At 41.5% G+C, this 72,089-nt stretch overlaps 2 protein-coding genes across 4 annotated transcripts; one reads left to right on the top strand and one right to left on the bottom strand.

Annotated features, from left to right (window-relative positions):
* Positions 1-2,298: 2,298 nt before the first annotated feature.
* Positions 2,299-3,511, bottom strand: LOC147893588 (uncharacterized). The gene is given in 3 exon segments (XM_087386320.1): positions 2,299-2,905; positions 3,028-3,206; positions 3,299-3,511. Coding segments are annotated over 3 exon segments (999 nt in total).
* Positions 3,512-35,538: 32,027 nt separating this feature from the next.
* Positions 35,539-69,722, top strand: EMB2786 (COMPLEX 1 LYR-like protein). 3 transcript variants are annotated; one of them, XM_087386450.1, is made up of 4 exons: positions 35,546-35,833; positions 56,923-56,967; positions 68,877-68,974; positions 69,165-69,722. In XM_087386450.1, the coding sequence occupies exons 1-4, from the start codon at positions 35,801-35,803 to the stop codon at positions 69,226-69,228; spliced, it is 240 nt and encodes a 79-aa protein (XP_087242576.1). In that variant the 5' UTR covers positions 35,546-35,800; the 3' UTR covers positions 69,229-69,722. The 3 variants fall into 3 exon arrangements, with proteins under 3 accessions (XP_087242577.1, XP_087242575.1, XP_087242576.1); XM_087386451.1 differs by lacking the exon at positions 56,923-56,967 and having other exon boundaries at positions 35,539-35,833; XM_087386449.1 differs by lacking the exon at positions 68,877-68,974 and having other exon boundaries at positions 35,539-35,833; positions 69,206-69,722.
* The last annotated feature ends 2,367 nt before the right edge of the window (positions 69,723-72,089 follow it).

Here is a 72,089-nt window from a genome sequence, read left to right as displayed (position 1 = left end):
AGCACGATTACCGTGGCTAGCATTGAAATCCTCACAGATGTTAGCGGAGAGAGGTCATACTTTTTGTTGGTACCACACACTCTCCACATGGCTCACCTCGTTGGGCTTGGATATGGATAGGCTGCCACCATTTTGATACAGCATAGATGCCCCTCGCCTCCCTCTCACTCGACATGAGCTCAGCCAGGTGACCATTTTCTCAGGATTTCAGAGGATGGCTTCATCATATCCCCAGGATATATCGGCGTTCATATGTCGCACTCACTCAGCAGCTCAGGGTATCTTCCCACAGATTAGACGTTGAGGCCGGCAGGATGCGTCGTACAGCTACCGGACATAGACCCAGGCGAGAGACTAGGATATGCCCTTTTTGCACTATGGGGGAGGTGGAGACTGAGGAGCACTTTGTTTGCAGATGCCCTTTATATTATGAGATCCGTGGCAGATTTCACTGTTTATTTGGGCACGGATTTAGACCTCTCTCTCGGATTATGGAGTATGAGGATCAGTATTGCTTAGCGTTGTTCATCAGGGAGATCACCAGATACAGAGAGAGATTCCTCAGAGAGCACCGTCGCATCCCTGCCAGAGACCTGGTTATTCATGAGGAGCAGGACGAGGCGCAGGACCATGAGCACAGAGATAGCCCATCTTGCCAGAGCATCTTGCCAGAGAGCACCGATGGTTCCACCCCGAGGATGTACATATGACATGATCCGGCAGCACCGCAGGATGATCTTACACAGAGGCCGTACCCGTCGCTTTATTTCTAGACGACGGAGGATGATGGCAGATTTTCGGAGGAGATTGCTCCATGGAGACTTGGCACCGCCAGCAGCCCACTTGACACTTGCCCAAATCTTCACACTCATGGCAGGAGGCATGGTCAATGGCCATGACTTCCATCATTTCTTTGGATCACAGACCCCTTAGGGAAGATGATGTTCCTCATATTTCACATTTTACATTTTGTATCTAGGCATTTTTGGTACTCTATTTCATTTCATTTTGTATCTAGGATTTTTGTAGCCATTTTTGGCATCTTAGCTGTATTACGATGAGGCCACCTAGTTGGCGCATTGTTGATGATGTATTTTCCTTTCGGATGATTTTGTGTCCCATAGGCCATGTATGGCCTTCCGTGGACCTTTAATAAAATTTCTTTCTTTCTTTCTTTCTCTCTCTCTCTCTCTCTCTCTCTCTCTCTCTCTCTCTCTCTCTCTCTCTCTCTCTCTCTCTCTCTCTCTCTCTCTCTCTCTCTCTTTCTCTCTTTCTCTAATTTTAACAAGTTTTAAAGAAATCACCCAAGTGACATGATTTCTTAATCCTCATCGATTACATCATCATCATCACCATCATCTCCACTATTCATCAAGTCAGCTAAAATTGGTTCCTCTCCCTCTCTAAGTCCATCATAAGTATCTAATATATCATGTGGAAATGATGATGGGCATGAGAAATCTCTAGACATAGAGAAATCAACAATGGAATCACTATCTGCCCCTGCTCTTGGAATGTGATCAAGCACAACACTCCAATTTTGCTCCTTTGTGTCATGCACATAAAAAACTTGTACATGTGCAGTCATGACAAATAGTTCGTCATCAAGATTTGAAGAGCTCATTTTCCTTGTTGTGTTGACTAGTTGGAATTTATACTTATCTATTTTCATTGTAGCATTCTTTCCTTTGGTATTAGATTTGAACCAATCACAGTACAATAAGATGGTAGTGAAAGACCCAAAATCCAATTGAAGTATCTTCTCAATCTTTCCAAAAAAACGAATAAAGCTTCGTGTTGGATTTTGATCTTTGATACTACTTTGGCTTAGCATATTGAAATATGTTGCAACTCCACAATTTTTTTTTTTTCCCAATATCTCCATCTTTTGTCCGTAGATGGTATCCATTGACACACATTTGTTGATGAGAAACTGCCTTATGACTAGGCCCTTCTGCCAAATCAAGAAGTGCAAAATAGTCATCACCTTCAAAGCTTCCACTTTGAACTAAGTCGATGACCTACAGGAAGAACATAAATAAAGCTACAACTATCTTTAGTCCAGCAAATCTACATGTGAATGAAAATCAAGGGTATTATTACTTACCTTTTGTTTCAACCACATTGGAAAAGTTCTCAAGTATTTCGTTCTTTCATTATGAAATACCTTCTTTCTTGAATGTTGAAATCTCACTTCAATCTCCTCTTCAAATATTTTATTAGAAGATCATAATAAAAAGAATGTAATTGCATAATATTTTAAAGAACGTGATTGGATGTTCAAGTTGGTTAATGCAATTACCTTTTCCATTTCATGATGATTTCACTATTTTCCAAGACACAAATATGGGCTTGATGTCTTGTCAAGTCATCAAGTACAATCTCCACTCCATTCCCTTTCAACTCCTCATTGTAAAAAGTTTCATGCTCCTCTACATCCCATACTCTTCTGCATGATCCATCAAACTCGCTAATATACTCTGAGAAGAATCCCATAGCTTCTGTGATTGCATATCCCTCAGCCATACTTCCTTCTGGCCTTAACTTATTTTTCACATATTGTTTCAAAGTCCTCATATTTCTCTCAAAAGGATACATCCATCTGATACTAACAGGTCCACAAACTCCCAATTCTTCAACTACATGAATGAGTAAGAGTGTCATAATGTCAAAGAAGGAAGGAGGAAATACTTTTTTCATTAAACATAAAACATATATGGCTTCTTCATACAATGCATCCCATTGTGTCATGTCCAAAGCTCTTGTAGATATTTTGCAAAACAAAAGACTTAGTCTCATAATAGTGGAGCAAACAGAATCAGTCAAAGAATGTCTTACTGCTAGTGGCAGTATCTACTAAAGGAAAATATGATAATCATGCGTTTTCATTCCTTGTAGCTTTTTGCTAAGAACATGCTTTTGCAAAGATACTGATTACCTTGTTGGACTTTGATTTTCTTTACAAATGAAAAAAAATCATCCTCTTCCTTCTTTGTAAATCTATATGATGCAACTGGCATTTTCAACTTGTCATTTCTTCCATGGACTACTTGAGGCCATAATTCTAGTCGTATTTTCATATCCTTCATGTCTAGATGAACTCTTAATAAATCTTTATTTGATTCTTGTAAGAGTTTCTTTAAAAAATTTTTAGCAATATTTTTCCCCACATGCATCACATCAAGAGTGTTACGAACAAGAAGGTGCTGCACGAAAAAGAATACAATATTTAAATTTTCATGGAAGATAAAACAAGTTATTTTAAGTTTTTTAATCATGTAGAAACATGAGTGCTTACCTCCCAATATGGCAATGTATAAAATATTGACCATCTTTTCCACCCAATCAATAACCCTGGATCTTCTTTAGGCCGCCTATTACTTTCGAGTAGCCACTTCTCCCTTTGTCTACAAAATTCCTTTATTTCTTTGACACTAGGATATATAGGATGCTCTCTATATTCAACGGGGCCATTGAATGCAATTCTTAAACTTCTGAATCTATGGTCCATTGGAAGAAAGTGCCTATGGCCTATATATTCCATCGTCTTAAGGCATGATGTGTATCTTCCTCGAAATGCAAGACCACATATAGGACAAGCATTGTATCCCTCTGTGTAGTAACCAAAAGTGAGCCCATAAGCTGGGAAGTCATGGATGGTCCATAGCAAGATTCCCCTCAAAGTGAATATTGTTCTTCTTATATCAGATTCACTTGCATCATATGTTGAGATATCGAGCTCCACTCGTGATATGCCAGGGTGACCGTTGTGCATTTATGTCACCGACTTGTTAGCTGCAGATGCGGTTGGTACACCGCCCATGAATAATAGCTAGATGACAGCTATCCTTATGTACTCTAGTTCGTGGCTCAGTTAGTATGCCACCTTAGCTAGCTGAGTTTGGTTTGAGACCCACATATATGGTTCTTCTATTTCTTTGTACTAGAGTTCTTTTCGCTTTCACAACTAAGAAGAGGAAAACTGCTTTCAGCCTCCACCTTTGTGTGTATTCCCCCATTGTGTATGTGAGAAAGCCGCAAGTGAGACTCCTTCCTTCTCTCCCACTATCTTCATATGGTATCTGAGCCTGGTTCGTGGGAGCTCAAGAAAGCAAACCAAGTTCACGGTGTCCTAGTAAGAGGACCAGTGTTGCTTTCCTTTTTCGAGTTTGGGAGCAAATCTCTGCAGGTAGCACAGCCGGAAAGTGCAAGAGTGCATTGTCTCAGATTGAGATGCCCTTCGCGGTGTGGTGAGAGGGCAGTATATTTTTCTGATTCGAGGCCTTTTTGGGGCCCATTTTGGAGGCGAAAGTTCTCCGCAAGCACTAAGAAAAAGGCCCTGTTTTTGCTGTGCGACCACTGCTCTGCAGGTCGGTGAAAAGTTGTCGCAGAAATTGCATCGTATGCCTATGCGCAGAGATATTGGGAGTTACAGAATCATCCTTATTGCCTATTGATGCAAAATTGTCACTAGGAAGAGGAAAATGCAGCTCAAGCAGGAGTTGCACAATGTGCAGAGAGAAAATATGAGCATTAATGACTACCACATGAAGGTGAAGAAAATTGCAGATGCACTTACTTCCATTGGGTCACCAGTGGAAGATGATGATTTAGTTTCTATGACCTTGAATGGTCTAGGAAAGGATTATGCACAGTTCCGGACATCCATTACAATCCATGAAAAATTTCCTGATTTTGTGGAGTTGTTTGCTCTTCTAATTTCTGAAGAGCAAAGATGGTGGTGCATCTTCTTCAGGAGGAACTTCAAAAGAAACTGTCTTCAACTCAAATGCTGGAAGAGGTAGAGCAGGTCGATTTAGAGCCATGGTAGAAATCAGAATATGCAGCAAACTCAAGAAAACCAGTCCTATGGAGGAGGATGTGCTAACTCTAGAGGCAGGGGGAGCCAAAGAGGTGGTGGTGGATGGCAAAGAGGCCAAAATGCAAACAGCAATGTTGAATGCTACTACTATGGTAAAATGGGTCATATGGCTAAAGACTACTATAAAAAGCAAAATGACATTATGAATGGAAAATTATAGCAAGGGAATTACGCATCTTCTAGTAGATAGGGTGATGACAGAAATGAGCATCTGTTTATGGTGTAGCACATGACCAATTCTGTGACAAGTGCAGAAGAAAGCAATGATGTGTGGTATGTTGACTCAGGTGCGTCAAACCACATGACAGGTCATGTAGAATGGATGCGGGATGTAAGGAAAATGGAAAGACTAGGATTTGTGGAGACTGGTGATGATACGACACATCCTATTGTGCAGATTGGTAAAATTCCTTTGTCTATGCAGGATGGGAAAAAGAAATACCTGTCTGATGTATTTCATGTCCCGAATATCACCAAGAACCTGGTTTTTGTTGGTCAAATGGTTGAGCAGGGCTTGCAAGTCAGATTTAATCCTCATGGATGCTTTGTTGAGGATATGAAAAACAACGGTCGCTTGATAGCAAAAGGAAAAAAGAAGGGCAGGATGTTTATGTTGGATGCAGACATGCTTGAATTGAGTGCAGCAATGTTTGCGCATGGGACCAGTGCAGTTGTAGATATTGATATCTGGCATAAACGCATTGGTCATGTTAATGTACAGCAACTTAAATCAATGCAGGCCCAAAATATTGTTGTAGGATTTCCTAAATAAGATGAAGCATAATGCAGATGGTTCTGTGAACAGATACAAGGCAAGATTAGTTGTCAAGGGGTATGCACAGACATATGGCATTGATTATGAAGAAACATTCAGTCCGGTTGCAAGGATGGCAATTGTAAGAGCAGTCATTGCTATGGCTGCATCAAAGGGATGGTCTTTACATCAGATGGATGTAAAGAATGCCTTCTTGCATGGTGATTTGCAAGAAGAGGTCTTTATGGAGCAGCCACCAGGTTATGTTCATGCTGTTCATCCTGAGTTTATTTGCAGGTTGAAGAAAGCCTTGTATGGCTTGAAGCAAGCACCTAGAGCATGGTCTGACAAGATAGAACAGTATCTTGTCACTATTGGCTTTCAGATTTCCAAGGCAGATTTCTCACTTTATGTGAGAAAAATAGAGAAAGGTATTATGTTGCTTGTCATTTATGTTGATGATTTGATCATCACAGGTGATAGTGATGAAGATATCCTTCATGTGAAAATGCTATTGAAGCAGAAGTTTGAGATGAAGGATTTGGGAGAGCTACATTATTTTTTGGGCATTGAGGTGATTAGATCACCAAGTGGGATACGGCTCTTACAGAGGCAGTATGGATTGGACATGCTATCCAAATATGGGATGACAGGTTGTAAACCTATTTCAGTTCCTTTGGAGCAAAATGTGAAGCTGAGTGCAGATGCAGGTGAGCTTCTGGAAGACCCTACTATGTACAGATCCATAGTAGGAAGTTTGATTTATATGACTATTACCAGGCTAGATTTGAGCTATGCTATTGGATTGGTAAGTCAGTTTATGCAGGCTCCAAGGAAACCACATTTGGATGCGGCTAGATGCATACTCAGGTATGTGAAGTCCACATTGCAGTATGGACTATTTTATGAGACTGGGGTTCAAATACAGTTGCATGGATACACTGATGCTGATTGGGCTAGTAGTATTGCTAATAGACGATCTAACAGTGGATATGTGTTCTCTTTTGGGAGTGTTGCAGTCACTTGGAGCAGCAAGAAATAGCCTACAGTTGCCTTGTCGAGCATAGAGGCTGAGTATAGGGGTGCAACAATGGCTGCATGTGAGGTAGCTTGGTTGCATAAGCTACTTTATGATATGCATCAGTCTACAGATGGGCCAGTTGTCATTTATTGTGACAACATGAGTAGTATACACTTGGCAAATAATCCAGTCTATCATGCTAGAACAAAGCACATTGAGGTGCATTATCACTATGTGCGGGAGAAGGTTTTACTAGGTCTTATTGATCTAGTTTATGTCAGCACAGAGGATCAGGTAGCTAACATATTCACGAAGGCATTGGGCACAGAGAAGCTGTGCAAGTTCAGAGACCTGCTTGGTGTGCAGGAATTGGATTGAGCTCGAGGGGGAGTGTTGAGATATCGAGCTCCACTTGTGATATGCCAGGGTGACCGTTGTGCATTTATGTCACTGACTTGTTAGCTACAGATGCGGTTGGTACACCGCCCATGAATAATAGCTAAATGACAGCTATCCTTATGTACTCTAGTTCATGTCTCAGTTAGTATGCCACCTTAGTTAGCTGAGTTTGGTTTGAGACCCACATATAGGGTTCTTCTAATTCTTTGTACTAGAGTTCTTTTGGCTTTCACAACTAAGGAGAGGAAAAGGGTTTTCAGCCTCCACCTTTGTGTGTATTCCCCCATTGTGTATGTGAGAAAGCTGCAAGTGAGACTCCTTCCTTCTCTCCCACTATCTTCACATCATATGCATTTACTCCAGTCCATAAGACTTGAAGCTCATCAATGAGAACCTCGAACATAAAACCTGAAATATTATTTTTTCATGGAATTTCACAACTAAAGCAAAATACTACATACATCTATACCACTTGTGAAATTTTTTGATGCTGACATGCATAAAGATCGCATTACCTGCAAGTACACATCAATGTTTTCTAAAGGAACTTGTTTTGGACCTGGTATTAAAAGTGAGAGCTTCAAAAAGAACTTCTTGATTGCCAACTATGGTGGTAGATTATAGTTCACAATCAACACAGACCATGTGCTCCACATACTATGTAGATCTGAAAATGGATTCACACCATCAATTGCAAGAGCTAACTGTACATTTCTTATCTCTCTTGCAAATTATGGCCATGTACTATCCACATGCTTCCATGCTAATGAATCCACTGGATGCCTACATAAACCATCTTGAATTCTTCCATCAACATGCCATTTCATGTTTTTGGCAATAAGAGGGCATCTGTTAAAAAATTTTGATATTAGAGCATAGAAATGCATGTCAACATGTAATATCATAAGGTCTAATATAAGATCCATAATTTACATACCTTTATTGTCTAAGAAGTCGTGGAATCAAAGGAAAGTGCTGTAATGTTTTTTTAGGAACCTTTGACTTGCCACTTAATGTCCATCGACTGTCATTGCACTTGGGGCACACTTCCAAACTTGCATACTCCCCACAATATAAAATGCAATCATTGACACAAGCATGGATATTATCATACTGTAAGACCAACTCATGAATTTTACTTTTGGCCTCATATGATGATGAAGGAAGATAATTATTCCTTGGAAGAATCTTATGTTTTAGAAGATAAAGGAGCTCACTAAAGCTAGTTTGTGACCATCCATGCACCACCTTTAAATTGTAGAGTAAAAGAGTAGTTGACAATGAGCTCACTTTGCATCCATCAAAAAGTGGTTTCTTTGCCTCGCTCATTAAATCTTCAAATTTGGATATGTTATTGACCTCTTTCTCCAAATCATCATCACCATAGCATGTATCCATTCTTTCTGAGTACATGGATGCCTCCTCACAAACTTCAAATGTATCTCGAAGCATGTCCTCGATTGCTATATCCTTATCTAGTCTATTTTTAACATTTGCATGCTACATATATGTAAAACAAGTCCTTAGCCTTTAAAATGTAAAGAAAAGCCTAATTTGAATAGACACACATGTGTATAAGTCAAAGAAACCTAACATACCCTCTCATTTCCATCAACTAAATTATTTTCCCATGCCCATCTCTTTAGTAAATGCTCTTCAATTCTTGCATAACTTAAAGTTAAGCATCCACGGCATGCCTTGCAAGGACAATGATATACTGTAACACCTGTTTGGTGCATGTATTCTCTACATTCTGCTAAAATCACTTCGATTACATCTGCTTTATCTTCCAGTTCTTTTTGTGAAAGCATTGTCCAACTCTTTTCTGAGATGTGCATAATGTAATCAAGATTAATATGAGAAGTTTCATAACAGAAAAGACAAATGTAACCTAAGAAGATCAATACATTCAAGAAAGGTAAGAGTTATTCTCTAACACAAAAGGTGAAGTGGTTAATACACTTCAAATTCCAATTCAAAGTATATAGTCTTAAAGTGAAATAAATTCATAAAATGTGGAAATTTCTACTCCAGGCATAATGTCTTCATGAGCAACTATCTCAATAAAACCTACATGTCCATCTTCTCTCCAAGTTGGACATGTAGGATTATACACCCAGACTACATTCATTAGGCTATCATCATAGAGGGAGCTATTAATATACCCTGCCACATTTCCATCGAGAACATCACCCACAATGTAAGTGTTTTCTTCCTCCTCTATTGCATAAGTATGCATTCGAGGATAATATAAACATAATTGTTTCCATACTTCATGGTCATATCTTGCTCCTATGTAAGGAAACAAAGAAGTTCCCTTGGAAATCTTAGAGAAGCTGAAAAGACCCAAGCCTGCATCACTTAAAGATGATTATGAGACCTTATACATTCTTCCATAATATTGAATAGGCTTGTTTATTGGAATTGGGAGTTTACCCTTCCAACCACCATTCTTTGAAGGATTAAAATCTATAATCCTTTGAGCCTCTAAACTTGGTGGACAATTCAAGTTAAACCAAATTCTTCCCATTGTGTTCATTTCATGCTCTACATTTTTATAGAGCATGTAATAATTTCCCCAAGCCCACTGTAACAACAAGAAATAAAGTACATATATTTTTAAGACTCGTATTTTTTTAGTATGCATAAATCAGCTAATTTTATATGAAAAGGCTTGCTTTTTGGGTCTTAAGGACTTCTTTCCAATCTTTGGCAGGACCATAGTTAATGAGATGTCTATTGGTTCGATTGTGTGACTTTATAATATATCCATTGCACTTATTGCAAGGACATGCACACCAATAAAACTTAGTGTGCTCCATTTCTTTATTGCACTTTTGTTGATAAAATTCAACCAAATTTCTTGGTCGGTCATTTCCTTAAGATGTAAACTCATTTTGTGAATGATATTTCATGGCTATTAAAGAAAAAATCATGACTTTAATTTGAAATGATAAATAATGAATACATAAGAAGTATAGAGAGATTAAGATTTCACTCACAAGATCCAACTCAAACAGATGATGACTGACCCATTGCCATTGTATTATGAGATGAACCTAGAACAAAATATAGATATCAGAGGAAATGAAAGAAATGAAAAATAGTATATATAGTACAAGTACATTCATTTTAAACAAAAAATATGCAATTTATTAACCTGGATTAACAACTAATTGGTTTTCGAGTGGAGCTTCAGTGAAAGTAGCCCCATGAGATGATCCTACAAAAATAAAAAATACATCAAAGGCCAAATAGACAATAAAGATCCCACGGTGTCACATACGGCATCCGATCCACCTGATACATTGGAAGGACATCAAAAATAATTTTTTCAAGACCCTTGCAACGTTTGGTGCTGATCCTACGGTGGGATATACGGATGCGGATGTCCATTGTGCATTTTTCCTTCACATACATAGCATCCACATGAAAATATGGGTATTCTTATTCCTTGGTGTAACATCTAGCATCCGATGCACCTTACACTTTGCAAGGACATTGAAACAACTTGTTTTAATACCCTTGCAAAATTTGGTGCTGATCCGATGGTGTGGTATACGGATCTCGGTGTCCATTGAGCTTCTTTCCTTCATATACATAGCATCCGCATGAGAATATGAGAATTCTTATTCCTCGGTGGCACATACGGCATCCAATCCACCTGATACATTGCAAGGACATTGAAACCAATTGTTTGAAGATCCATGCAAAGTTTGGTGCTGATCCAATGGTGGGATGTACGGATGCAAAAGTCTGTTGCACATTTTTCCTTCACTTACATGGCATCCACATGCAAATATTGATGTAGATGTTCCAACCTTTTCTACAATTGATAGCTAGCATAGGAGCAAAGATTTCATTTTGGTTTCTTGCTAAGTTACCTAGATACATGGGCATGCCTCCTATGATTCTTTCTTTAGGCTAGTCTCTAACCTATTACTGCTAGTTTGTAATAGATGCTTATTGATAAACTTACTAACAAGTATATTCAATGCCATTTTTCTTTACATTGAATATCTAGTCTCCATCTTTTCTATTATTAAACCCTAGCATATATGTCCAGTTACCTTAAAATGAGACCTTTTTTGGACTAAGGTAGATGGATTGGAGGCATAGGTTTTATCTAAGTGGATCATATATGTCCCAAGGTAGGCCAATATTTATAGGTGCATCCTATTATGTGAACAAAAAATATGTAACAATCATCAATAATGATACCTCCAATAATCCCCCAATCATCTTATTGGTAATAAACTTTGCATAGGTCTTGAGTAGTTTCCATATCCCTACAAAGTTTTGATTTTTTTGATGGTTCTTTTCACCTTCAAGAGTAAATCCTTGGAGATGGTGTATATGCACTTACAACATGGTTTATCAATATGTATGATACTTCTAGCACAAACCTACAATGCAAGTTCAACTTCTATTTATCCTCCATCTGTAATTGTTGTGGAGCATGCATTTGGTCGATTGAAAGTCCGATGGCAATACCTCAATAAGAAGTTCCTAAACCCAAAGCCCAAGTTGGAGCAACGAGTATAGTGGCCTAACTAGTCACCTAAATTTTCTAGGAGAATATTGGAAAGTTCCTTAAGGTCTTTTTTGATGCGTTCTCTATTTTCAATGGTAAGCATTCCTCCCACCTTGACCACATAGTATAAGGAGAGCACTTATGAAAATTGAGATGGCCTTTCGATAAGTCAGAGTGGCTGGCTTGTGCTTGGATCTTGACAAGTTCTTTTTTCTAGCATTAAAAAGGAGTTCTCCTTGCCCACATTATTTTTTCCAACAAAATGACTATAGGTCCAGTCACGATGGAAGTGATATCTAAACTGCCTATCCCCCAAACTCCTAGAGAAGTGAAGACCTTTCTAGTTAATATGGTGTTACTAGAGAAGTTTCATTCATTTTTATGTTGACATAGCGGTAGCATTGATGTAGCTTCACAAATCATTGATAAATATTTCATATAGCTCCCAGGGAGCCATGCATCTAATTAGAGCCAAACATCACAAAAGATTCTTAACCATGAGTGGTCCTTTGTATGGTTAGAACCTCAACAATTTTCATTTGATGACTTAAAAGGATGTATGGTAGGAGAACCCTTTCTTCATTAACCCAATTTAAAAGTCATTTTCCATGTTCATGATGATGCTAGTGGATTGCCATTGGTGCAATCTTAGCCCAACCTACCAACAAATACCACAAGGAAGATTTGTCCATGTCCCTTGCAAGAAGACAATTAAATGGAGTAAAATGGAACTAAAATACAACTAAATGCAATCCTGCCACCTTACAAAGTGGGCAAAGAATGACAATCACCTTCTTTCCCGCTCCCTGGATTGTGCCACCCAATGAATCTTTCCCTTGGTAAACACCACCATTGAACCATTTGCAAGGCTACCTCTTCCATACCAAGCTGCTGATAGTCAGCAGTTCCAGGATCTCTTTTCAAGGTGCTCTCTACACAATCATCATTTTGTTATAGCGCATTCGTCACCTCCACCACAAGATTAGGTCGAGCTACTTTATAATGCATTTTTTATTGATCTGACCATGCTAGATTGCTTTCTGTCATAGTGGTGGGATTTGGAAAGAAGAGAGGACCAAACTCTTCGGAGAAGTAAATCTGTTGAGTTTTACAACTTCGAAATAAATTGAGTACGTATTATGTCTCTTGACGCTTGGGTTTTTGGTGAGTTGTTGCTTTCAAAAAAGTCTTATTTTGGTACCGCAAAGGATTTATTTACGTTTGCCTTCAGGAGATGCAAATTGGAATTCTATAACTTAGACATCATATCCGCATATAGATAGGCAAGAAAACTGGGAGAAAAGCGAAGAAAATCAGATCAAATAATGGTGGTGAGTTTGTTTCTACAAAGTTTAGAGATTTTTGCAAGAGCAAAGGGATCAAGTGACAAACGACGACACCATATACGCCTCAACAAATTCGATTGTTGAACACCGAATGTAGACCACCATGGAGATAGGGAGGTGTATGTTGAAAGGTGCTAGACTGCCAAACCACTTTTGGGCTGAGGCTGTCAATACTATGGTTTACATCCTTAATCGCAGCTATACAAAGGAACTCAAACGTAAAACACCACATGAGGCATATAGCGGTAAGAAGCCATATGTCTCCCACTTCAGAATGTTTGGGTGTGAATGTTATGCGCATGTACCAGACAAAGAGAGAAACAAGCTACAACCAAAAAGCACCAAATGTATCTTCTTAGGCTATTATGATAAGAAGAAAGCCTATAAGTTGTATGACCGAGAGGCAAAGAAGATCATAGCAAGCCCCAATGTGGTGTTCAGGGAGCAACCACATGCAGTGGAGGTAGAGAAGAGCTCTTCCACTTTATCATCAAGCGAAGAGGTAATTCACTATGGACCTATGCCAGGAGCTATAAAGGAGTAGGAAATATCATATAATGAAGGTATAACTCACCGACCTGTTGTTACATCACCGGAAAAGCCATTGCCGTGATGGGTAAGGCAGCTCTACGACCATGATAACCAGATGCCTGTGTCTGTTGAGTAGCATGCAGATGGACCAAGGCAGTCTCAGAGTCTCAAGGAGCAAAGAAGGGCTTCTACTCACATAGTCAATATGGCTTTGATGGCTGAGATTATTGCAAAAGTAAAGGAGCTTGCAAGTTTGGAGGAAGCACTTGCAGACTGAGATTGGAAAAATGCTATGCAAGTAGAATATGACAACATCATGAAGAATGAAACTTGGGAGATGGTAGATCGACCACCTAACAGAAAGGTTATTGGCACCAAGTGGGTTTGGAGGGTAAAGTAAAGGCCGATGGGACTTTGGAAAAGTACAAAGCTAGATTGGTTGCACAAGGATTTTCACAGGTTGAAGGGTTTGATTTTCAGGAATCTTTTGCTCCGACTGCCAAAATGACCACTATTCACATAGTACTATCAGTGGCTGCTCATAAAAAGTCGCCAATTTATCAAATGGATGTTAAATCAGCATTCTTGAATGGTGACCTCAAGGAGGAGGTGTCCATGGCTCAGCCACCATGGTTTGAGGCCCCCCATTCTGAGAACAAGGCATGTAAGCTGAAGAAGGCTCTGTATGAGCTGAAATAGGCCCCAAGAGCATGATACCAATGGATAGACAAATTCTTTCATAAATTAAACTTCAAAAGATGCGCCTCAGATGCTAACTTGTATGTGTACAGGAAAGGTGAAAAATCTACTATTATTGTTGTGTATGTGGATGATCTCCTTATTATAGGTGACTATAAAGACACGATCCAGTAGACTAGAAAGGCATTGAACATAGAGTTTGAGATGACAGACTTAGGCTTGATGCACTACTGTTTGGGGATTGAAGTCTAGCAAGAGCCAGGCAAGATCTTCATCTCTCAAAAGAAATATGCAAGGGAGATCTTGAAGGTATTTGGTATGTTCGAGTGCAAGGAGATAGCTACACCTATGGAGGTAAATGTGAGGCTGTCTATGGAGGATGCATCACCACCAGTAGACATCAGGAGGTACAAGAAGTTGGTCGATAGTCTCATCTATCTATGCAACACCAGACCAGACAATTTTGATCAGGTTCTCCAATAAACCCCGAGAGAATCATTGGAATGTAGGGATGCGGGTGCTCAAGTATGTAAAGGGCACTCTTGATTATGGCATCACCTATGGTACGGGCACTTCCTTGGCTGGTCATTGTGAGTCGAATTGGGCTAGAGATGTTGATTCTAGGAAATCAGTTTCTGGATATTGTTTCTCTTTAGGTTCAAGTATCTTCTCTTGGATAAGTAAGAAACAACCAACAGTGGCACTGTCTTCTACCGAGGCTGAGTACAAGGTAGCATGTTTTACTACATGTGAAGCAGTGAGGTTGAGCAAGATCTTATGGCACATGGGAGTGCAAGAGGATGAGCAACTGTGCTGAGGTGCGACAATCAAAGTTGCATGGCCATTGCTAAAAATCTAGTGTTTCATGCACACACAAAACATATAGAGATTCAGTCTACTGTCCGACAGAGCAAAATGAAGTAGATATCTTCACCAAGGCACTCGGGAAGGATCAGCTTCAGGGTCATCTTCAGAGACTCAGCATTGGGCCGAGAAGGTAGTTTACCTATGGGTGGACATTGAGGGGGGGTGTTAGATATGCTCAATGCCCCAACCTCCTGGTAACCACCAGTGGTCCAAGGTGCTCAAGTTGTAAGGCCCCCATATGAGGAGAAGCCATGTGTGAGCCCGGGACACTGGATGGATCCTGACTTGCATGCCAGATGAGGTCTATCAATGAGACCGTTGATGGTAGAAAGGTGATTGTGTGGGAGCCCCTTGCTCTCGCTGGGGTCTGGAGGCGACGGTATAGGAAATATTCCTTGAATATTCCATGGACGACTAGTCAGTTCCACCGATTAGGTTGACTGGTCCACTCCATCGACTAGGTTGACTGGTCGGCTCCACCGACTACGTTGATCCGACTACCACCCTCATAGCTATAAAAAGGCAACCTTCCCAGTCCATTGTATCAGATCAGTTGAGATCATATCAGATCTTCTAGCTAGTAACTCTTCACCTAGTATCTATCTAGATCGACATCTAAGCTCCACTGTGGGAGCGCACAGGTGGACGAAGCCATCATCTATATACTACATCAGTATTGAAGGAAAATTTTGTTCATCTCTAGTTTGTTGTGTACTCTCTATTCTTTGTTCAGTTTCTATTCCACTGCACCGTGTAATTTAACAGATGCTACACGATACGATAGAACAATGTGGAATAGACACTGACATCCATATATCCCCCTATAAGATCAACACAAAACTTTGCAAGGGTATTAAAACAATTTGTTTTAATGTCCTTGCAAAGTGTAAGGTGCATTGGATGCTATATGTGATACCGGGGAACAAGAATGCCTATATTTGCATGTGGATGCTATGTATATGAAGGAAAAATGCACAATGGACATCCGCATCTATATTCACATGTGGATGCTACACAATATGAAGGAAAAATGTACAACGAACCCCGACATTTGTATATCCCATTGTTGGATCAGCACCAAACTTTATAAGGGTCTTAAAACAAGTTATTGTAATGTCCTTGCAAAGTGTAAGGTGCATCGGATGCCGTATGTGCCACCGGGGAGCAAGAATGTTCATATTCGCATGTGGATGCTATGTATATGAAGAAAACAAGCGCAATGGACACCGAGATCTGTATACCACACCATCGGATCAGCACCAAATTTTGCAAGGGTATTAAAACAAGTTTTCTAAATGTCCTTGCAAAGTGGGAGGTGCATCGGATGCCAAATGTTACACCGGGGAACAAGAATGCCCATATTTGCATGTGGATGCTATGTATGTGAAGGAAAAATGCACAATGGACATCCGCATCTATATACCTTACCATCGGATCAGCACCAAACTTTGCAAGAGTCTTTTTTAAAAAAATTTAATGTCCTTCCAATGTATCAGGTGGATTAGATGCCGTATGTGACACCATGGAACAAGAATGCACATATTCGCACGTGGATGCTACGCGATATGAAGGAAAAATGTGCAACGGACCCTGAAAATCATATATCACACCGTTGGGGATCCACACCAAACTTTGCAAGGGTCTTGAAAAAAATGGTTATAATCTCGTTAAAAAGTGCAAGGTGCATCGGATGCTGTATGTGCCACCGAGGAACAAGAATGCTCATATTCGCATGTGGATGCTATGTATATGAAGGAAACAAGCACAATAGACACCGAGATCCGTATACCACACATCGGATCAGCACCAAATTTTTCAAGGTATTAAAACAAGTTGTTTTAATGTCCTTGCAAAGTGTAAGGTGCATCGGATGCCGGATGTTACACTGGGGAACAAGAATGCCCATATTTACATGTGGATACTATGTATGTGAAGGAAAAATGTACAATGTACATCCGCATATGTATATCCCACCGTCGCATCAGCACCAAACTTTGCAAGGGTCTTAGAAAAATTATTCTTAATGTCCTTCCAAAGTATCAGATGGATCAAATACCATTTGTGCCACCGAGAGAAAGAATGCACATATTCGCACGTGGATGCTACACGATATGAAGGAAAAATATGCAACAGACCCCGAAAATCGTGTATCACACCATTGGATCTGCACCAAAATTTGCAAGGGCCTTAAAACAAGTTGTTGTAATCTCCTTAAAAAGTTCAAGGTGCATTGGATGCCGTATGTGCCACCAAGGAACAAGAATGCTCATATTTGCATGTGTATATGAAGGAAACAAGCGCAACAGACACCGAGATCCGTATACCACACCGTCGGATCAGCACCAAATTTTTTAAGGATATTATAACAAGTTTTTAAAATTTTCTTGCAAATTGTAAGGTGCATCGGATGCCGGAAGTTACACCGGGAAACAAGAATGCCCATATTTGCATGTGGATGCTATGTATGTGAAGGAAAAATGCACAATGGACATCCGCATCCGTATGTCCCACCATTGGATCAGCACCAAACTTTGCAAGGGTCTTGAAATATTTCTTTTTAATGTCCTTTCAATGTATCAGGTCGATCGAATGCCATATGTGACATCGTGGAACAAGAATGCACCTATTCGCATGTGTATGCTATGCGATATGAAGGAAAAATGTGCAACGGACACCGACATCTGTATATTCCACCATCGGATCAGCACCAAACTTTGCAAGGGTCTTAAAACAAGTTGTTTTAATGTCCTTGCAAAGTGTAAGGTGCATCAGATGCTGTATGTGCCACCGGGGAACAAGAATGCTCATATTTGCATGTGGATGCTATGTATATGAAGGAAACAAGTGCAACGGACATCGACATCCGTATACCACACCGTCAGATCAGCACCAAACTTTGCAGGGGGCTTAAAACAAGTTGTTTTAATGTCCTTGCAAAGTGTAAGGTGCATTGGATGTTGGATGTGACACCAAGGAATTAGAATGCACATATTTGCATGTGGATGCTATGTATGTGAAGGAAAATTGCACAATGGACATCCGCATCCGTATACCCCACCTTCAGATCAGCTCCAAACTTTGCAAGGGTCCTTTTTTTTAATTTTTTCATGGCTAGAAGCACACCGATGCATGTATTTCAATGCTCATGCATGATGCATGGTGAACAACTAGGAAATATCCATTCCAAGCCATGCAATTGACATTTGGTGGGCATGATACTTTGCATAGGCATTGGAATTGCCTTGTTTAAGGCTTGTGCAAAGTATCACTCCCTGAAAATACTATTTTTATAGTTACAAGCACACCAATACATGTTTTTCAATGCTCATGCATGATGCATGGTTAAAAACTAGGAAATATCCATTCCAAGCCATGAAAATGACATGAGATGGTCATGATACTTTGCATAGGCCATGAAATCACCTATTTTAAGGATTTTACAAAGTTTCATGTCCATAAAATACCATTTTCATTGCTGCTAGAAGCACATCAATGCATGTTTTTCAACACTTTGTTATGTCTTTGTGGTTGCACAAAAGGCAAATATGAGATTTTTCTACAGCCCAGGGGAGATGCTGCCAAAATTTTCCAATTACTTGCTTGCTTGATATCTTGCCAAAATTCGTTGCTTTCTTGGTATCTTTCTGTCTTGTTTGTGTTCTTTCATCTCTCTTGTTTGTTTTGATTACTTTGTTGCTTGACATCGTTGCTTTTTACTCATTGCTTGATTTGTAGCATAATTTTTAGCACTCATGCACAATGCATGGTAAGAAATTCGAAAATACAAATGCTTAACCATGAAATTGATGCCTAATCCCCATCAAAATTTGAAAGCAAAAGGGTTTTTATCTTGTTGAATCTATGTAAAGTATCATGCCTATCAAACACACATAGATATGCTAGAAGCACTCATGCATAATGCATATTTAAGAATTGTGAAAATATGCCTGCCCAACCATGCAAATGATATCCTATCAACTCAAAAAATTTCAAGGATAAGGGTATTATTGGTATCAAGACTTGTATAAAGTATCATATCCCACACACATATGAAGGACAAATTAATGTAATGGGATCTAGAGTCCTAAGGTCTAAGGTTGTGAGTGTGTGAACACATGGTGTGCCTGGATAGGTGTCAGTAGGTGTGATTGAGTGAATCTAGCTGTGTGGTGTGTGATTGAGAGAATCATGGAACTGATGAGAGATTTGTGGATCTAGATGCTCTACTGAGCTCACATGTGATGTCACTACTAGATGTGACTGGAGCCTATATATTGGGCCAGTCTCTCTTGAATAAACTCTCTCTTTTGCTTCACCTGCTCAATCCTTCTTGCAACTCCAACATGTGGTATCACAGCTTTGGTTCACTCTCCTTGAGACCTCCTTGAGTGCCATATCATCTTCTTCATCATGAAGGTTTTGAAAGCTTTTCTTCTCCTTCTTCCAATGAAATTTCCAAGTGCTCGTTCTCCTTCATCTCTCCACCATTGCTCCTGCCCTTTTAGTTGTACATTCCCCTAGTTAGGGTGCACTTCCACCTAAGAGAAATTGAAGGAATATCGCCTCTACAGCCCGTGCTAAGACTCGTTCCATCTCGCGCCATTTCTATTTATACAGCTTGCTAGAGCCACCATTTCAAAAATGGTCTGAGTTGCTTAGGCGACCCTATGGGCTACCTATTGGTGAATTTTGAGCACAAATTCAAGGGAATGAGGAGAAACTATAGAAAAACTGGTTGGGTTTTTCAAGAAGACATGGTTTTTTGGAGGTGGAAAAGATGTTGCTGCCCTTGGAGGTGTGAAGCTTCATTTGGTCTGAGACTTGCACTGAGTCTTCTACTTCCAACTACCATTAATTTTGTAGCAAATTCCCTCTAGTTGATGCTTTGTGGAGTGAGGTAGCAATCCTCCAACATTCCTCTATTTTCTATAAGCATTTCTAGACTATTTTTGAAGTTTGATGCTACACTAAATGCTAAGGTGATGCTTAAGGAGTTAAAGTACAGATCAGAGATTCCTTTTTTAGTTCATAGAATGTTTTTTTTAAGTTTAGTTGAATGCATTTTTCACTTTTTATGTTGAGGATTGAGGTTATGATACTTTGAAGTGGATTTCAAGTCATACTATCTTGTTGACTAGTTGACTAGTTGTCTAATGTGGATTGACCATGATAAGAGCTTACAAGACAAAAGAATATATCATGACTTGCATGATGATTTCCAATGGATATGATTGGAACAAAGGTTTCAACTACAACCATTATGATTCTTATTTTGAAGATGCCTAAGTTATGGTTTCAGTATCTTTCATGATGTATGAAATATACTTGTATTTGATTGACTATACCTCGCCATACAATCATGACCACCTCTTGTACAAGAGTAGACATTGCCCTTGCATAACAAGTGGTAAGACCCTCTTAAGTCCATATAGTTCACAAAATGGTCTTAAATCTTGGACACTCAAAGAAGGTGAAGGACGACAAGGATCTTGTATTGCAGAATATGGACAAGATACATTAAAGAGTGTGGAGAAGGACAAAGAGCAAAGGAGCTACAAGATTGGCTACACCAAGAACCTCTTCAATGACAATGAACCTCACATTATGGTAGCTTGGAAGAGAAGGAGGAAAAGGACAAGACATGCCATCAAACCGGGGTATTTCCCCACATCTTCAATTTAGAATTTTCGTGTGTGTGGTCAATAAGGGTTCTCTGCCTTGGGATGTCCCCCTCAAATGATTGTTAGTCTCATGTGTTACCTTGTTGGATCTAAGGGTATTCCCATGCATAGTCATTGTCTATCTCCCAATTGTAAACCAACAAACCAAAGTCAGAGTGAGATCATGTTGGGATGAGGATAACCAAATGAGTCTACTGCTGATGCAACTAGAGTGAGTACCAGGTTGTGGATCATGTGTGTTACCACTAGAGGTGGGCAAGCCATGAAGTTTCCCATGGACTACTGCTAGGGTTGAGGTCATCAATTTGTGGGGGGGGGATGAAGGACAAATTGATGTAATGGGATCTAGAGTCCTAAGGTCTAGGGTTGTGAGTGTGTGAACACATGGTGTGCCTAGATAGGTGTCAATAGGTGTGATTGAGTGAATCTAGGTGTGTGATGTGTGATTGAGAGAATCATGGAGCTGATTGAGAGATTTGTGGATCTAGATGCTCTACTGAGCTCACATGTGATGTCACTATTGGATGTAACTGGTTCCTATATATTGGGCATGTCTCTCTTGAATAAACTCTCTCTTTTGCTTCACTTGCTCAATCCTTCTTGCAACTCCAATATGTGGTATCAAAGCTTTGGTTCACTCTCCTTGAGACCTCATTGAGTGCCATGTCATCATCTTCTTCATTATGAAGGTTTTGGAAGCTTTTCTTCTCCTTCCTATAATGAAATTTCCAAGTGCTTTTTCTCCTTCATCTCTCCACCATTGCTCCAACCCTTTTAGCTATATATTCCCCTAGTTAGGGTGCACTGCCATCTAAGAGGAATTGAAGGAATATTGCCTCTACAGCCCATGCTAAGACTCGTTCCATCTCATGCCATTTCTGTTGATATAGCTTGCTAGAGCCACCATTTCAAAAATGGTCTGAGTTGCTTAGGCGACCCTATGGGCTACCTGTTGGTGAATTTTGAGCACAAATGGTCAAGGGAATGAGGAGAAACTACAAGAAAACTAGTCGGGTTTTTCAAGAAGACATGGTTTTTTGGAGGTGGAAAAGATGTTGCTGCCCCTGGAGGTGTGAAGCTTCATTTGGTCTGAGACTTGCACTGAGTCTTCTACTTCCAACTACCATTAACTTTGCAGCAAATGCCCTTTGGTTGATGCTTTGTGGAGTGAGGTAGCAATCCTCCAACGTTCCTCTATTTTCTACAAGCATTTCTAGACTATTTTTGAAGTTTGATGCTACACTAAATGCTAAGGTGATGCTTGAGGAGTTAGTACAGATGAGAGATTCAGAGATTTGTTTTTCAGTTCATAGAATGTTTTTTTTAAGTTCAGTTGAATGCATTTTTTACTTTTTATGTTGAGGATTGAGGTTATGATACTTTGAAGTGGATTTCAAGTCATACTATCTTGTTGACTAGTTGACTAGTTGTCTAGTGTGGATTGACCATGACAAGAGCTTACAAGAAAGAAGAATATATCATGACTTGCATGATGATTTCCAATGGATATGATTGGAACAAAGGTTTTAACTACAACCATGATTCTTATTTTGAAGATGCCTTAGTTATGGTTTCAGTATCTTTCATGATGTATGAAATATACTTATATTTGATTGACTATACCTTGCCATACAATCATGACCACCTCTTGTACAAGAGTAGACACTGCCCTTGCATAACAAGTGGTAAGACCCTCTTCAATCCATATAGTTCACAAAATGGTCTTAATGTTTAGACACTCAAAGAAGGTGAAGGACTACAAGGATCTTGTATTGCAGAATATGGACAGGATACATTAAAGAGTGTGGAGAAGGACAAAGAGCAAAGGAGCTACAAGATTGGCTACACCAAGAACCTCTTCAATGACAATGAACCTCACATTATGGTAGCTTGGAAGAGGAGGAAAAGGACAAGATATGCCATCAAAGGGGGGTATTTCCCCACATCTTCAATTTAGAATTTTCGTGTGTGTGGTCAATAAGGGTTCTTTGCCTTGGGATGTCCCCCTCAAATGATTGTTAGTCTCATGTCTTACCTTGTTGGATCTAAGGGTATTCCCATGCATAGTCATTGTCTATCTCCCAATTGTAAACCAACAAACCAAAGTCAGATTGAGATCATGTTGGGATGAGGATGCCCAAATGAGTCTACTGCTAATGCAACTAGAGTGAGTACCAGGTTGTGGATCATGTGTGTTGCCACTAGAGGTGGGCAAGCCATGAAGTTTCCCATGGACTACTGCTAGGATTGAGGTCATCAATTTGTGGGGGGGAATGAAGGACAAATTGATGTAATGGGATCTAGAGTCCTAAGGTCTAAGGTTGTGAGTGTGTGAACACATGGTGTGCCTGGATAGGTGTCAGTAGGTGTGATTGAGTGAATCTAGGTGTGTGATGTGTGATTGAGATAATCATGGAACTGATTGAGAGATTTGTGGATCTAGATGCTCTACTGAGCTCACATGTGATGTCACTATTGGATGTAACTGGTTCCTATATATTGGGCATGTCTCTCTTGAATAAACTCTCTCTTTTGCTTCACTTGCTCAATCCTTCTTGCAACTCCAATATGTGGTATCAAAGCTTTGGTTCACTCTCCTTGAGACCTCATTGAGTGCCATGTCATCATCTTCTTCATTATGAAGGTTTTGGAAGCTTTTCTTCTCCTTCCTATAATGAAATTTCCAAGTGCTTTTTCTCCTTCATCTCTCCACCATTGCTCCAACCCTTTTAGCTATATATTCCCCTAGTTAGGGTGCACTGCCATCTAAGAGGAATTGAAGGAATATTGCCTCTACAGCCCATGCTAAGACTCGTTCCATCTCATGCCATTTCTGTTGATATAGCTTGCTAGAGCCACCATTTCAAAAATGGTCTGAGTTGCTTAGGCGACCCTATGGGCTACCTGTTGGTGAATTTTGAGCACAAATGGTCAAGGGAATGAGGAGAAACTACAAAAAAACCAATCATGTTTTTCAAGAAGATAGGAAAAGATGCTGCTGCCCCTGGAGGTGTGAAGCTTCATTTGGTCTGAGAGTTACACTGAGTCTTCTACTTCCAACTACCATTAATTTTGCAAAAAATGCCCTCTAGTTAATGCTTTGTGGAGTGAGGTAGCAATCCTCCAAGGTTCCTCTATTTTCTACAAGCATTTCTAGACTATTTTTGAAGTTTGATGCTACACTAAATGCTAAGGTGATGCTTGAGGAGTTAAAGTACAAATCAAAGATTCAGAGATTCCTTTTTCAGTTCATAGAATGTTTTTTTAAAGTTTGGTTGAATGCATTTTTCACTTTTTATGTTGAGGATTGAGGTTATGATAATTTGAAGTGGATTTCAAGTCATACTATCTTGTTGACTAGTTGACTAGTTGTCTAGTGTGGATTGACCATGACAAGAGCTTACAAGAAGGAAGAATATAGCATGACTTGCATGATGATTTCCAATGGATATGATTGGAACAAAGGTTTCAACTACAACCATTATGATTCTTATTTTGAAGATGCCTTAGTTATGGTTTCAGTATCTTTCATGATGTATGAAATATACTTGTATTTGATTGCAAGGAAACTATGGCAGCTTAGTAGCAGCAATAACTTATTCTTACAGGAAGAGCACGTACTTTCTACAAACATTTGATTCGTAGACAAATGCTATTGTAGTATTTGTGCAAAGCAAATAAGGAAGAAGCAAGTGCCAAAGTTCTACAAGAAGAACATGACTCTCAATGAACCATCTCATTTTTCCTCCACATTAAACAACATTGTGGGATGACTCATCTCCACTCGAATTCCATTTTCTCAAATTAGGCAGTCGTAATATGATGGCCAGTTCAGAATGTGAGGTAGTGTTGTCAATGTTTTTGTGGATTGCATAAGGCACAGACAGTTCTACCATGCTTCATTGTGGATGTGCATAAGACAGAGCCAATTGTACCATGCTTCATTGACAATGTAGCAACAGTGATGGTGTCATTGAAGTGTAAACTTGAATATAACCACAACTATATGTCTACCCTTGTATGCCCTACTCTCACAATGAAAGCATTGAATGAGTTGATCACAACATCACTTTATAAGAACAATGGTATACAACTCGATACAGTTTGGATGCAGCACATGCAAAGTCTTGATTGCTCGAGTGCAAGCATGACTGACACAAATAGCTCACTTGAAAATGAAGGCACAAATGATGTACACACTGACACCCTTGTGCATGGTATTTATATAGCACAGCAAATAGTTGACTTTGAGGACCAAACTATCAATGTTGCACTGTCGGAAGGCTTCTCACTGTTAAGCATTCTAAAGGACAAACATTGTGAGGAGCTTGCATTCCCAACTTTGTTCTTTGGACAAGAAAGGAAGTACAACTTACCTTCTATGACAACATACCAAAGCATAGCATAGTGAAAATTAAAGAACAAGGACTAAAGATTTGCATTGTCAATAGAAAACATGTTTTTCAAAACCATGAAAGTCATGGTGAAGCAAGTTGTTTCATCCACTTGGGTCCGAATGTGCAAAGGGCAGTTACGAGGAAGAACGTTGCGAGTAGAAGATGCAACAAAGGACACAAACATTGAGAAGTTGTTGCAATCAAACTCTAGCTACAAAGACTTGGTGTCATTAAGAATGTCAGATTATAAAAACCAGTTGAAGAAGAACTTGTCTGCAATGTTAAGGCAATTAGGATCACCCGTCTTCTTCGTCATGCTATCAGCACAGATGACAGATTGTGGGAGCTACTAGTAAACTGTTTACATGAGCTCAAGCAACCGAAGGATGACCAAGACAACACCAACACTGGTACTTGTCTCTGAAAATTGATTCGCTTTAACCCCATAACAACAGCATGGTACTATGTGTTTAGGTTCGAGGCACTTAAAAAATTTCTCCAAAATGACAATACAATTGTAGGACATATCAAAGACTACTTGTTTGTGACAGAGTTCCAAAACAGAGGAAGCTAGCACGACCATGGACTACTTTGGGTGGAAGATGCTCTAAACCTTGCAAATGTGACTGCAGATGACATTGTCAAATTCATTGACCAATATATTACAATAGATATCCAAGCACTAGACTTGCAAGAGAAGGACATTCAGACACATAGGCATCAGAAAACATGTCACATGCAAAGGAGAGCATCTAGATTGGGATTCCCAAGACCACCAATGCGTGAGGCAATGATCATTTAACTAGTGCAATGCAATGAACATTTGAAAGTCATCAGCAAAGATCTAAGACACCTCAGTAAAATATTGGAAGAATCAAACATTGAAAGTATGGACTTCAAGGCGTTCATAAATCATGTCGGGTTAATAGAGGAGTAGTACCTAACAACATTAAAATTGATGGTATCACAACCAACTATATTCTTAAAAAGACACCCAAAAGACATATACACCAACAACTTCAACCCTAAATTATTGAAGCTATGGGGAGCAAACACCGACATACAATCTATTCTTAATCCTCATGGTGCAGCCGCCTATTGCACATCATACATGGTGAAGGCAGACAAGGCAACCTTGGATGCTGTTAAAGGTGCACTGGATGAATGTGTTAAGTGTGGAGCACCAGCAAACAAAAGAGTTAGGAAATGGGAAACCTAATATTAAACACACAACATGTCAACGCACAACAAGTCATGTACCTCTCACTATCACTACCATTAATAAGCACGACAAGAGAGTTCACATATATAAACACTAGCACAGCCAAGGAATGCGCACTCTTGCTAAAGCGACAATGGTAACTTGAGCTAATGGATCCCCAAAGTACAAAAATATTCTTCAATGACATAATTTCAAAGTACAAGCATTGGGGGAAAAGGAAAAAACCTAAGATAATTAGATTTAATAACTATTCCAAAACAAAGGACCCTAGAAACCACTACAAAAAGCTTTGCTTGCTATACCTACCATTCATTGATGAAGAGCACTCCACACATACAACAAACATAACATGGCAAGACATGTACACTGAAAACATTGAAGTCATAGAAGGAAATAGATAAGAATACCAAAAAACAATCCTGCCCATCGAGGAACACCACACAGCACTAACCAAAACAACATCTACGAAAACAAAAGCAATATGGACTTTGCTTAGACATTCCAGCCGAATGCAACTCGAGAATGTTTAACCCACACTCAACTTGTGTAACCAAGAGAATGGCAAAGAAAGAGTAACAAAAGGTTTCCACGCATCTTAACAATGTGCAATGCATAATCATCGACGACTTATTACTAAAGAAAAGAAAAGAGCCAAAAAAACCAATCAAGCTATTTCTATCAGGAAATGTTGGAACTCGCAAGACATAAGGCACTACTCACACAAAGACACTGCGGACATCACAAAACATAGAGTGTTTCTTCTAGCGTACACTGGTAAAGCCGCTCAAAACATTGGTGGATGCACACTACACTCGGTGCTATATTTACCCCTAATTACAACAAAATACACAGGTATGACACCAAAAATACAGACACTCTCCATACTATATGAAAACTTGGAGCTTATAGTGATCGACAAAATATCTCTCGTTGGCCAACCTACTTTTGTTGCAACAAACAAGCACAATCGCTCTGAACCATTCGACGGACTAGACGTTCTTTTATGTGGAGACCTATGCCAAGCAAGCCCAACAAAATCTTCAATTACAAACACACAGTGCCTGCACTCTCAAGCAACATCGAGAAGTTGGTAGACTCTCATTCTATGTATCTTGATTTTCTTATGTTGATGTCTACGAATAGATATTGATGAAGGGTTTTAAATGATGTAGGGGAAAGGAAAAGGCGTTCAGAAAGAGTATCAAGTACCCCCAAGGAAAGGACTATCACATGCCCCGAAAGGTTCCAAGTCAAGAGAAGAAACCAAATCATGTGATGTACTTTTTGACTTCCTTCATAAGTGCCATGCCCAGCATGATTTCCACATTTTCTATAAATATTCAATAAGAACATCTATTCCATTAATTTTAGACTTTTTCTGTTGTTTTTGGACAAAGTCCAAAAATCCTTTCCAAATGAAAAGTTTACTTTGTGAAAATATCCTTCCCAAATCAAAAGTTTACTTTGTGAAAATATCTTTCCCAAATCAAAATCCCAACAACAAGCGCACTTCATGCTTTAACGGCATGGCCAATCTCTATGCACTCAATTCACAACTACATGGTGGACATTTGGTGCACTCAACTCATCTTTCTTTCAGCAGTAACCCCATCATGATTACCAAATGTTGATTATTTCTTGTTGAGAATGGTGTAAATTGCACCATATGGCTATCAGGAAAAACCCTAAACCAAACCTTAAGGGCTAAACATGTTAATATTTTAGTTTCTTTGGAATTCAACATGTGCTCAAGGAATATTGCTAATGGTGATCTCCAAAGCATTTGCATTTTGCAATACCCCAAGCTACAACTAGATCTTCTTTATGATTGTAGCTGCTCTAATGCATTTGTAGTATCTTCAAGTCTCAACTTTGTCTTGATAGTGATTTTCTAGACTCCTCTAACTATAAGGTGAGTTGGGCCTTTATATTTCAAACTTGGGGGTGCACCAATAAGAAATCCTACTTATCACGTGCACTTCATCTACAAATATGGAGGGATGGGATAGATCATGCATGACTCCTCATAGAGCTTAAATGGATCTTGCTTGCTCGCTTATCTTTGAAGCTCCATGACCCACTCAATCTTTCCTTCACAAGGGCTCTCATTGTGTGACTTTTAAGACACTGATCTAGTGTCATTCTCTTGCTCAAACTTCTACCACACTACTGAAACTTCATGTACTAAGCCCAACTTAGCACCTTGAGTATGGGTTTTTGTTTGTATCTATGTTATGCTTCTAAGCTCCTTCTTAGTTACATGATGGGCTTGTGATTTCTTTCATGCCACTAAGTCTCATCTCCCATTATCTATCCAAATAACAAATGTTGATTGACACTGGCATCATTCAATCGGCTCCCTTTGTAACCACCCTCCTAAAAATGGTGATGATATCAATCTATATTGTAAACATCTCATGGAAATCATAAAGAATTCCTCCCTTAATGAGTTAGCCCTCAAACCAATGCTATGACTCAGCACATGGTTTTTCATGTCATGATCCTGTAGTGATGTGATCACATGATCACAAGTCGTGCTCACATGTGCAAAATCCGTATTTAGATTAATATGCACAGTGACCCAATAACCATTGACTAGATGACGGGCTCGATGATAAACACAAAATGAATGGTATGGAAGGTAGAACATCTACACAAGTTTTTTCCTTATTCATCTATTATTATGAGACTGGGGATGAGATAGAACATCTACACAAGTTTTTTTCTTATTCATCTATTATTATATAAGACTGGGGATGAGATGCATGCACTTTTAATCTCATGGAAACGTATGCAATTGTATTTTTTCCAATTAAGAGTGCACTTTTGATAGCAAATTATGTGTCGATTCATGTGAGAGATGAGAGGTTTGTGTCGGTACTTTTGGAAAACTTATAAATTCATCTTTATACTAAAGTCATGTCTTTATTTCATCTCAAGTGGCACTTCAATTGGAACAAAGGAAAACAGTCTAAACTATTTCAATTTTTGAATTTAAAGGCATTACTAAGTATTTGATGAAAATTGACATGTTTAGAGTATTGAGTTCAATTGTCAAACATACTTTAGGCAAATTGTTGATTGCTACCATCCATAGGAAATGGTTTGTATTCACATTTAGCATTTCCATTCAATTGATAATCACAATTCTAATATTCTAGCATTATATAACATTATTCTATGTAAAGCCATGTTAATCATTAGATTAAAATTGAACTATTTAGAATTGCCATACGGTTGTATGACATAACTACAAGCAACATTGTGATTGCTACCATCCATAGAAAATGGATTGCATTCCATTCAACATTGCTTTCAATTCTCAAGCACAATTGTCAAACATAACTACAAGCTACGTGTTGATTGCTACCATCCATAGAAAATGGATTTCATTCCATTCAACATTGCTTACAATTCTCAAGCACAATTTCAAGCATAACTCTCACATTTTAAGTGCATTTAACACAATTTAACTATGGAGCTCATCTTTAGTAAATGTGTTGATTGTTATCATCCATAAAAATGACCTTCATTGCTCAAATGTTATTTTCCTTGAGGAAAGTTTCTTGAAAAATGGACATCCTCTCCTCAAAGCACTAATTGGGCTTCAAATTTTACATTTAATTATTTGGAAGCTAGGTGAAATGTTTGAATCAATCATCCAAGGACAAGTTATACTATAGTCACTTAATATGAATCAATGATCAATGAAATTACAATGAATCACCACTTTGATTGGCTCTTGCATAGAAAGTCTTTATGTGCAATATTTCAATATTTTGAAAGGTGCATCCTAGTTTAAGAAAATGGTCCACATGTAGAGAGAGAACTTATAATCAAAGACCAACTTTCATATCACTCTTTGTCTCCCATATTACCACAATTGCAAACATCCCAAACATCCTTCTATTGTTATCACATCATAAAAAGCCACAATTCATTTAAGAGAATGTATAAAAATATGCTATGACCCATCTGACTATATTAATTGCATATAGTCCCAAGTTATGTTTTTCAATTGCAATAAAAGCCCTTCTTGGCCTTCCTAGACTATGTCCATGCTTATGTATACTCATTGTATCCTATGTCAGTTTTCCAACGATGAGCTCCATGTTGCCAACATTCAAATATTAATATGAAGGAAATATGAAAATGATTAGTAACAACTACATAGATGGATTAACATGAAAAGGAAATGAATGACTAAATCACACAAAACCTAGGGAAAAGTCAAGGGATTATGCATAGCAACCACAATGAGCTAAACTAGGGCTCAACAGCTTCAAGGCTTATTGTAGGTTTATTTAAACAATATGTAAAATGGTCATGCATGGAAGACTTTTAGGAGGCATCCTAGTGAAGAAATTTGAATTTTGGGTGCTTCTTGAGCCACGTGATTATATGTAGACTGTAGACCTCGATACATAATTCAAACATCTAAAAACTACACCGTTGCTTCTTGCAACTAATTCATGTTTGTTTTCCAATATGACTTACTTTTTTGTTGTATGAATTTTTGAACATCAATTATCTTAGTTTTTGTGAGATACACACAATTGATTGTGCACAATACTTTTTATCAAAGCGTTGAAGTTAAGAGACACCATACATTTTTTTGGGAGAAAAAAAGGATTTATATTATAAACAATTCATATGATATACATTTATGATAAACCAAAAACAGTTATATCCGCAGTTCTATGTATCTTAAGTCATCTAAAAGAAAATTCGTAGCTACGTCAATCTGAGTTTGAGTCAGTCTCATAATAGATGGATCCCTTGAAGTGGCATTCTTGATTGAAGTTCTGGCAGTGCTCTAGCTCGTGGTTCTTGATCTCTGCAAAGAAGTGCGCAAGGTTGCTGTCATATATCTTTGAAGCCTGCTAACCATTCAGAAAAAATATATTCTAAATCAGTAAGCTTATCATTAAATTGGAATTTATTTCTAGAAATCCACACAAACCATAATGCATGTGCCCGAACTAGTGCCCAACGTGAGTTTTTCCAAACTTTCCTAGCTGTCGTGCATGCGACAAATAGGTGAAATACATCTTCCCATGCTCCCTAACAACATTGGCATTTGCCATCCCCTTTTCCAATCATGAGGCCTCTTGCATTTGTCTAGACAACTTTCAGCATAACTAATGAGAGCAAGGTTGACATCTTCTCCGGAAAAGCTTTGGCCCAAATATAATGGAATCTCCGCTTTCAACAAAGCATAGAGTCATAGGTGTTCCATTGGGAATTTAATACAAGGACCATATCTTCAATAGAATGAAAAGGTGTAAGAAAAAACAACAAATAACATTGGGTAATTCTTCCATCTCTTTGCCCTAATAGGTTGAATGAGCTTGAAATTTTGGGCAAGGAGTGTAGCCCAATCCAATTCCGGGTTAAGAACTTCTTTAAAAATCCATGTCGTTGCCAATTTTGATGTTGCTTGTTTATGTCAATCACTCCCATCCCTCCTTCACTCTTGGGTCAAGTGCAAAAGTCCCATCTTACCTTGGAGATTCTGTTATAGCCTCCCCACAAAAAGGATCTGCATTTAGCGATAAGTTTATCTAATCCTGCTTGGCTTGGATGCCAGCAAGACAATTAAAAGATAGTTATGGGATACAAGCAATGATTTAGTACCATCCTTCTTCCCGCCAAGTTGGATTGAAAACCTCTCCACTTTTCCAGCTTTGTGCTAAACCTGTTACATTCCCAATCCCATCGATCCTTCATTGACACCTCAAAGCCCATGGGTATGCCAAGCAGTTTGAAAGCATTGCCTTTTTGGATCAGTTGTTGACAGCCCAGATGATCCAGCTCAGCTTGAGCTTTTCCACTGTGCATGCAATAACCTATTTTGCTATGATTGATGAGTGAGCCAGAAGCTAAACAATAAGTTTCCAGGCATTCAATAACTTCTCTCACGTCACGTGTGGAGTTTCTAGGCATAAGATTGGTGTCGTACGCAAATTGTTGCATCACCATTTGCTTACCATTAGGCAACTCAATTCCTTTTAGTGAGCCCTCAGAAGTTTTTTCTATGAGCAACCAACCCAACGAGTCCGCAACTATAGCATATAGTAGAGGGGCGATGAGGCAGGCTTGCCTAATGGATCTTTTTAATTGAAAAGGAGAAGACATCTCACCATTGATGCACACCTTGGTTGAGGTGTTGGAAAGCAGCAATTTGATCGCGGCGATGAAATTAGGTCCCAGACCCATGTCTTTCATGGATTGCAAAAGAAAATCCCAATCAAGCCTATCATAGGCTTTATCAAAGTCTGGCGTAGACTCCCTAGCATGCTCATAGCCTTCCCAAATATTAATAATAGCCTCTAGGAGGTGTCTCCCTTTTGTGAATCCCTTCTGTTCCTATAAAATCCATCTGTCCATCTTGTGCTAGATTCTTAGTGCTAGTGCCTTGGCAAAGATTTTGTAACTGCAGTTAAGCATCGTCAGAGGTCTCTAGTCCTTTATTAAATCTTTTCTTCCATCCTTTGTAATAGTTTAACTATTCCACTATTTAGGTGATCAGGGAGAGAGGTGGAGATACTTTCCTGCCATAACTCCATAAGTTTGGGGCCTACCCACTCCCAAAAGACCTTGTAGAATTCAATGGGTAAGCTGTCTTCTCCAGGGGTTTTGCCATCTTTCATGGCCATCATTGCTTCCTTGAGTTCACCCAGGGTAAGAGGAGCTTCCAAGCTCTGATGGTCATGACCTGTGACAACCCTTTGTCTTGTGGCCTGGCATCTAAGTCTTGCCTGCACTACTCTATCATCTATCTTCATCGTTTGTTACAAAAGATTATTAAAGTGTTTGCAAATGTAATCTCTATTCTTAGTGTCCGGTTGTGCTCAACTGTTTGGACTGACTTCAATGAGTGGAATTTCCTCTAACATTCTCTTCCTTTGTATAATCTTGAAAGTTTCTTTGGTGGGCCTATCAAGCTTACCAGCACACTATCTTCTAGTATATAGTTTGGTTGATGAATATCTTATGCTTTCCAATTTGGCTAGTTTGCTCTAAGCGAGACGAAGCTCGACCTATGCTTACGTGTCACTATTACGTGCATGGGCTTCAAGAGCATCAAACCTCTTCTGGATAGCGGCTATTCTTTAACGTCGAACTTTATCTCTGAGCTTTCTAGCATGTTTGAGAACTTCCTATGTTTTAAGGACATTCCTAATCCAAAAGTCAACCACACTGACTCATCAATGAGTCTAGGAGCAATCCAAAGCTCCTTCACCTTATCTTGTACAGTCCCTAGCTGGAAAAGGCTACGATCAGCCTTAAACCAGGATGGGGCTCTTGTACCTGACCCAAAGTCACACTGAAGGAAAAGTGGTTTGTGATGATCAGAGAATGCAAAGGTGGAATAGACCGTACTTTTTAAATTAGAAGTATCTTGGAGAAGAGTTTGAGAAAGATAGGCTCTGTCTAAACGTGCTTCTCTCCTTGTTCCCCAATCTGCCTATTGGACCAAGTGAAATCTCCTACACCAATCGTGTCAACCAAATGGAGAGAATCTTTGAGGTTGATCTAAGAGCACAGTTCATATCCTCTTAAGGTATTACCTTTGCCCAACCATCTATCAATACTTTTTTCAACCATGTTAAAGTCTCCTATCAGCACAACATCGTCCCCGAGATTGGATAAGTAGTGCACCTCTCACGACACCTAGTAGGTGTATAAACTAAAACTAACGAGAAAGAAATGCCCTTGAGTAGGCATTTCAGAAGAATCCATCGGTTGTCAATGTCAACAACCGCATCTAGGACACTTTGAGAGTAATGAGACAGAATTCCAATTGCACACCCCCCTCTACCTTCCTCATGGGCAGTGGAAAACCAAGTCCTCCTCTTGTCAACACTCCTGAGTCGAGCGTCTAGAGCTTCACCTATTGTTTTAATTTCTTGAAGTGCCAGAAAGGTTGGAGAGATAGAATTATCTCTCAGCCAAGTGGCCAGCATACCTGCCCTGGTGGGGTCTGTGAGACCACGAACATTTATATGCACACACACACACACACAGACACACACACACACATACACACACACACACATAGAGAGAGAGAGAGAGAGAGAGAGAGAGAGAGAGAGAGATGTATGCTTAATAAATAACTTTTAAATGAATAGATACTACAGTCATGGATAATGTTGCCTGCCATTTGGCAAATGTTTGGGCTGAAAGAATACCAAAAATTAAGGAAAATATTGTAAGAGAACTAGAAGAGGATCCAGATTTAATCAAGATAAAGAGACACTTTCTTCTTTGATAGCCCACTCATCATCATCATCAGGATATGAAAATGAGAGGAATGCAAAACACTCTTATTAGAACATGTAGACTGGAACCTTGAACCCAACTTTTTTGGGGTGGAATCGAAAACCCGGACTTGGGAACACTCTAAACCTGCTTCTTGAATAAGTGCCAAGCATGGATGAATTCATCATTGTCTATCTAATCCATCTTAAGGATAGCATAGAACCAAATAGAATCTTGCGCCATGAAGTTCCATTTCCCTACCCATACTATATTAGATTTTATGCTCTCAAATATTGACCATATTGACCTCCATAGGGGCCTTCTTTTGGTGCAACATGACTTTGGGTCGCATGTTGCAGACAATAAAGGGTATCCCTTTCATTTAGTTTTCTTTGGATGGCTCTCAATTAAATGGTGCAAACAATAAAGGGTATCGTTTCCATCTAGGTTCCCTTAGTAGTCTAACCACGTGGTAATTTCCGTTACATAATCTAACTAGGTGGTAGTATTGAAGAAAAGACAACTTTTAATGTCCATTAACAACTTATAACTGGCTAGGGTTAGTTAAACAAACTAACACAATATCTTACACTAACCTCAATTTCAAAAAAATAATGACCAAATATAAAGGAAAACAAGTTGCAAAACCAATATGGCTATGCTATTAATAAAGCTTTTATTGAAAAGAAGACCAAGCTAACTTAACATTTTTAAAGTCATTTAAAACACTAATGAAGTCAACTTGACCAAATACAAACTAGGGCCTATAAACTTAGGGTGGGTTCACACCACCTGCCCGACCATCCTCCAACAAGTTTGTCATACTACTTGGCCCAATAGGTGAGAGGGGCTTGGACAATGACACGTCCGGCAGAGGAAGGCAACCCAACTCCTTGGGCAAGCGAAGCACGCGTAAAACATGACCACCAGGTGGTGTGAACCAGCACACGTGGTGGCCATCTTGGGCGGGTGCGCCCTTAGGCTAGCTGAGATTTGCCAAAAGAATCCCAAGATACACAATAATTTCAAATTCATGACTTTCACTTCTTAGGAGTTCACTCTTTGCTCCAATGCCATGAGTCCCTAACATATTTCAATGAACCGACTATCACTACGTTTACGAGTCTGTGGCAGCACTACCAAGAGTTCTCTTGCCGATCTTCACCAATACGTAGTCTTCTGTAACCAAGTGCATTTTCCAAATGGAGCCCAATGTTCTCGACAACGTCATACGGGTGCGTAGTTGTAAGAAAATTTAATGGACGATTTGATTAATGCACGTGGGCGCTTATTGTGCGTGTTGATTATGAACGTGAAAAGGGTGAGGATAACCGGGCAATGAATACTACTACATCATTGCCAAATGCCTGGATTGATTCCTAATGTACTCTAGATTATGCTTCTCCTGTCATGCCATCGATAGATTATTCACATGATTATGCCTTGGCACCACCGCATCGGCTTGAAGTGGATCTTTTTTTTAGGCCAACAAGGGGGAGATTAGCACTGAATTTAAGGCAGTAAACGTTTAGGTATCGATTTCTCTAATAAGGTCTTCCTTAAAGACTCCGGTTTAGTCCCGGTTGCAATGCATGCCTTTAGAACACTTTGGTGCCCAGCTTTACAATGCAGCCTCCCTTTTTGTCTTTTTGGGAAAGGGCAGTGCTTCCTGCACCCGTGCCCCCATGTTCTTTTTGTTGGAAAGCGTAGGGCTTCCTGTTATTCGAGTCTTATGCTGTTATCTTAGCTCAATTCTAAACTTCCTTTATTTCTTGCTCTCTCTTCTTTCTCCTATCCCTTCTTCTCTCCCCCCTTGTCTTTGTTGTTTTCTGTCTCAGCTTTGTTTTAAGTGATTCTGAATTTGTAGTTCTTGTGAAGGTATATCCTTTGGGACGCTCAAACCGTTTCTACATGCATGGACGCTTCAGATATATAGGCTGAAGTTTATGTGAATATACCCTAGACATCAAATGGTAGTACTAACTAATCGTGGCCATAGAACATACGGCAAAATCCAGGGTACGGATGTGTGACACCAACATTGTAGCCAACGTCTTAGTGGACTTGCAATATGTTTGTAAGAGGTTTTCAGTCAGCAATTGATGTCTCTGGATTTATATCCTCAATGTACTCGGTTCATGCAATGATTTATGGCATTCTAGCCAATCTAGCCAACAGGCCTACTTCTCTAGCCCACAAAGTCTCTTAGGGAACGTTGCCTGTAACCCGTACACAACTTAAAACCATGCCTAACGTTTTGCTAGTATGTGAGTTGTACTATATGTGAGCTACCAATTGTCTGAGTATTGCATCTTCCTGCTTAGACATAGAGATAGCATAAAAACAGAAACAATCCTTTGCCCCTCCTGTAAGAGAGTATAGTTCTTCTTTATTCATTAGATGGCTTGGATCATGAACCGAGTGCATACAACTGACTACTTGATGACTGCTTGACAATAATCCTTTATGATTTCTCAGTCTACAGCACTAAACATCAGCCCTTGAATCTCCCTTAATCCATTAAGTCTGTATTTTGTGACCCATAACTCAAAACAAGGAGGTTGTTTCTCAGATTTTTAAGCTTCTAGAGGAGGTTCATCAAGAGTTTCACCAAACCATTGCATCAGCCAAAGAGAGCTCATAGGGTTGTGCCATAGGACTGGATACATAGCCTGGAAGTATTGCTGGGTTGCGGACACTAGGCTGCTTTGGGATTGAGCATACGGTTGAAAGACTCACATGCCGAAGGGCTAGTATACTCTGCCGCTCATTGGCTGATGATGGTTGCTGTAAGGCTGTTGCTGAACTGAAGAATTGATGCTGGAATTGGGGGGCATGATCGCTTATATGTTTTATCGGTCCTCAGTTTGCTGGCGAACTTGAGGACAGTATTGACTGACGTGTTTTGGAGGGCGGACTGCCTGTTGCTGTTGTTTAAGCTGACCTCTCAGCCCTGCCTTGCTATTGTATAATTGTACCTGCCACAGCTTGCACTATCTGCCTGGGCCTGACAACTGCGAGATTCAAAACTGCTAATAATACTGTCTGCCTCCATGGTAGCACTTTGCTGAACGTGCTGAGTCTGCTTATGCTCTTGAACTTGCTAAAAATCTTTGGCATGTGATCCTCATCTCATAACTTGGATTGTTGCCTATAGGACCTGAGCTTCACATACCTGCTGAACCATCTATTTGTGCATGTCGGGCTTTTGAGAGCTGGATCTGCCATGCATCCCCTTTTGGAAAGTGATTCCGTGGGCAATCAGTGTGAATCAGTAAAAGAAAGCTTAACTGAACCTCAAAACTGAATTCTTGACCTTAGTCAAATAGGCATCCATGCTTTCTCCTTTATCTATCTTCAAATTATCCAATTGCTTCTGCAAGTATGCAACCATGCTTCATTGCAAATCTATCCCAAGCATCCTTTGTAGTACTTCAAGATCTTTCATCCTCCATACAGACAATGCAATTAATACACAAGCTTGAGCATCTCTACCATCCCATCTGATCCGGTCCTGAGTAGGAGGCATTGTGGCAGATGTAGTGGTAGATGAGGAAGAGCTACTAACAGTTAACACCACCTGTAGCAGTGGGTACAGTGGCAGCAGATGGCTGTGACGGAGGTCTCACCTCAATGCCTGTAATAATATTCCGCAAGTCCTTGGCCACCAACACATAACACATCATGTATGACCACATGGGGTAGTTGGTGCTGTCAAGCTTGCCTTCAGGAGCAAGCATACTAAAAAGATCATTGCCCACCATTGCAGATAAGGCACAAATGCAAATAACCCAAAGAAAACGGACTGAATCAAATGACAGCACTAGGCAATGTGCGATATCTGTTTGTGACCACACAAGGTCAATGGCCTGCACAATTTCTGTAGCTGAAATGACCTGCAAATAAAACCCAAAGCACGAATGTAAATGTGTCAGAGAAAGGGCAAGGCAGGCCCAAATTCTTTACAAAAAGCTTGCACAACAAGTGCAGCAAATGCAAAAAGCCTTGACTGATGCAACAGTCCACTGCAAGCAAAAGTGTTTGCATGGCTTCTTCCTAAGATCTTCAAAACTTCATAAAGCATTGCTGAACTCCGCAACTAGTCTGAATCAGCAAAAGACAGCTTAACTGAACCTCAAAACTGAAGCAAGAAGTCCACTCAACGTTGTGGACACAAGCTGAGCCTCTGGCACAACCTCGCCAATGTTGGCCAGCTGCTCTTTGAGATCCTTGACCTTTGGTCAAATAGGCATTCATACTTTCTCCTTTATCCATCTTCAAATTATCCAATTACTTCCGCAATTATACAACCCATGCTTCATTGCAAATTTGGTACAATGAGGCGAACTTGTCCCAAGCATCCTTCGTAGTACTGCAAGATCTGTTGTGAGGGATTCTCATCCTTTGGAGCGACAATGCAATTAAGGCATGAGCTTGAGCATCTCTACCATCCCATCTGATCTGATCCTGAGTAGGAGGCATTGTGGTGGCAGCAGTGGTAGATGATGAAAACCTAACAACAGTACCACCACCCGTAGCAGTGGGTGCAGTGGCAGCAGATGGCTGGCGGAGGTCTCACCTCAATGCCTGTAATAATATTCCGCAAGTCCTTGGCCACCAACACATGACGCATCATGTATGACCACATGGGGTAGTTGGTGCCATCAAGCTTGTCTTCAGGAGCAAGCATACCAAAAACATGATTGCCGGCCATTGCAGATAAGGCACAAATGCAAAGAACCCAAATAAAACGGACTGAATCAAATGACGACACTAGGCAATGTGCAATATCTGATTCTGACCTCACAAGGTCAATGGCCTGCTCGATTTTATAGTTGGAATGACCTGCAAATAAAACCCCAAGCACGAAAGGAAATGTGTAGAGAAAGGGCAAGGCAGGTCCAAATTCTTTACAGAAAAGCTTGCACAGCAAGTGCAGCAAATGCAAATACTCCTGACTGACGCAACAGTCAAGTGCAAGCAAAAGTGTTTGCATGGCTCCTTCCCGAGAGCTTCAAAACTGCATAAAACTCTGCTGAACTGGCGTGACCAGTCTTAATCAGGAATAGTAAGCTTAACTGAACCTCGAAACTGAGGCAGGAGCTCTTAAACTGAGAAAACCAGTACAAAAATACTTCGAAATATGTTTCTGCAGAGAATAGCTCCAGGAGGATGCACGAAACTGCTTTGAATTGGGTCTGGACAGCTGCAAAAATCAGTAGCAGCTCTGAAATGCTTGACAAAAGTCGCCAGAAATGAGCCTTCAAAAAGCTGACTTGCAGGCTGTTTGAGCTCCAAAACTACAACAGATTGCTTCAAACAACTCCAAGTAGAGTCACAGTTCAGTATAGCAGCAGTAGGCAGCTCCTGGGAGAGGCACAATGCTGTGAATCAACTTAGAACTGCTGCAGGAAGAGTTGCACTGGCTGAAAATATCAGCAGGAAACCCCAAATTGCTCCAAATGTAGTCGTACTGACAGAAGTAGGCCTAGGCAGCTCCAAACAGAGTCACACAGCTAGGAATTGCACCAGAGGAGTTCCAAAAACAGTCGCAGGTATAGAACTGTTGCTCCAGGTGACAGGTGCACCTAGAGAGGTCGCCTGAAGCTGTAACTCCCCTTTTCTCGCGAGAGAAATGATCTAGAGCTGCACAGGGTAGGACCTCAGCTCTGCACTGTTAGTTCTGGGAAGCAATGGAGCTGCATCACTTTTAAGTCTAACCCTAAAGCCCTAGCCCAATCAAGCCATGAGGCAAAATTTTAAGTTATAAGGTTGACTTTATGCTAATGAACTAATATTGCACAATGTGCATACTTGCACACCCACTAGCCTCCAAGGCCATACTAGGGGGTAAAATACCTAATGATTCCAATACTTGATTAGTAGGTATATAAAGTATATCAATGTGGTAAGTCCTATATTCTCACCAAATTGTCTTTAATCCTCTGTTCATCTTTGTCTAGGATAACCCCGAAGGTAGCTCCCCTTTCCTAAGGAAATCTTTAGAGAACATAGCAAGCCAATTGTTCTAAGAGTATTTCACTCAAACTTTTTGACTTGATTAACACTGTATTGGACATACACGTATTGTTGTAGGTTTGTTGATACTAAGATGATTTGCATACTTATATGTGTGTGTGTTTGTCTCTCTCTCCCTCCCTCCCTCCTTCTCTCTATCTCTCTGATGGCATGAAATTGGCTAGCAACTGCTGGCATACACTCTCCCCACTCCGGAAGATCCATCCACATAGAAATGCTGGTGCTACTCCATGAACCGCTGGGGAGATGACAGCCATTGGGGCTAACCAACCCAAACTGAAAGCTTGGAAACTCCAGAAAGCTCGCATGCACTGCTGGAAACTAAGGTACTGCTGTTTGTAAGACTGTTGTGAGAGAATGCTGGAATACACCTACCTCCTCTGCTGGAGTGATAACTATTGGGGGTAAAAGCCCTGTCATCCTCCTGGAATCTGGAACCGTGAATTTAAATGCCTCCTGAAGAACGTAAGCGATGTTGTGACCTTCTGAAATTGTGGCTATGTCCCAATGGGATTGATATATGGAGGGGGCTGATAAGCATTCTTCTAATGAATGGATGCCCGAAAGAATGGAGGAGTTGCTGAGCACCCCTCTATCGAATCTACTGACTGGGTTGTTGCCTGAAAAGACTGTGAGATGTCCGAGACTGCTGAGAACACCTCAAATAAAATAGCTGCATCTTGAAAGAACTGAGAGATGGAAGGATGAGATGCTCCTTGAAAGGATGAAGAACTATCTAAAGCTGAGGATGCCTCTCGAAGGAATGGAGTTGGACATGATAAAGCTGCTGAACAAGTGAAAAACCCATCCGACCTAACTGTATTGACTGAATGATAGCCTCAGGTGGGAAATCTAAGAGAATAAGCTGCTAAAATTGGAAACATTTTTTAATTGGGAACTCTAAGAGAATAAGTTGTAAAATTTGTTAACTCCTCTCGAAACATTCAGGAAAAAGAGATACAGAGGAACTAATTGGACATGATAAAGCTGCTGGACAAGTGAAAAACCCATCCGACCTAACTGTATTGACTGAATGATAGCCTCAGGTGGGAACTCTAAGGGAATAAGCTGCTAAAATTGGAAACATTTTTTAATTGGGAACTCTTAGAGAATAAGTTGTAAATTTTTTTAATTCCTCTCGAAACATTTAGGAAAAAGAGTCTCCTATTCTCCTTCAAACCCATGATTTTACCACGCTTTACACAAAGATCGAGTTGGAAGATCTGAAGTTTAGAATTCAAAAGCTAGTGGCTGAAGTTTTCAAGCTGAGATTTGACAAAGATAGATGCAACGTGCTAAAAGTTGAGAAAACAGCCTTATGCTTTGACTTTTTGTGGCTAAAAAATAAAGATCATGACAACGGATATAAAAAGAAAAGATACACAAAGGTAGTAAGTGTTGAAGATGTTTGCTCTTGGATAGATTTTCTTTTAGATAATCTTTACATCACAATAGGTGATTCTTTGTTTCAACAAATTATAGGAATCCCTATGGGCACTATTTGTGCCGTCTTTTTAGCAAACTTTTATCTTTTCACTTATGAATTTGAGTTTATGCAACACCTTATTTCTATCAATACCTGCCCTATCATTTTACATAAGCTTAGCCAAGTTAGGCGTTTTATAGATGATTTATTTGTAGTAGATGTTCCTAACTTTCAAGACTTTATGTACAAAGACACTTGTGCTTTTGGAGAAGGAATCTATCCTCGTGACTCTTGTGAACTGAACTGCACTTTTGTTTTGTTTTTTTCAAAGAAAGGAACCTTCTATTAATGCTTGAAAGATTTCATACAAGACAACAGCCCCAAAGGTGCTGAGTATGAAAAAACCGGAAGAGGCTGAAAGAAAAACCGGCTTGTTCCAGAGAAGCCCAGCTCACCGCCTAGGGGATCTTTGGAACTGGGGCTAACAGCCAAGTGGGGGGACTATACAGCCAGCGAGTCCCTCGCGGAGTGAAAAGGTAGAAAACACCTGTAGGCCAAGCCTTGCAGAAACGAGCACGCCTCTCAATAGTCACCGTGGAGCCTGGAGTCCCGCGCTCCCAGGTGGACCGTAGAGTGTAAATGATATCCTGCCAGATGGCAACCATGGTAGCCGAGGGTGGAAGCGGGTGCTCTCCTATCACAAGATTGCACCGAGCCACCCAAATGTTCCAAGCTGTGATGCTGGCTACCACCTCCCAAACATTGTCCTCCCTAGGAGGAGGAGGAGCTAGGGTGTCAGGGGGGACTGCCTCGTGGAGTGCAATCCTCTGAATGCTCTGACCCTGTATCCGGTAGGCTGGGGAGATCTCATCAATCTAAAACATGTGTCCTCCCTCTGTCAACCAAGCCGCCATCCCCCAGGTGTAATCTCTAGGTATACTCTACATGCGTGTCATGATCCTGAGGGCTCTCATCTAGATCCTTGCTGCGCTACGACAGCTCCATAGGCAGTGCGGGATAGTCTCCAGGACACCATCTGAGCAGCAGTGGCACTGCCCCTCCACTCGCATCTGCTCCAACCATGGGCTGATGGGCAAGGGCTGCTAGCCAGAAGAAGTATGAAATCTTCCTCGGCCGCAAGTTGGACCACAACCGCATCCAAAACCTAGAGCGAACATCCCGGGACACTCTCTAGGTCACCCAATGTCTTTCCCTCGAGGGAGTCCACCTCGACGAGGTCATCTGAAGTTTCCTGCCAATCCGTGTGGTGTAGGAAAAGAAAGGCACCTCATCTATCGTCTCAGCTAGGCTGCCCTTGGAGGGCCAGAACCACTCCCCCAGGTCCCACTGGACCTCCCGTAGGGGTCTACCCTCCCATAGCCAGAGGCACCATCAAGAGGCGTCCTGCTCTGAGATACTGGGATCAATGTGCCACTCCTTCCCCAGGCGTCCTACCACTCTGATCATCTGCCAGTGTATCCCATCAAGACTCCCATTCATCTCAGGGTCACTCCCAGTGAGGGGCTGAAGCAGGCCTCCAGGTCCTACATGGAAGAAGCCGGGGTGCATGCTGCCGCACTGCATCAAAATCCTCAAGGGAACACCAGTACGGGAAAACTGCCCCAATCATCTACTGTCTCTCCAAATGTGAAGTCCTTCCCACCAGGACTCAGGAATGGCTAAGTCGATCTCGCCCATCCGCTGCCCTTTCCTTTTGTTTTTCATAACAGTTTTTGTCTACCTCTTTTTTCTTCTCTTTCATTTTGTATGTAGATTTTTGGTCTTTAGAACAACAAAAAATCTAAATTTGTATGATTGGACTTATTCTAGTCTTACAAAGGTATATAAAATTGGATGATCCCCATTTGTTGTAGACCCAAGTGAATAAGTTGCTAGATGATCCCCATGGGTGCTCGACCTATGAGGCTCATCATCTGGGTGTGCTGACTGAGCTGAGATGGCCCTAGGGATGGAAGGCCCCTGAGAGCCGGCTGTGGAAATGGTTGCAATAACCTCATGGGTGGAAGACCTTGAGGAAGTGCATGTAGCTATTGTGGAAACTGGATGCTGTTGGAAATCTTAGATGCAGATGCATGCAAGTTGTTTCACGTGAACAGAACCGAAAAGAGACAACCAGAGAATTCTTATAGAAGATGGCAACCTTATTGCTAACACACATTAAAAAGACACGACTCAGAGACCCTAGACACCTCCACACATCCCTACGTGGCTTCTTGTGGAGGTTCACAAGAGTATACTGCTATCCTCAAAGCCACAAAATCTTGACACACTATGTAATAGCGACCACACTGATTGTCTAGCTGAAGAGACCACATAGGCTGATTGTCTAGCTGAAGAGACCACATAGGCTCACAAAGAGCTATCAAGGTCTCACACACACAACAACCGTAACACAAGCAATACATGCAATATATAGACTCCACGAGCCGCCTGCAAAAACGATGATCACGACGTCCACCACCGTGTTCTTCATATCCACCTATCAGATCATGTCGCTAGCACTATCCTGTAGGCTGTGTCAAGGCTAGCCAACCGAGATGCAGAGAGTCACCTTCTGGCTGTAGCCAAGAGATGCTGGCTCCGACTCTCATGGAGGCGATCCTTGAGAATAGGGAAGGAAGTAGAAGTCGCTCCAAATAACCGCCTGAAGAGGCATATGTAGATGTAGCCATGCATAGAAGCCACGTGTCAATTGTCCTCCTAGATTCCCACGAGGTTTACCACTAACCTTTTCTAACAGATGCTCCCCTGAACTGGTAGACCCAAGAGAAGTAAGTGTCTGAATTGCCACAAAATAGTCCATTGAACTGTTCTTGGAGATGGAAGAATATTAAGCAGATAAAGGACTTCCTGTGGATGAAGAACCGTCTGTGGGTATTGTGGGAGGATAGTCCACTGAACTGTGATCTAAGGTGGAGACCCCTGAGCATACGATGGATGCTTTCAAAGGCTACTGGCCTTCCCTCTTGAAGGAGGACTGCTCCTACCGCAATGCCACTTGCATCGGTTTCTAGGAACAACGGTTTCTGGGGATCAACTATTTTTAACACCGGTCCTGAGACCACAGCTTGTTTTATGGTGTTAAAACTTTCCTGTTGATTCTGTCCCCAAATAAAAGGTACTTTATCTGAGGTCAGATCAGTCAATGGCGATACTATTTCGGAATATCCTTTGATATGCCTTCTATAAAACTGGACAAATCCCAAGAATGATCGCAACGCGGTCAGACTCTGAGGGATTGGCCAAGTTAGTATCGCAGCCACTTTCTTCGGATCCATTTCTACCCCCTGTGGAGTAATTATGAACCCTAAGTACTCAAGCCTAACCATACACAGTATAGTTTTCTTTTTATTCACGTAAAGACTGGCTTTCCTCAAAGTACTGAACACTATCCTTAAGTGTTCACAATGCTCAGTAACACTTTTACTGAATATCAAGATATCGTCAATAAAATGTACTACGAACTTTCCGATATACGGACGTAGTAAATCATTCATAAGCATGACGAAGGTCGCTGGAGCATTGGTGAGTCCGAAGGGCATTACCAAAAACTCATAATGACCAAACCTGCTTCTAAAAGCGGTTTTATGCACATCCTCGGCTCTAATCCGGATCTGATGATAGCCGCACTTAAGATCTATCTTGCTGAAAATCACGGCTCCATGTAATGCATCTAGCAAATCATCAATCCGAGCCTTCGGATACCTGTGCTTAACAGTGATATTATTCAATGCTCTGTAATCTATACAGAGGCGAAACGTATCATCCTTTTTCCTCTTTAATATCACTGGTGAAGCAAAAGGTGAGAAACTTGGTTGAATCTGCCCCAACTTGAGGTATTCTTCCAGTTGCCTACGCACCTCCGCTTCTTCAGTAAAACTCATTCTATAGGGAGGTCTATTTACAGGTTCTGCCCCCGGGATCAGTTCAATCTTATGCTGAACTTTCCGCTCTGGAGGTAACCCATAAGGTAGTTCATCCCTAAAGCATTCAGAGAACTCCTCTGTTATAAGATTAGCCAGCTTGGCCATCTCACCACTTTGCGTAACATCAGTGCTAGCCGAAGACTCATCCACCGGCTCTACCGATGCGGTGCAAAGGTACAAAAACTCTACTTGAGCCTTTCTGATTTCCATCACGGAAACCAACGGTCCCCGAGGTATATCTTTTTCACCTCGCAAGACATAAAGCACATCATTCATCTTGAATTGATATACGTGCTTTTTCCAATCAATGGCTGGATTCTTCCTAGAATGCCACGCCATTCCCAGGGCTATATCCGCATGAGCAAGCTTGGTCATTTCAAAATCAAGCTTCTCAGTATAGTCCTGAATCCGAAGCTCCAATTGGGTAACCCTTTGGTCCCATACTTCAGTTGAACTTCCGTCTGCCATCCTGACTGTGTACGCATAGTCAGATGGACTTGTCTTTAATTTCAGCCTCTTCACGAGCTTGGAGTTAATCACATTGTGAGTTGACGCTGAGTCAAACAACACAATGACATCATGATTGGCCACTTGCCCTTTCATTTTGATTAGCTCCGTATCATTGAAGGCTGTATACCCCGTTGCTGCGGGCTTAGATAGGATGTTATCAGGTGCACTCGTCACTAACTTAGCAACAGATACACATAACAAACAAGGTACTAACCTCTGAGAAGGTCCCGCCAGTTGCATCTGCATATGTTCCGCACTGGGACTCTCCTGCATTTCTACGTCGCATTCAGATATTATCATATTAGCCGTGCGACGATCTTTGTTCAGTGGACAATCCTTCCACTGATGTCGCTGAAGGCAACCGAAGCACAATCCTTCTTTCCTAGCTTTCTCTTTTTGTTCAGGGGTCAACGAGGACTTTGACCAAGCCCGGGCTGCCATTGGAGTTATTTTCCGTTTCACCCCAACGGTGGTACTTGTTTTTGCTGGTCCCTCAACCGGCTTCACCTGCTTGGTTTGGCCACTTGGCTGCGAGACACTTGTCTTTGAAACCCATTTCCTCTGAAATCCCCCTTTTCTCGGGTGCTCATACTGAGTCCCTGCCTGCACAAATCCACTAGATCTGCCTCTGGCATCCTCATAGTTCAGGGCTACTGCTATAGATTCATCTAGTGTAGTCACATATTTAGCCCGAACTTCCATTTTTATTTTGTCGTTCAGTCCATAAATATAGTCTTTTAACTGAACCGACATAGGGAGAGGGTCTGTTATTTTCATAACACATTCCCTAAATTTGTCAGTGTACTCTGCCACTGACAAGCTCCTCTGACGAAGATTTCTATAAGCATCCCAAGCTCGGGATTCTTCATCAGGTGGGAGAAAGTGTTTCTTGAATTCAGCTTTGAACCCTTCCCAGGTGGTTGGAGCAACTTGATCCTTCTGTTGCTTTATCCACCATCTGTCCGCTGCCTCAATAAACAGGTGTGTGGCCTCGCGGATTTTCTTTAGATCGGATCTAATCTCACAAATGGCGAAGGCTTCTTCCCACTTGTGCAACCAAACCTCGATCACATCAGAGCTGCGCTCGGTCATCCGACCAGCGTACTTCTCCGGTCTATAATTAGCGATATTAGGCACTTTGACCCTTGCGCGCTCTAAGGAATGTACACTGGGCTCTGGCTCTGCTGGAGCTTTGCCCTTGTCAATCCTAGACGGTCTAGCCGACAAGGCTTGCACCATCTCCCTGATCTCATTTTGACCAGCATTCACCTGAAGCTGCTGGTTCATAATCTGCTGTAAAGCATCCTCTAATATTGAAATCCTACCAATCAATGTAGGTGCTGCGTGATGTTGTGTAGATTGAGCTCTAGACTCACTAGGATTCACCCTTGAACTCTGCCCTTCTGGTTCCATTTTGTTGAAAGGGAAAAAAATTTTTTTTTTAATTTTTTTTTTTTTTTCCTTCTTCGCGGAAACTCCAAAAGTGCGGCACTTCAAATCCCTTTCTGTACTAGACGACTACTGCAGACTGAAAACTTGAAATATATGTAATAAAAGGAAAGAGACGCCCCCTGGATATATTTTTTTTTCAGATTTCTGCCGCTTCTGTTTCGGTTGTTGGAAGTTCTTATCGTCACTTGCGTGGATCAACCCGCTCCCATCCGCTGCGTCAATCCTTCAAGGTGCAATTTTGAGCTTTCGTTATCCGCACCTCAACGATCGCTCCCTCCGGAGTTGATGATATGATAGATTTTCTTCTCCCCATTGTTAGCACTTCAAACACATCACTGTTGCATGTTTGCGATCGGGCTGGCTTGATTGACGCGAAGAGGTGGAAGAAGAACCGAGAGAACGAATGAAACTACAAGGCAGAAAGGTGGAGTAGCTGAAAAGGGCTGCTTGTGAGCTACGCAGGGCACTGGATTTCATGTAGAGTCACGTCGCCATTTGCACCATCTCATCAAGATGGCGGCCTAATGCTTTTCTCTCTTCTTTTTTTTTTTTAACGCACGTATCCACTCACACCCCCCCCCGCCATGCTATCGAACACTACGCTTACTCTTCGGCTTCGAACGAGAGCTGCCAAGTAGCCAGTCCTACCACTCGGCTGCATCTCCTACTCGTCGATCTCTATCGTGCTGCGCGTCGACTCCCCCTTGCTGCCCGTCGACTCTCCCTTCCTGCGCTCTGATACCAAGTGTTATACCCTTCTTATCAACTATTCCTACGCTAGTGCAGTCACGGGCGATGGCAAGTTATTTTTCCACCCAGCCAAACTCTCAGGATAAGATTCATCATGTCACGTACCTTTCTTCGTTATTTTTTCCATCCTTATCCCTGAGACCCCTATCTCCCTAGATAGTTCCTGGCCACATGTCACATTTTTAGGCCCTTACTTAGATGCATCCTTTTTCACCCCTCTCTTGGAGTTCCCTTTTAAAACAATTGCCCCTTGGCAATTTACACATTTAGATGCACCTAGGCCCTAGCCCTATTAGAACTATCTAGTCAATGCCATTACGCCCTCACCTAGGACCTTGGCAGTTACTTCTCTTGACCATTTAATTACGCACATTAATTATTACAAAAGTTGGTCATCTAAGAGAAAATGCCCACCGATCTATCCGAGGTCATGCTATCTCGGCTAGAGCATAACAACAGCTGGCGCTATTGCTTACGCAGAGCGCATTACCGATTTCCAAAACACAGGGAAGCAGAGTTCTAATAGAACACAGAACTCTACTATGGCCAAGGGTGCTCGCCCTCAAAATAATCCCAAGTTTAGAAAAAACTCGGGTAATCAAGGTCAGCGACAGTCTCAAGATTCCCACAAGTCTCAGAAATCGTATGCTCGATCCCAACAAAAGCACTCCTCCAAGGATCACGCCTCTTCCTCTTCACAAAGTCATGAACATAAAGGTGCGGCCACTGACAAGAAGAACAACTCTAGCACAAAAGGACTTTGTACCATCTATACGGGCGACCATAGATGGTTCGATTGTCCCAAGCGACCAAAGCAAAATTTCAATATGGAACCTAGCACTTCCCAAACAGAAGATGCTACCCCAGCACAAGACAAGAAAGGCAAAGTTGTTCGAATGGCAAATACCATCCACATAAGCCTTGCCAGCAACCCCGAATCTTCCCTGGCCACTCAAGTACTTTGTGTCTAAGGATCGATTCGTGGAACAACGGTCACTATCCTCATCGACAGTGGCTGCTCTCATAACTTCCTAGCTAGTTCTATGGTCGAAAAACTTTGGTTGACCACCAGTCCTAGTCCCATGGACTATCAGATTCAACTTGCAAATGGAACTACCTTCTTGTGCAACACCAGGATCAAAAACTTGTCTTTTCACATCCAACATTATACGGACAAGTTGAACTTCGACATCATGCCTCTTTCTCGGTACGATGTCATACTCGGACAACAGTGGCTCTACGACTATGATCCATCAATCAGTTTTCGTAGCCATACTATCCAATTTGTCCACCAGGGAAAACTTATTGAGCTAACTGGTTCTAGGGACTCTCCTTCAACCCCAGTTCCCTCTGCCCTACAAGTTAAGAAGTGGGTTCGTAAACGTCAAGTAAAGACTTCACTTCTGTTGGTTACGGCAGGAGAGGAGACACCAACAAAGGATCCTCCTGAGTGCCTCAACCAACCTTTTTTCCAGCCCTACCTGGATATTTTTCCACAGGAATTGCCAAAGCAGTTACCACCTCGACGACCAATGGATCACCACTTATGGATGGTTTAATGAATGGACACTGAATGCTTGGTCATGCCTTTTGGGTTAAACAATGCCTCGGCCACATTCATGATACTAATGAATGACATTTTCAGGCCTTTCCTCCATAAGTTCGTCATCGTTTACCTCGATGACATCCTCGTTTTCAGCAGATCACTAAGTTTTTGAAGTTCTCCACGCGAATTCTCTCTACATCAACGTTGAGAAGAGTGAGTTCTTCAAGACCCAACTCGAATATTTGGGACATGTTATTTCAGCTCAAGGCATCTCTGTGGATCCCAAGAAGGCTCTCATCAAGGGTCACACCCTTCACAAGGGGTACACACCTCTTCATGCACACACTTTGGAGTACACACCCTTTCATGTGTGACTCTTCACTCACTATATAAGAGAGGCCCAACTATATGGATGACACACTACAGACACTCAAGCAATACAAATATTCCTTGTTCTCTGCTATTTCAGTCTCCTTTCTGTTCCTTAGCACATTTCTAAATATAGTAAATCTAGGATTTCTTACACCGATGGTGCTCATGATCTCGTCAGTCCACCCGGATCTTGCTCGAACTCTCCCTGAAACTCTCTCGTAAAGTGCCATGACATCCCAAATGATCTCCTGGTCATAACCCAAGTCCTGTAGGCGCTGTATGAGGCGGGCTCTCAGAACCATGTCAAATGCCTTGCGAAAATCCACAAAGCAACAATAAACCCTCTGCTTCCGTGGCCTCGCCTCCTCGATGATACATCTGAGCGTGAGAATGTGGTCCATGGTTCCATGATCACGTTGGAATCATGCCTGTCCTGCTGCTCTAAGTTCTCAACACTCTGCAAGTCTGCTAATCTCGGAGTCAAGTACTGATGCATAAATCTTGGACATGACATGTCCAATCATAATGGTCCAAGTGTGTGGAAATCCCAAACAAACAACTTCATTAAAAAGCTTTGCTAAGATTGGGGCTAGGAGGTTAATCCCATATGCAATGAACTCAGTGCATAGCCCCTCATGATCCTTCGCTCGGCCATTATGAAGTTTCATTACGACATCCTTTACCCCTCCTCTAGTGAAGAGGGTGCAGGATGTGAGACGAGGCATGTGTGAGAGGTTAGGGACTGGCTGATTTGGGATGTCATAAAGTGTGCATGCATAATCAAACCAGATCTGAGTGTCAGTAGGTGGCGGAGGGGACCGTCCTTCTAGAAATCTCTGCCAGAAGTCCTTAGAGTTGTTACTAAACAAAATGTTCAGTAGCTCCTCCTCGTTCCAACGAACGAAGTCTAGTTTCTTCCTCCGTATCAGTCTACGGTATTCGCGTAACGTATCTGGTGCGCTCGGAAGACTGTTTTTGGTTTCGAATCTAAGTTGATGGCGTAAAGCCTTACACTCATCATCATACCAACTATTACAGGGTACGGTTCCAGGGGGTGGTGGACGGGTGGAGCGGGTGGTGTGGGGGAAAGCGTGAATGGCAGCCTTGTGTAGTGAGCAGGTGACAAGGGCAGCACGATCCTTTAAAAGGGGTATGAAGTCAATATAAGTGAGAAGTATGTACAGACGGCCAGAGTAAGAAGGTGAGTGATCCTGATGAAAGCGTATATCGTGGTAGGTGGAGTAAGCACTGAGTGGGGTGGAAGGTGCTATGCGAAGGGAGGTGGAGATGCTAAAGAAAAGGTATGTATGATCAGCCCCTGGGGGGAGAGGTGCTACAGTGAAGTCAGTAATGCGAGATGTGAAGACAGGGGATCCCATGATGCAATCAACAACACTGGAGCCCCCCCCATGTGGAAAGCATGTGAAACCACCTAAAGCGGGCCATCTGTCAAGACCATTATAGATAATGAGATCATGTATCTTGCTGAGGTCTAATAGGGCCTACCCATAAGATGAGAATGGACCTCGCCTGTCAGCCAAAACCCGTAGCATACCTATCTCCTCAAGGTCAATATCTGACAGTAGAGTGGAATAATCTTTGAAGTCAAGAAGTGGTACCTAACGGGCCCTTGTCCTTGCGTTGAAGTCCCCCACTAGGAGGACTTCTCTGCGGCTAGAGAAGTCAACAATGGACTGATAAAGGGCAGCAAATGGGGATGTCTCATCATCACCTCGGATATCTCTGGCAAAGTGGGAAGTAGCAAACTGCGACAAACAGATTCTGGCTGTCCATGTGTTGAATCTGGATCTGCAGTTATGCACGCTGGGGGAGATCGAGACAGAGGGGCATTTCTTATGTGTTTTCCTAGCCTACTATGAGATTCGAGGACGATACCATTGCCTCTTTCAAGAGGGACAGGGGTTTGGCCCACTCTCACGGCTGATCCATTTCTAGGATCAAGTTTGCATTGGGCTCTATTTGATTGAGATCCGGTGACATAGAGAGACACTATTGCGATAGATCAAAGAGCAGCAAGAGATGACCATGCCACAAGATGTTGTGGCAGACTGAGCACGACATGTCATGGATGTTTATGCATTTCAGCTCCAGGACATGGTGGAGTGGAGGAGGAGCTAGCTAACATGAGGGCACTATGGATTAGTGGGGAGCAACGACACGATACTCCCGTGCGAGGGATGCAAAGACCACACGTGACGCGGAGAGTTACCAGAGCACACATGATCGAGGTCCAGCCCAGCACAGCTCTCCTCAGAGAAGACTGCTAGAGACGAGGTGTCACCCTTGACATAGCTCATTGTATACAAAGGTTGAGGAGACCACACCCTCCGCCACACGAGAGACAGCTCGATAGACGCAGATCCAAGATATTTTTGCTGTCCACCGGAGAGCCACCATGGTGTTGGGTTCGGCTTTTGAGTCTCAGGGTTAGCATAGTACTCAGCAAGGGCCCTAGTGCGCCTTTTGCTTCAGCCCACCAAGGCTTGCATGAGTTTCTCTTTTTTTATGTACTTTTGTCCCATTGGCTTGTGAGGCCTTCCGAGGACATTAATATTTCTTTCTTTCTTTCTCTCTCTCTCTCTCTCTCTCTCTCTCTCTCACACACACACACACACACTTTTTTTTTTAGTAAAATCCAGTGTATTTATATTCTCATAAATTTACAAGATGGGAAGTCTCCAAAATGGAGAGTATCCCAAAGATCAGAAACATAAAAAGAAAAGCTCTATGCAAGAAGCATGGATATCACCCTCATGGCAGGCATCATATAAGGATTGCCGCAATGAGGCTCGGAAAGATTCATATGACTTGTGAATGTGGCGACCCAAGTATGCCAAATTATGCTCATTCTAGATGGTCCAAAGAGCCCAAAATCTGACCCATGAGAGAAATAGTGAATAGTGAGACAAGGACCTCATATATCTTCCAAATAACCAAAAATGTTTCCCAAATCTGTGGCTCGGGAAACGGAGTCGAAGATTATCTGAAATTCTTCCAAGGAGGTTCCTAGAACACGGGCAATGCCAAAGCAGATGAGGGACAGTCTCTGAAGGAGCTCGACATCATAAACATGTGGATGGTGCAATGTGACGTTTGGCAAGTGTGATTCCCACTGACAAAGTGCCGGTCATGCATCTCCAAAGAAAAAGTCTTTGTTTCAAAGGCATTTTACACTTCCATAATATCCGGAGGTTCTTCCGCCACCATGAAAGGAGCTTCCTGATATGCCACAAAGTATTAGCATATTGCTGAATCCATGGAACAGGCTGAAGAAGCCTGTAGGCTTTGATGGAGGTCAAGATAGGCAGAGGAACAGGATCAGAGCATGTAGCAGAGGGTTGCAATTGCCAATCCATAAGCCTGTCTGTGCCAGCCACAGGAGGAACAGGGAGAAGAGGATGTAACAAATCAGCAATTTTCTTCCATATCGACCTATGATGCATTCCCAAAGCATAGGAAGCAGTGGCCTGAGGAAAAGATAAGACATAGCCCTGATCATTTACCACATCATTTATGTATCTAATTCCCAATTTCATGAGATTATATGCCCGAACAGGTTCCTGTAAAGCAAGTGGAATGTCAAAGATGGCACTCCAATGAATAATTTCTTTCCTCATCGAGTTTGTCCCCGAGTAGTTATCGGGAGCCCATTTGACCTTAGAAAGTACTTGTTTCCAGTCAAGTATCAGAGCAGTAGAGAAAGGACAGCCAGGTATCTTCCCTACAAATCTCCCAATGACAACCTCCCAATGATCAGTAGTCCAATGGCCATATGCCGATGTCCTCATGTTGACACACATGGATGCTATCATACAAGTCCATGGCTGTTGTTGATGGAAAAAAGTATTGAGCATAGTCGCTGTTCTTGCAAGTACATGATATCTTATATTGAGAACATTAAGTCCACCATGCATCCTAGGAGAGCACACCATTTCCATCTTCATTAGTCTCAATGCTTTCACAGTAGTTTTTGTCCTCCATAACAGCTCCATAGCTTGAGACATAAAGGCTGAAATATCTCTGGGGGACCAATGTAACAAAGGCAAAAAGAACTGAACATAGGACATTACAATGGACTGTACTATTCTGAGCCTGACATGAAGTGGCCAAGTAGAAATTTTCCAATATTCCAGTTTATGTTGAAGTCTTTGGAAGATCCATTTTAACTGCTGCTTCCTGGTGATATGCCATCCTATAGGATATCCCAAATGCCTGACTACATCTTTGGAATGCACCACCTGACCTGGCCAGAGAATAGAATGCCAGTCACATTGTTTCAGGGGAAGCAATTTAGATTTGTTAAGATTGACATGCAATCCCGCTGCTAATCCATACAATGATAGGGTGGTCATAAGCATGTGAACTTCCCGGGGAGAATTTTGTGGCATAAAGAAGGAATCATCAGCATATGCTTGTGCCAAAAAAGATGCAGCCCCAGGGATTTTAAGACCAGTCATCTGTCCTGTGTTTGTAAGATGATCAAGATACATCAAGAGGGGATGGGTCGCAATAGCATAGAAAAGAGCACTAAGAGGGCAGCCTTGTCTAACTTATCTTCCCAATGTCCATGACCGAGATAGATGACCCCCAAGAATGCACTGAGAAGTAGAGCCAGAATAAAGCCAATAAACTGCATTTGCTATCTTGGGACCAAAGCTCAACTTTGTCATGATTTGAGAGATAAAATCCCATTGAACAGTGTCAAATGCCTTAGCAATGTCTACCTGCAATATGAGCACATCTTGATGCGAGTACGTAGCATATTCAATTGGAGTCAATGCATTTGAGATATTGTCATGGATTTGTCTTCGCGGCACAAACCCATACTAATGAGGATGAAGGCCCGCATTCAATATCCCGTGAAGCCTATACACAATCATTTTGGCAATGAGTTTGTAAACTACAGGCATCAAAGTAATAGGCCTCCAATCTGACATATGATCACACAGATGTTTTTTGGGCACAAGTTTGATTATGCCATGCTTCCAAAGGGGCAGCAAGTGATTTTCTTGCCAGGCAACATTGATCATTTGCAAAAGGACATCTTTCAGATCATCCCAAAAAGAAATATAAAATTCCACCGTAAGACCATCCCAACCAGGGGACTTGTGTTTGCTGAGGTGGGACAATGCATTATCAAGTTCTGTGTCAATAAAAGGTCTCTCCAATGTAAGTGCATCATCTATTTCCACTATCTCAGAAACATATTGAAGAAATTCAATCCTTGCATCAGTCACTTGATTTGATGGGGAACCAGGAGCAGAGAACAATTGCTGGAAATAATTTTGGCATTCATCTTGGAGATCAGAGAAAGAGTGCGTCCAAGAGCCATCTATCTTCCTTACACACACACACACACACACACACACACACACACACACACCAGATCCAAAGCTGATGTTAGACGAGCTCATCTTGTCTATCCTCAATCTTCTGGTGGAGTTGGTCCCAGACTACATACATAGGTCCAGTCACTTGGATGGATGGCTGATCATTTGGCCAATGGCCAGGGACTTCCCCTTGTTTGTATTTGGGTTTCTCTCTCTCTCTCTCTCTCGCAACAACAAGGCAATGTATTTATTCTCTCATCAGACATCAGCCTTGGGTGTGGGTGCCCATTTAGTGGCCCCACCCCTTACTTTCATTGTATTTGATGTTTTTCAGTCTTATAGACCCTTCGGCCTTTTGTAGACATTAATAGAATTTCTTTCTTTCTCTCTCTCTCTCTCACTTTTTGGAAAAAACAAAATATTTGAGGCCAAACTAGAAAGGATGGATGGAAGGAAAAGTGGAAATAGTAGAGGCTGAAAAGTCGTATAGAAAACTAGGAGCTGGATAGCAGCGATGCGTCAGTATTCATTTGTCTGAACCACATCCTCCTCAACAGTGCATCTAACTGCATACACTCACTCCTAACTACACACGATTACTAAGGAAAGTCCATAGATCAACGTGAGCATTGTGTGTCTTTATATGCATATAAGCAGAAATTGGATGTCCAGCTACAAGAATTTCAAGTCATAAATATATAGAAAGCTGCTGGAATATTTCACCTTTCATATTCCCAGTTTGTATGCTGGCTATTATATCATCCGATGTGAAGCCATTGTTTTCATGCGTTTGATGTGTATTGATTGTATATTTTTTGTTTAAGTCTGTTGGCTTATGTTAGTGTAACTGCATAAGTGCACAAAACCTAGTTTCTTGCAGGGATGCCTCAAGAAAGGTTGTAGAGTTGATTATCTTTCTGTGTGCATACAGCTTTATCGGGAGTGCCTACGAAGAGCAGCAGTGGTAGGACAGAAGGTAAGAATGTTTGCATCGGTGTTGGAAACTGACAAGTGCCTATATTTATGACAAGTGGCAAGAGAACCATTTGTTTGGGGAAATATAACCATTTAGGAATTTAAGGAGGCGATGTGATCTCTTTCTACGAAGACAAATTGTTGTGCATGTTTGTATGAAGAGAATTTTGATGTGGGTTGGGAAATGAAAATGTCACAAACACCTATGAGTTTTGTAGGATTGAAATACCGCTCGTGACTTCTGCTTTAGATAGAGATAGCATGAATGACACTTGATCGTAACAATTTGGTGATCGGAGGTGGAGAGTTTTTCAACGTAGGTGTTTTGTTTAGGCGCAAATCGTTCTTGGAAACATAAGTGAAGCTACATGATGGAGGCAAGTAGAGATTTGATTCATAAGTAAAGCAAATACATGTCCTCTATTTTATAGGCTTTACAAGCCTTATCTTCTCTCTCTCACACACACACACACATCAAATCAAATCATATTGAATCTAATCTAGTCCACCTTCACCCCCACCCACAAAGGTCACTTTCCCTTTCACAACTCAAAACACAATCTTTTACACCACTCTCAAATACACATATCTAAGCCTAGTCCCCCCACATTTGGCTGCGAAATAACCCAACAAACCCCCTTCGGAGCAAAGGTGGTGAGACCCAACATGCAAAGAAAAGACCGAACTCAAACCCCACCGCAATACTACAAAGAGTGGGCCTTATTGTCCGCACCTCTTGTGTGACAACAATCCCCTCAGTCAGCTCGCGACCAAAGGTTTAGAGCATTACTCACTCATTCGATCTTACTCCTAACTGTGTGCTAGAGTATAATTCAAAAGCCTAAAACTAAGCTCTCACACAATAAATGAAAAATGCAATCATTTAAGGGGGACAACTCAGGGCAGAGGACCCTTATTGACTCAAGCATACAAGGACAACTTAGAAAGCTTTGTTTTCATGAACCTTATCACAGTTCCTTGGGTAAATAGCAGCAATAATTCAACTCTAGTGACCTGTTCAGCTTCATTTTCCGCGACATAGCATGGGCTCCTTTTCCAGCTTCCTAAATAGTTGGCCTCTATGTGCCATCCTTTTGCAGTATCTGCATTGGATTCTTTTATTTGTCTTCCACTTATTGGATGTGCTGGCAAAGGCTTGATCATTTCAAAAACAGCCTTTGTATCTGAATTTTGGACTTTAGAATAACAGAAATCTGAATTTGTACAATTGGATATATTCTAGTTTTACAAAGGTATATATATTTGTATCTTTGTTCATTCTGTCTTTCTCTTTGAGAAGCAACACTAGATCATCAAAAGTACTAGCTGCGACTCAAAGAACTTCTAGTGTTTGCTCAAATCGAGCTACACCATAGATGCAGTTAATAAGTACAACCAATTTATCTCCATCATCAGGCTCAGATTTCAAGCTTGTTAATGGTTGAACTAGTAACCGAATTTAGAGTAGCATGTGTCAATGGAACAACAAGCTCAATGATACTATTGACTTGTGTAGCTTGATTGGGTGCATTGTCTGATCTACTAGCTAGTTCCATGTGATATGCGCTTTCCTTTTGCATTTTCTCTATAATTTCATTAAGTGGTCGTCCTTTTGGTAGCACTTTTGAACTAAGGTGCATTTTTTTAATTTGAAATTGAGAGAGAGAATAGAAGAGAATGTTGTATTATCGTCCTCTGGGGGCGGAAAAATGACCCATGGGAGAGAGAGAGAGAGAGAGCTCTGAACCAACTTGTAATGGTAGAGCTATTTAAAGCATTCAGTTTTTAATGCAGCATTGATGGAAAGGAAATCTATTGACAAGAGCTTATAGAGTTAGAAAGTACAATATATAGAGGAATAGGTTAAGAAAAGTGTGGATGTGGTTAGAAATTGTGGAAGCAATGGTGGGAGACGGTCACTTATTGCTAGTGCATCCTTATGAGTCAATTCATTGTAGAGAAATAGGAGATCATCACCTTGGAGTAGATGTATTTGGAAAAATGTTGCAAATTGCACTTGAGGCTGAACGCCCAATGATGGCTATGGCTGCTCAATTGTTTTTCTTTATTTCTGAGCTGTCAACGTCCCATAGTACTTTTCTCATCAAGATGAATTGCATCTTTGTTTGCCATGTAGGGAAACTGGTCCTTGAGAAATTCTCTGATGAAGACATGGGAAAGGAGGAGGCCATCTCGAGCCAAAGAAATCAGCCAATCAATGGCTCATGCATCCAATGATTAAACATGAGAAGGTGAGGCCTGAATGGTGCACAACTCATTGACTGAAAATGAGGGTGATGCAAAGGTGTCCTGCTAGTGCAGCAAGCAACCCTAAGTAAATCCAGTTGCTCAACCGACAAAGAAAGCAAATCCGATGATCTCTGTACAACTGCATATAATCTCCAAGATAGAGAGGCGATGGAGCAGCAGAAAATAGCTGGATAGGCCCTGGTTAAAGACAATATCAAGCAAGAAAATAAGAGTTGTTTTGAGCAACAATGATGGCCTGAACCAAAGGTGTCAAGTCATATTTGAGGGGTTCTTTGAAATAGGACGGCCTGGTTGGACGGCAAAAATTGATGCTGATTAAAAAAAATGGCGGCAACTAGCTGTCGGAGAAGTCACAGCAACCACTAGGTAAGCTTATCAGGATGGCAGCAATTTTAAGGCGGAACAACCAGCAAGTGAAGGGATGGATATGGACGATCCCTTCAAAATGACGAAGGATTGACCACCATCATTGTTTTACTAGTTGGTAGCAACAGAGAAAGATGGCTATGTAGGCAGCTCTTTTTTGTCCTGTGAACACAGCTCCTTCAAACAGATGTAATCGCTTGACAAAGAAACCTCATAGAGTTATAAAAGCAGTGTGTGCAAGAAACGCATCATAGATCCTCCACGGCAAATCTAGACAAATAGAAATACGATGGATCATCTTCAATGTGTGACAACCTTCAGCAACGGCAGCTTCTCTAGAATTGGCAGTGTGATAGAAAATGAAGTAGGCCGGCAACAATACTCCATGATGACACCTGATGTGAAGGAGCAACGAGATCTTGGAGGAAGAATTGAATGCTGAAGTAGTCGCCAATAGCAGGGGAAGGTTCACATGGAAGTAGGAGCATAGTGGAACCAGGGGTTGACCAACAGATATCATCGCTCCTCGCCTAGGTAAGGCAATCAGCAGACTAAACATGCTTCTCCTGGTGACGCGTAGGTCAGGTCCTTTGCTTGATACCATCTTGGAAACACAAGTCAAGCTACATGATGGAGGCAAGTGTTGAGGCCAAGAAGAGATTTAATTCATACATAAAGCAAATACATGTCCTCTGTTTTGTAGGCTTGAGGAACCTTATCTTCTCTCTCACACACTAATATTTAAATCAAATCATATCAATTCTAATCTAGTCCACCTCGACCCTATCTACAGTTAAAGGTCACTCGCCCTTTCACACTCTTAAAACACACAATCTTTTACACCACTCTGAAACACACGTGCCTAAGCCTAGTTCCCAAACCTTTGGCTACTGTGGTAGTGAAGGCTGCTTTGTACTCAGCCTCACAAGATGAAGTAGCCACCGTAGACTGGTAAAATGCACGAGTGTCCAAGAAAGAAACCGTAATCACTGTGATTGCCAAGTATCAAAGTCATCGGCCCAATCCAAATCACTGTAAGCATGTAAATGAAAGCCCCCACCCCCCGGGAAAGGGCAAAGCAAGAGACTTGGTGCCCTACAAGTCTCAGAACACAAGCTTCACAGCCTGCCAATGAGAGGGCTGTGCATAAACTTGCTCAGCTGTGACACTGCCTGGCCACGTATTACACTAGTAAAGGAGGATTCCCATAGCCTGGCTGTAAACAGTGGCATCAACGGTTCACTAGCATCATGAACAGACAGCTTAAGCCCTGGCTCTATAGGAGTGGAAATCGGCTTGCAATTCTGAAATCTGAACTGTCCCAACAGTTTTTAATATACCTGGACTGAAATAGCCCACTGCCTTTGTCATCCTACACAAATTGAATGCCCAAATAATAATGAAGCAGCCCCAAATTGGACATATCAAAAGTCCATCACAGTTCAGCTTGGAAATCTGCAAATTTTCCAGGATTTGTCCGACTGAGCAGCATGTCATCAACATAAAGGACAGTAACAAGCAAATCCCTCCCTTCTTTCTTGACATAGAGGGTGCTCTCGTGTGAACTATTCTGCATTCCCTGGCTTGTCAAAAAGGCATCTATCTTGGCATTGTAATGAAGGCCAAAAGTTGGCCAAGGTAGTGGGGCTGTTTGCAAAATAGAGAGGTCAAAGGGGATAAGGAGTACTATACAAGTACTCTCCCCTCATGTGCAATGTACTTTTGATGTGACACCTAATCCTATCTACTCTCCCTCCCCCTTCCTCCTACTTGCAGCCTACCTACTCTCTCTCTCTCTCTCTCTCTCTCTCTCTCTCTCTCTACCTGCCCCCTGCACCCTCCATTGACACCACAGGCTGTTCTCAGCCCCTGCCTGCCCTCCAGGTCTCTACACGGGACTAGCTCCTTGAAGAACCAGGTCGGGGGAGCCTATACAGCCCTTGCCCAGCCCCACAGGCTTTGTGCCTTCAAGAGATAGGCTAGCCCACCCCCCCCCCCCAAATGCTGGTGGTAGTGCCGCAGGCTGTATGCTAGGCTGCGTAACATCCTTGGGCAGGCCATAGCTTTGTTGGTGCCAAGCTTGGCTGCCGTTGGTGCAGCCTAGGCCCTGCCTAGGCCTTGAAATCTAGGTGCCAGGGCCACATTTGGCCCAGTCACGGTATTCAGATGGACCGGCTTCCCTCCTTCAGTACAACATGGATGCATCACCCGAGTCAATCCCTCAAGATGAGATTAACCGTATCATACAGTTAGACCTCCTCCAGTAACATACATCCCGGGCTTTGGGGAGGAGGGACCAGGAGCTCCCTACCAAGGTCTTGTTCTATCGGAGGACAGAGGAGTCTCACATGCATTGAGGATTGCCATTGGACAAATGCGGGTCTCATCACATTAGCTAGGGATTGAGGTAGGTAGAGCTGTAGGTATACCTAGAGCTTGGGCTGTTCCTCCTGTAGCCGCCATCAACCAGCCTGCAGCCCTAGCCCTTCAGCTCGATTTTGCTCCGATCGAGACAATCTCAAAAATGGCATTCTGTCAATTCAGACGTTGGAGAACAATAAACGCTCCTAGTGAAGGCCTGAGTCCTCTGCTCATTGTGTTAACGATTATGCTACCCAAGTTGCAACTGCACGACTAGCTGTTGCTCCACTCTAGCTATTGTGCCAATGACCAAGGCCTATGCAAAGAGCCAGACAATGAATTCTCTGTGTTTGAAGAAGCCAAAGGCAAGAAGTCTCAAAAGAATGCACAGCATGGTGGAAATCTTGGTCCAAGTCTTGGACTAAACACGAAAACACGAATAATCAAGGTCAATAAAGGTAGCATGCTTATGCCAAGCAGAAGCCATCTACAAAGATTAAAATAAAGTATGTGTGGGTGTGTGGATTTGTATGTGTGAGAGCATATTTTTATACTATGGTCTACACCCACTGTTGGGCGCTGATGACGTCAGTGGGGATGTCATAGTAGCTAGTCCCTGCTATGCATGATGGAGTTTATGGTTTTCAACCTTGTGAGTGACTATCATGAGATTGAAACTGCACTATGTTGTGTTTTTAGAGGATGTTTGGGAATGTTCCTGGATTCATCTAGGTATATAAAGTGTCATCATGATTGTGGCTAGTTAGGCCACATTGCCCGAGATAAAGGTTGGGCATGGAAACAATGGCAAGAAACAGTTCAAGGCACATGCAACATAAGTGAAGTATGATTTTGAAGGGTCACAAAGAGATGAAGCTTTGCATAAGATGTGTTGTGCAACGGTGGCAAGAATGCCAATGGTCGCAAATGGCCATGTAGAGGCCTTGGACATCTCAAGAACATTAGACTATATGTAGCTTTGATTGCATCAAAGAAATATTTGGATAGTGGACTTGATTAGCAATTGAATTGGGGCAAAGCATAAATTCATGTGGGTTTTGTGACGATTCTATTATGCAATAGACAAGGATCATTTGCAACAAAACAAGAAAGAAGCCAAGGATCACCATAGGAATGAAAATAAAGATTTCACCTATGGCAGCTAGGCCTTGGTCCAATTCCTCTTTGCCTTCTAAGCAAAAGAAAAAAGCAAGAAGAGAGGGCTTATTCTTTGGATGCGTTCAGCCACTTCAGTGGAAAGATTACCCAAGAAATAAAGAATGACGCATGGTAGAGATGGTGATCTCTAAATGCGATACAGAAATGGAGTAGAGTCCGGAGGCTGAAGAGCTTCAGATTCAATCAGCTTCTCAATTTATTTTGTTATGTGTGTCTGTTGCTAAGAAAATAGAGGATGCACCTAATATCATTTCAAAACCCGTATCTCTACAAGGGGTTTAGCCTTTGGCAAAACATAATAATAAAGATGAAAGGGCAAGTAGCCCAACTTAGCGTAATTGTGTTGTTTTTTGATTTTGCGTCAACACACAATGTTATTAATTCCAATTCTGTGAAAAGCTGAAATTGAAAACTTGTCCTTGAGATTCGAGGACCGCCTTTTCTCCGATGGATAAACGGATATGAGCAATTTCATTGACTTCTCGGAGGAGAGATGCGCCACACTCTTCATTAATGAGGTCAATTGATTTAGGTGTAGACTCACGAGACCCGCCGTGGGACATGGCCCTAGACATTAGGAGATCACAAACTTCTTCTTTACAGGGGAAGTGGATGGGAGATGTCGCGATCGAGACCTTGATTTCAAATAGCCACTCCTCCAACATGTCCATCATTTGGACCTTCAACACAAGGTCAAAGAGTCCAGTGCTCCTCTCTTGTGGTGAGTGGTGGAGCTACCCATTGCTCCGTCCAATAGAAGTGTTGGACAAGAGGATGATACAGTTGGAACTTCGTATCCAAGACTATGCAGAGAAGTTGGATTTTGAAATGACCAGGTTAGCTCACAGAGATATACCTCCTAGACTAAGTTTCACAAAAGAAGATGAAGTGTGAAGACAACTACAAGAATACCTAAAGTTGGGGCAGATTCAACCTAGTTTCTCACCTTTTGCTTCGCCGTTGATGTTTAAGAGAAAAAAAGATAATACATTTGGATTGTGTATCGATTATCAAGGTCTAAATAATATTACCATGAAGCACATGTATCTGATGGCAAGAATTTATGATCTATTAGATGCATGACATGAAGCAATGATCTTTAGCAAGATCGATCTCAATGTGGCTACTATCAAATTAGAATTCGAGCTTAGGATGTGTATAAAATGGCTTTCAATAGTAGGTTTGGTCATTTTGACATTTTTGGTAATGCCATTTGGACTTACCAATGCTCCAACTATATTCATCCTATTGATGAATGATTACTATGTTCGTATATAGAAAGTTTATCGTATATTATATTGATGATATCTTATCTATAGCAAAAGTATTGTTGAGCATAGAGAACAATTGAGAAAAATGTTTAATGCTTTGAGAGAGGCTAGTCTCTTTGTTACCATGAAGAAGACAATATTTTGTATGGTTAAGCTAGAATATCTAGGGTCCATTGTAACGCCTGATGGAGTAGAAATGGATCCGAATAAGGTGGCTGCTATGTAAGTGTCGCTAGTACCTAAGAATGTTAGGGATTTGCGATCGTTCTTAGGCTTTGTTCAGTTCTATGGGAGACATATCAGAGCGTATGTTGATATTGTCTCATCATTAACGGAGATGGCCTCAAATAAAGTATTTCGTGTTTGGGGAAAGAATCAACAAGAGAGCGGACTTGTGTTAAAGATTATTGATCCTCATACACCTTTTTTTTTTAAGAAATCGAAGTAAGCGTTCATGCAGTAAGAGCGGTTTATTGCAAGAGGGAAGGCCAGTTGCCTTTGAAAAGGGATGGTGTGCTTAAGAGAAAAGACAATGTTGCTATACCTAGCTGGAATGATCTTACATAGAAGATCATTCATCAATGCCATGATAGCCTATGTATGGGCATCCAAGTGTTGAGAAGGCATACGAACTTGTAAAACGTGACTTCTTTTGGCCAAAGATGAAAGAGCATATTCATGAATATGTTACATCGTGTTTTTCATGTCACGTGTTTCTCATGTCAAGTGAGTAAGGCAGAATGGGTGAAGCCACCTAGTCTTTTATACCATGAAGGAAGGGGGGGGAGCATTTCCATGGATTCTATTGTTCATGCGCCGCAAACACAAGGGGAATATGATTCCATTCTTATAGCGGTTGATTGTCGTACCAAGGTGGCTCACGTCATTTCGGTGAGTCAATTAATCCAACACAAGAAGCGAATTTATATTTGGTGCATTTAGGACTAAGCTTGGGAATGAGTGGCATGGATTGTCCCAAGACGGATGGTCAAACAAAGAGTATCAACCAAATTCTCGAGGATGTACTGAGAGCATATGTTTCATTAAGGCAAAGTATATGGAATAAGTGGTTACGATTACTTAAGCTTGCCTATAATGATAGAAAACATTCATCCATGAAGATGAGTCTTGTTGAGTTGAATTATGGGTTGAGATTAACAAATCCAACTACTGTTGGCATTCCTCGGGAATTGCCTGGTGCTAGCTGTGGGTAAAGCAAACATCAGTCAAGACATGAATAGGGCTAAGACTTTCACAAATGAAAATAGAACTGTGAGAGAATTTCATGAAGGAGAGAGTATTTCTCAAGCTTCCTTCACACGCAAAGTCCTTTAATACAAGAGAATGCTAGTAACATACCATGAGTTGTTGACTTGGTCCCACAAGTTTGGTGTCACAGCAGTGATGCCCCTCTTGAGGCGTCGGACAGACTGGGACTCACCCTCAAACACCAATCAAGGTGGGCCGTTCAGAGCCTTCGTCGCAGTTTCTAGCTTTAGGAGGGCTTTGTTCTCCTCCTTTCAGGACTTGGGCAATAGTGAGTGGGAAAGTGCATGGTTTCACGGCTAGGTGTTAGTAACCCCAATGGCTGATCCTGAGTGAAGAGGTGCAGCAGCATGTTCTTGTTGGGCTCACAATAGATGCTCAATGATCCAGGAAACAAATTTGGGAGCATATGTTGTTAGCAACAAATACCAGGAGACGCAATCGCCTACTCCCAAGATGGGGTCATGAGATGTGGTCCCCAGCAATAGGACATAATGTCACATGCACTAGGGTCAAGCCCAGGTTGCATTGACAACTAGCTGCCTTGTCAGCCAATCGCAGCTCCCTACGCAGCATATATGGCAGGTTTTGGGGCCTCCAAAGGGCAACAACAAGCGTCAAAAGTGGGTTGGGGGAGGCATCTTGTATAGGCAGCCTCAACACCCTCCAAGTCAGCCGTTAGGGCTGAGCAAACAGCCCAACCAGCCCAGCCAACCAGCCGACTGGCTGGTCGGCAGTTAGGGCTGGTTGGGTCGGCCAAAACAGGCCCTTCCAGCCCCTATATAAGGAGGGCTTGGCCCCTCATTCCAGCACGCAGCTCCCAGCCTCCAGCAGTGCCTATCAGCCAGCATTTGGTCAAGGTTGGGTGTCCTATTTCCGTAGCATAGCTCACATTTGCAGTTGGGGGGAGTGGGCTCAGTGCAGTTTGTATGTCGTTTTGGCAATCATGTACAGCATTAGTCAGGAAATTTATGCCATCAGTATAAATAAAGCAGTGTACTATAGTTAGGAAGATATCTGGTGTATCTCATGCTTGAGTTCTTCCTTGTATGTTAGGAAGATATTTTCCGCACAGCTAGTCCCTGCATGCTAACATTGGTATCAGAGCAGCATGGTTCCTTGTTATCTGAAATAGATCGGAGGGACTCCTGGCAGCAAAGCTCAGCAATGGGGACTCAGTTAGCAGAGGAGGGATCATGTTTGGGATATTATCTATTTTTGTATTTTGTCCCTACCCCAGAGTATGGTATTACCATACTCCATTAGCCTCTCCCTCCCTAATGAATCTGCTGAATGAGATGCTGCCTGAAAGGCCTGTGAGATGTCCAGAACTGCTGAGAACACCTCATCTGCAATGAGTGACTGGTATGCCTCTTGAAAGGATTGAGAGATGGATGGCATAGCTTCTTCCTGAAGGGATATTGAGACTGGGCATCTCCCCCAAAGGTACTGAGGAAATACTAAAGCTGATGAGCACACCTCTGATGGATTGACCGGATTGCTGTCATCACCAGGGGAATTTCCGGTGTAGACATTGGTCACTGCTACTGCTGGTGGCTCGCGATATAATGGAGAGGATTCTTTATGACTAACCTCCCGGAGTGAAGGACACAATAATGGGAAGTTCACGTCAACCTCTAATGTAGCATGCAAGGACTAGCTGTGCGGAAAATAGATGAACATACAAGGAAGAACTCAAGCATGAGATACACTAGATATCTTCTCAACTATAATACACTGCTTTATTTATACTGACTACTGTTGTACATGATTGCCAAATTGGCATACAAAACTGTGCTGAGGCCACTCCCCTAACTGCAGCATGTGGGAGATGGAGCTATGCTGCGGAAATAGGACACCCAACCTCAACCATATGCTGGCTGATAGGCGCTGCTGGAGGCTGGGAGCTGAGTGCTGGAATGAGGGGCGAAGCCCTCCTTATATAGGGGCTGGAAGGACCTGTTTTGGCTGACCCAACAAGCCCTATTTGGCCGACCAGCCATTCGGCTGGGCTGTTGGCTGGGCTCGTTGGGCTGTTTGCTCAGCTGTAGGGGCCGACCTGGAGGGGGTTGAGGCTGCCTATAAAAGGCGCCTCCCCCAGCCCACTTTTGATGCTTGATGATGCCCTTCGGAGGCCCCAAGACCTGCCATATATGCTGCGTAGGGAGCTGCGATTGGCAGCCAGTTGTCACCGCAAGTTGGGCTTGACCCTGGTGCATGTGACATTCCCCTCTTCTGAACTTGTTGCTAGGTGGATACCTCGCAATGCTTTGCCCTGGTGACCCAACTGCTCCGCCATGGCTTGTGACTTTGGGAACTGGGAATGGACACCCGTAGCTCGTGCCTGACTCGTCCCTGGACTAGGGCTCACAAAGGGGTCACGGCATACGACAAATGGGTCAGACTGTGTGTCACAATGCTCCATAGTGCATGGGTGTATGTGACACATAATGGCAGAGTATGCATCTCTATGCGATAGGCCCTGCCTTGTATGTTTTTTGGTAGGGTGATTTGATTGGGGGTAGAGCAATGTGGATGGGCAGTCGGACGGGTTGGGGACATCCGCATCGGGATCCTCAATGTTTATGCACTGGCATGAGACTTCAACAATGTGGACGTTGAGGAGCACCGATCTTCCTTCTCTGTCCTGCTGGAGAGAGGCATGTGGGAGCAGTTTATTTTCTCCATCCACGGTCAAGATCCTTGGTGGGAGCCCGAGTATACTAGGCTCCGAGGCAGCATCTCCTTCTCCTTCAGTCAGAGATGCCATAATGGTTGGCTCCCCTTTGTGTTTAGTCTGTATTTTGCTTTTATTTGGTAGACCCATCTATTCTCAATGGAAGTTTTTCCTTTCCCAAGGCTTAATTTATATGTTTATACTCATATTTCTCAGGCTCACAGAAAATTATGATGGTTGACATCAAAGCATAACTTATACTGAGGGAATCTTTCTTTTAAATCATAAAAATAAGCAGATCAGCGCATACGCTTGAGGGCCTCTTATGTGCTCCAATTGCCTTTCTAATGCATATTATGAGATCTTGAATCAACATTGCGAGTCTATGCTTGGACTCAGTTATTGCTGGCTTTTTTGGTTGGACGAACTGGAATGTTACTTCAAGAATTCTGTGTACAAAAGATAAATACTTTTTTTGCTTACAATTTTAGAAAATGTGGTTCTTGTTCTTGATGGCAGAAGGGGAATGCACGTGTCATTAAAGATATGGTTCGACAGCAGTTCAGAAGAAACATGCATGAAACTGACCCTCAAAAGATACAAGAGATGAAAGAATCGTAAGGGCACTGCTACGTGAAACTGAAGCAGTTTTAGATGCATCTGATACGTGGTCACTTACACTAATATTTAATTATCTAGGAAAACTGATTTGTTCATTTCCACACTCGTAATCGCTTCCTGTGGTTTTTTGGTTTCAGCACTTGAAGTTCTGAAAATCTCTCTTTTTGGAATAATGAATCATTGCAGTGCCATGAAGGGGCTTCTAAACCTTCTTATCATGGAATCAGTTACTGACAAGGAGGCAAAGTAATGCTTGGAAAGTGCTTGAAGGAGGAATTAGTGAACCATATGGTGACTACTACACATCAGTGATGCTTGGAAGGTGCTTGAAGGAGACCATATGGCAAGGGCTTTTGAAGAGCCTTCAGAGGGATCTCGGGTCTTCAGTGATCTAGGGTCTGGATGCTAGACCTAAATTCCGTCTTTTGTGGTGGTATAGCTCTTCTAATCTCATTGAATCCATCTTACAACTCCACACATTTTTTCAATGTTAATGTCATCAGAAACATAATGGTGCAAGTGCATGCCTGAATGTCTTTTTGTGGTTGTATTGTGCATGCTTATCATGCATGATCAGAGAGTCTTATTAGATAAACCAGTCCTAAACATGAGAGTCTTATTAGATAAACCAGAGAGTTTGGAGCCTTATTAGATAAACCAGTCCTAAACATGGACTTTTTCTGAAGCGTGATGAGAACCAGTACCACTAATTCTTCTTTTTTCCAATTAAGGCATGTTGAAATATATTTTTTTGGCCTTAATGTCAGTTTATTTTAACAAATATTCCTTAAAGCGGAGCATGTTTTCTCTTTCTACTCAACTTGAGTTCCGTGATGAAAATTGGAAGGTAGTTGCAAGATGGAGGTGGAGATCTCTGGCTTTTTTTGAATCAAATTAACAGGAAGAAATTGGAATGTGTTTCTGAAATTGGAAGTGTCTTATCTGGATGAAAGCTCATACTGCATCATTCTTATATATTTGAATATCAAAATAGAAAGCATGACATGGAATGCAATTGTGTCCTGGATTCGTCTAGATATATCTATTGCCATTGTGTCCACTCAAGAGTTTGGTTTCGATGGTGCTCAGGACATGTTACACTAGGCTAGTGGTGTGGATGGTGATCCTTCTCGAGAGAGGAGTCTTTGGGATCATTTACCCATAGTATGACAAAATTGCCTTATTCGGAAACTAGAATTGAAATAGTGGAAGCACCTTTTTCACCATGGCTACATTCTAGTTTCGGAGGAATGGCAAACCTAGTTTTGTAATGATGCCCCTTCACCGGGAAGGAGTTAACTTGCAATCAAGATATTGATTAGGATTCGAAGATGCTTTTGCTTAGGACATTTTTTGGCCAGCTCAGAGTGCAGAGGGGGCGAGAGCGAACCTTTTTCGTGACACTCAGATATTGGGTGGGCACAACCACATGATTTAGGCGATCCTTAGCCAATGGATTAAGGCATCTCGGTTAGCTCTTGCACTTGAGGGGATCTAGTGGTCAAGATTGAAGTAGAGTGGTGAGAGAAGCTCTCCATGGAGTCACAAGTCCCTATGAGATGGCAAGACCAATTATGTCTAGGAAAGGAGCATCCTTGAGGTGATGGCAGTGAGATGTGTCGCCTTTGCTTCGTAAGGGTCATATACGAGAGGAGGCTAAGGTTGGATTCTTGCTCCGTACACCATTTTGGATGGAGTACATACTTCCAAAGACGAGCTTTTGCGATGGATTTGATGGTGTAGGAAATAGTGAGCGGTCCACCCAAGCCCTGATAGAATATTCGATCCAACTTAGTAGTAGGCTTTCGCAATGTTTTGTGACATCTTCGTTTCCTAATAAATATTATTTTTAAAGGGAGCATTGTTCAAGTATGATAATTTCATCTTTGGGATCACAATCACAAGTTATTATCCAATTTTGGGAAGTAGAAATTTTTAGTAATTGAATTCAAGAAGTCATGGATATTATCATACAAATAAAAAAGAGATTGTAATCTTAACAAAGTAGCTAAAGTTGCCATCTAATAGCCTTGAACATTATATATTTTAATGGTAGTGAGTTGATTATTCAAATTACTAAAGAGTTACGTATTAGATTCATTGCCAAAAGTAAGAATGAGTGAAAAACCAACGAAATTCTAACTCTTTAATAAGAGTAGAGTAACTTGTTTGAATGAAGGGTATTTCAAATTAATTGATTTCCATAGATCATCAGATAGAAAGTGAAAGATTAGTGCAATTGGACTATGAACATTTTATGATACATATGATCACTAGAAATGCACTCGGAAAAGTCAACACATTCGACATTGTAGATAGATAAAAAATTAATTCAGCACAACAAAACGTAACTTTTATTAAAGAGCTTTGAGGAGAACATGGAAGTGTAATGGTAACTAGATTTGTGAGAGGGAAAGAATTGGGACAAGAAGATGTAATGGTAGCTATTGTGTTATTCCAAGATAGGAATTTAGGAATCACGATGCAAGAACAAATAGACAATAACAATCACAAGTATAGAAAAAATGACATGCTAGTAATGAGAATAATTTTTAAGTCTACTTAGCACTTAGTAACAAGACATGCACACTATCATGTCACACAACCATGTTCCCATAACATTGTAAACATAGGTCCCTAGGACATTGATAGCTGAATGTGGTATGCAACCCATGAGCTAGTTTGAATTCACATCAGATATTTTCCTTTAGGGACGCACTACAACAATGATGCCAAAAAACATGTTTTTGTCGTTAGATAGTACATTACATATAAGCAAATTCAAGGGTACCCTTTCCATTGCATAAGGTTACATGAAATTCAAGTACTCTTCAAGAAATCTATGCAAACACAATTTTCAACAGCATAATCAGGTCAATAAAATGTGGAAACTAATTTTAAAATTTTGAATAAAGAGTTAGATAAGATAAAGAAGTCCACAACAAAACAAATCTATTAGACTATTCAAACTCACATGTGTTGCACCAATGTAGCAAGCATTGATTACAAATATATTTGAGCAGATTGTAGAATGAGAGATTAGCTCATCTAAATTGTACGTGAATAGCCTTACTCCCTAGTCTATTTCGCACGAGTGGTATGTAAATCACA

The sequence above is a fragment of the Dipteris shenzhenensis genome, chromosome 15 (genome assembly GCF_047967505.1).
Source record: "Dipteris shenzhenensis isolate YYH24624 ecotype China chromosome 15, Dip_SZ_1.0, whole genome shotgun sequence".
NCBI lineage: Eukaryota > Viridiplantae > Streptophyta > Polypodiopsida > Gleicheniales > Dipteridaceae > Dipteris > Dipteris shenzhenensis.
The sequence above is the reverse complement of the archived record's forward strand: the minus strand, read 5'-3'. Positions and strand labels throughout refer to the sequence as shown.

Bases quoted from the DNA above. Each gene is read 5' to 3' on its own strand.
- EMB2786 (XM_087386449.1), top strand. From the start codon at position 35,801: ATGGAGCCCAATGTTCTCGACAACGTCATACGG. The intron at 35,834-56,922 runs GTGCGTAGTTGT...GTGTGCATACAG, and splicing joins TTCTCGACAACGTCATACGG to CTTTATCGGGAGTGCCTACG. The intron at 56,968-69,205 runs GTAAGAATGTTT...TCATGGAATCAG, and splicing joins CAGCAGTGGTAGGACAGAAG to TTACTGACAAGGAGGCAAAG.